At 37.0% G+C, this 71,742-nt stretch overlaps 6 protein-coding genes and 1 long non-coding RNA gene across 8 annotated transcripts; 6 read left to right on the forward strand and 1 right to left on the reverse strand.

The window, feature by feature from the left end:
- The first annotated feature begins 6,820 nt into the window (after positions 1–6,820).
- On the forward strand, positions 6,821–19,169 carry sona (SON DNA and RNA binding protein a). Its single transcript, XM_056271228.1, has 7 exons — positions 6,821–6,971; positions 10,525–10,656; positions 10,942–11,134; positions 11,255–11,313; positions 11,461–13,923; positions 14,045–14,481; positions 18,859–19,169. The coding sequence occupies exons 2-7, from the start codon at positions 10,629–10,631 to the stop codon at positions 18,961–18,963; spliced, it is 3,285 nt and encodes a 1,094-aa protein (XP_056127203.1). The 5' UTR covers positions 6,821–6,971; positions 10,525–10,628; the 3' UTR covers positions 18,964–19,169.
- Positions 19,170–22,321: 3,152 nt separating this feature from the next.
- rcan1a (regulator of calcineurin 1a) lies at positions 22,322–36,387 on the forward strand. Of its 2 annotated transcripts, none has more exons than XM_056271230.1 (4): positions 22,322–22,528; positions 34,825–34,998; positions 35,773–35,932; positions 36,076–36,387. In XM_056271230.1, the coding sequence occupies exons 1-4, from the start codon at positions 22,406–22,408 to the stop codon at positions 36,243–36,245; spliced, it is 627 nt and encodes a 208-aa protein (XP_056127205.1). In that variant the 5' UTR covers positions 22,322–22,405; the 3' UTR covers positions 36,246–36,387. The 2 variants fall into 2 exon arrangements, with proteins under 2 accessions (XP_056127205.1, XP_056127206.1); XM_056271231.1 differs by lacking the exon at positions 22,322–22,528 and adding an exon at positions 33,383–33,876.
- A 7-nt stretch (positions 36,388–36,394) lies between these two features.
- LOC130104603 (uncharacterized) lies at positions 36,395–37,055 on the forward strand. Its single transcript, XR_008809512.1, has 2 exons — positions 36,395–36,798; positions 36,872–37,055. It is a non-coding gene; the product is annotated as an uncharacterized LOC130104603 (long non-coding RNA).
- A 679-nt stretch (positions 37,056–37,734) lies between these two features.
- Positions 37,735–39,252, forward strand: LOC130104604 (uncharacterized). The gene is made up of 2 exons (XM_056271232.1): positions 37,735–38,049; positions 38,844–39,252. The coding sequence occupies exon 2, from the start codon at positions 38,852–38,854 to the stop codon at positions 39,227–39,229; it is 378 nt and encodes a 125-aa protein (XP_056127207.1). The 5' UTR covers positions 37,735–38,049; positions 38,844–38,851; the 3' UTR covers positions 39,230–39,252.
- A 1,260-nt stretch (positions 39,253–40,512) lies between these two features.
- On the reverse strand, positions 40,513–42,535 carry dnajc28 (DnaJ (Hsp40) homolog, subfamily C, member 28). The gene is made up of 2 exons (XM_056271239.1): positions 42,380–42,535; positions 40,513–41,832 (listed from the first exon to the last, which is right to left on the reverse strand). Exon 2 carries the CDS (start codon positions 41,803–41,805, stop codon positions 40,672–40,674), a length of 1,134 nt encoding a protein of 377 aa, XP_056127214.1. The 5' UTR covers positions 41,806–41,832; positions 42,380–42,535; the 3' UTR covers positions 40,513–40,671.
- A 1,081-nt stretch (positions 42,536–43,616) lies between these two features.
- mab21l3 (mab-21-like 3) lies at positions 43,617–48,952 on the forward strand. The gene is made up of 7 exons (XM_056271229.1): positions 43,617–44,017; positions 44,284–44,424; positions 44,520–44,591; positions 44,710–45,001; positions 47,282–47,463; positions 48,129–48,323; positions 48,465–48,952. The coding sequence occupies exons 1-7, from the start codon at positions 43,970–43,972 to the stop codon at positions 48,696–48,698; spliced, it is 1,164 nt and encodes a 387-aa protein (XP_056127204.1). The 5' UTR covers positions 43,617–43,969; the 3' UTR covers positions 48,699–48,952.
- An 8,116-nt stretch (positions 48,953–57,068) lies between these two features.
- On the forward strand, positions 57,069–71,325 carry atp1a1b (ATPase Na+/K+ transporting subunit alpha 1b). Its single transcript, XM_056271227.1, has 22 exons — positions 57,069–57,221; positions 61,541–61,654; positions 61,748–61,807; positions 61,905–62,108; positions 62,616–62,729; positions 62,887–63,021; positions 63,136–63,253; positions 65,086–65,354; positions 65,437–65,745; positions 66,081–66,215; positions 66,553–66,748; positions 66,842–67,017; positions 67,099–67,235; positions 67,320–67,470; positions 68,312–68,480; positions 68,552–68,706; positions 68,807–68,930; positions 69,114–69,259; positions 70,514–70,644; positions 70,752–70,853; positions 70,939–71,030; positions 71,144–71,325. Exons 1-22 carry the CDS (start codon positions 57,210–57,212, stop codon positions 71,170–71,172), a joined length of 3,078 nt encoding a protein of 1,025 aa, XP_056127202.1. The 5' UTR covers positions 57,069–57,209; the 3' UTR covers positions 71,173–71,325.
- The last annotated feature ends 417 nt before the right edge of the window (positions 71,326–71,742 follow it).

Consider the following 71,742-nt stretch of genomic DNA (forward strand, 5'->3'; position numbering starts at 1 on the left):
ATTATGTATTCATGTAGTTAGCTATCAGTGTTTAGAATTCTCATATTCCCAGTCCTGAAACAGATAATAATGTCCCATAAACCCTCGAGGGTCAGGGGTGAGATTGTTGCTATTTTCTTTCAGCATGAATAAATAATTGACCCATTTACATAACATTTAGCTGCACCAGAAACATCACTCGACAAATTGTTCTTAAAAAAAATGTCTGTGAGCATTTTTTTCTCCGTTGTAGTTGAACTAATACATTTGCCTTGAAGGAGAGGAAGAGGGCAGTGCTGGACAGAGCTGACCTGATTCATGTTACTCACATTCATGTTACTCAAATGCCTTCATCTCATTTTCATTCTCTGCTTACTAAACATCAGCAGTATACTATATGAGGGACGTGAGAACATAAGGCACACGCGTCTGTGCTCGAGACGGTTTTTATGAAGCCATAAACATCGGCCCATCTGCAGCTGCCAATGATCTCAGCAGCAGAAAGTGCAGGTTTATGACTTCATACAAAGCCTACAGCACTGAATATAAACGAGTGTGAGAGACACAACCTGCAGGTGATAGGAGAAACTCATTTGGCAGGTGCTCGTCACATAGGCCTCTTTTGAAAACCTGGTTTAACTTTCTGAGTTATAAAACACAGATGATATGCCTCATTTGGCTTTTGTGAGTACAGCTGCGAATTTAAATATGCAACAATCTATGCACAATATACATGTTTGGAAATATAACCATGTCTGTTTGTGATACTAAGTATTAATGAACGCTGGGTTCTTTTTTGTTTTCATCCATTTCATGGCTTTTTGTGCTTTGGGTGATGCAAAATGTGAGAAAAATGCTTTATTGTCACACTACAAAATTATCTGGAAAACTTTAGTGTGATAGAAGAAAATTGTACTTGCACTTGCATTGTACTTCTGTTCCCCACAAAAAGACAAAAAATCATTCTATTTTTGAATAAGATGTACGCCCTGGTATACCCAGAACCTGAGCGAAAACATGAGAGGAACTTTAGCCTTGAAACTTATACGAAACACTAACTGCTCTACTTAAAAAAAACACCGACAGTAATGGCTGATGTTATGATATAATGGTTGATTTGTCAGTTCTAATTGTAGCTACGATTGTCTCAAATGGTGTCACCATTGCAGTGATTAGAAATGATACACCACTCACCCCCTTGACCTTCCTCTACAGACCACACATGCTCTCTCTTTTTACATAGCTTAATTGCATCTTGCCCACTGAGGATGTGGGTAATTCAATATAACGTCATGTTCTCACACTAGACTCGTCTGGATTAAATGTCCATCAAACTGCTGCAGTTTATCATAATATGTTTCGTTTCATGGCCACAGACTACTCTAGTATTACAGAAACAATCTGTTCTATTCCAGCCACAGAGGTTTTAAAGATGAAATGTAAATGTAGAGGTTCAAATAAATTAAATGTGTCACAAAATAATAAAAAGACCCCATATTCAATTTAAAGGTCTGTCCGAACAAACGGGATATGAATTACTGCCTAGTCCTGTGTTAACCGGTTCTCGTATTGCAGTCTGGTCAAATAATGTCATCAATAAAACAAGAATTGCACAGAAAAAATACACATTAAATCAGGTGTCAAAATGATTCAAGTATTGTCATCATTATTTACGTCCATTTGTGGATGCCAATGTCTCATAAAAGGTTATACAAACCACCATAGACCATATTTTACAGTTTGCTTTTTAATCACCACAGCAAAAGCAACTATAACAGTCAACACGTCTTCATCTGATCCTCATAAACATTTAAACACTAACAGTCAAAACTTTGAACACACTTCACTGTTTGATTTACAGGCATGCTTAAATGATTGAGATTATTTTTGTAACCAAATATGAATTGTTCCTATTTTAGTCATAAATAATATTCAAATGTTTAGATAAATCTAATAATATTTTGTATATTTTATATATAGGCCTAATAAGTAAATTTTTTCAAAATAATTGATAAATATTCTAAATAATTTGTCGTTATCACTCTTTCTTTTGGGGTCTGTATATGACAACACATGCAAGAGGATCATGTTTGGTCCTTGGTATTTAAAAATTGGAAAATCCCCTGATCAATTATCTACATGACACTAACCTATCCTGCTATAGTTATCAAAGAACATAAGCCACAGCAACACACATTATTGAATTGAGCTAAGCTCACTGAGTACTTTACTGTATCTTGCACTGGAAAAAGAACTGCAAAAAGATGGCAATTACTTTCATTTAACTTTCCTTGAAACATGAAAAACGTTCCCTTTTCCACAGTCCTGCTGAGAGGCATCTGAAAATAGAGGCAGGATGTTACCATGCAGTGATGACTGATCATGAAAGTGAGTATGACTATTTGAGCGCAGACTCATGAGGAATGATGTGAGCATGTAATTCAAACTTTAATTGCCTACCCAGTGTATCTGTTCCCTCAGGCAACAAGGTGTTGTGTCTTCAGAACAGAGCACCCAGAGCCATTATTTCTCCTCTCTCCTCTCCCACTGTACATTATTAGTGTTGGCATGTTAATATGAGGTCGTTTAATAGCGCCCTTTAACACGCCAATAAGTGGTACTACAAATATGAACGTTCTGCAAATGAATAGTGAAACTGCAGTGTCAGATATCTCTATTTAAAGAGTCTAACTGACATAAATTACTTCTCAGGTATGAAGGGGTTTAGACCAACCATTGAAGTGTTACAGAACATTAAATGAAAGGAGAAGTCAACTAAATTGCCAATCGAAAGCCAAAATTGTCTTTAAATACAACTGCCATTATGATTCTGATGTGTTTTATAGGCTGTACTCAAATGTCTGACAGGTTATTCATTCCAAAAGGTTACAGTTTGAGAATTACTGTCAAACTGGACAGACTGAAGTATACCCCTGCAGTGTACTTGGATTAAACCCCTGTGTGGGGCATGTTTAACAAACAGTGTCTTTCTTTCTTTATGTCTAAATGACTCCATGTTGTGCTGAAGCCCTAAAAGCAAGTCATTAATGTGCTATTGAGCAGAAAAAAACTACAGAAAAGTCTAAATGGAATCTGATTTAGCTCTTGGGAGCTTTTATAATGTGCATGTTGTAAAAGCAACTTAGTGAAATAAGATGGCTTCTCCTGAAATTATATTAGTTAATGCTTCCAGGATATAGTAATTTATTCAAAACTCATTCAGAGGCCTGATTTGTCAAATCTGATTGGTTGATTGGAATGTTGTTCCAGGATCAACAAATATGTTCATCCAATAACATGTTGAAAACACGTTCACCATTTTGAATACATGATGGTATCCATCTTAAAAATGCTGAGTTGATGGATTACAAAGATCAATAGCATACACAAAATCTTAGTGACGTCATGTGACACTAAACATCTGCGATATATTGATCCTCACTGACACCTGAAGTACTGGTCTCTTCTCAGCAAAATCTCTGTGGCATTGGGTATTGAGAAACTTTTAATGTGCAGATATTTTCCCAAAGGTTTCATGGGGGTATTCCAATTTTTCACCTCTGAAACTTCCATAACACTTGCATGGGCTTATCAGAAAAACTCAAACTGTTACCTAGGCAACTGCTGCAATACTTTGAGATAAGTTAACCACCTCATGCAGCGACCTTAGCCATTCAGTGAAACCCAGTTCAACATCACAACCCATCTTGCACTTTAAACAATGTTCCTTGCTTCTCATTGCTAAAATAATTCAAATGAAATGCTTAATGCTATGTTCTAATTAGTTGTGTCAAGTGAGCTCATTATTGTTAGCGGTCTTTCTTGTTTTAATTCAGAGGAAGAACAAATATTGCAGCACGATGCAAGTGCTCCCTCAATTGATTTCAAATGATACTGCATGTCCTTGGGCAACAAATTGGGCTTTGTTTTCTACAGTAGCCTATAATTCATGTACATACATGCACGTACATTACATCAGCAATACCCCAAAAGGTTATTTCAAAGATCTGTGATACACCATTAAAGTATATACATACTTGTTTCCTCCTATACCTGTACAGTATTTCCATTACATTTAATTGGTAGACAAATCATATTATCTATATTTATATTTTAAATTGAGAAAGCCTTTTAAATTTTAATTAAATAAATGAAACAATGCATAGCTTCAGTTTGAATGTAAGAAAATATAATTAGTATGAAACGTCATTTAAATATCAATTTAACTGTTATTTTTACTTGGAAAGCAATTTATTAAGATAAACTTGAAAGTTATAGCTTCACAAAGCCTTATTTAAAAGTTTTGAATAAAGTTTTAAACTTTAGTAGTTAAAGTAGATAGATAGATAGATAGATAGATAGATAGATAGATAGATAGATAGATAGATAGATAGATAGATAGATAGATAGATAGATAGATAGATAGATAGATAGATAGATAGATAGATAGATAGATAGATAGATAGATAGATAGATAGATAGATAGATAGACAGATAGATAGATAGATAGATAGATAGATAGATAGATAGATAGATAGATAGATAGATAGATAGACAGACAGACAGACAGACACAGATAGATAGACAGACAGACAGACAGACAGACAGACAGACACAGATAGATAGATAGATAGATAGATAGATAGATAGATAGATAGATAGATAGATAGATAGATAGATAGACAGACAGACAGACAGACAGACAGACATACAGACACAGATAGATAGACAGACAGACAGACACAGATAGATAGATAGATAGATAGATAGATAGATAGATAGATAGATAGATAGATAGATAGATAGATAGATAGATAGATAGACAGACAGACATACAGACACAGATAGATAGACAGACAGACAGACACAGATAGATAGATAGATAGATAGATAGATAGATAGATAGATAGATAGATAGATAGATAGATAGATAGATAGATAGATAGATAGATAGATAGATAGATAGATAGATAGATAGATAGATAGATAGATAGATAGATAGATAGATAGATAGATAGACAGACACAGATAGATAGACAGACAGACAGACAGACACAGATAGATAGATAGATAGATAGATAGATAGATAGATAGATAGATAGATAGATAGATAGATAGATAGATAGATAGATAGATAGATAGATAGATAGATAGATAGACAGATAGATAGATAGATAGATAGATAGACAGACAGACAGACACAGATAGATAGATAGATAGATAGATAGATAGATAGATAGATAGATAGATAGATAGATAGATAGATAGATAGATAGATAGATAGATAGATAGACAGATAGACAGATAGATAGATAGATAGATACAAAGATAGATAGATAGATAGATAGATAGATAGATAGATAGATAGACAGACAGACAGACACAGATAGATAGACAGACAGACACAGATAGATAGATAGATAGATAGATAGATAGATAGATAGATAGATAGATAGATAGATAGATAGATAGATAGATAGATAGATAGATAGATAGATAGATAGATAGATAGATAGATAGATAGATAGATAGATAGATAGATAGATAGATAGATAGAGCTGTTGTTAAGTAAGGGATCTCAACATGTATGAGAGATGTGCTGAGTTGGCCTGAGCATACCTGGTGAGACCCAAAATGCCTGGCTTCTGACAAGGCAACAATCTTTTGCTAAACAGAAACAGTCTAATTCTATTTAGAATTTGGAGATGAGATGTGCATCAAATGTAATATTATTTCAGTATCCAAGAGAAGAGCTTCCTCCACCATTATGGGGCCCTGGAGTCATGAAGGCGTATCTACACCTGATATAATGAACTATAGTTCTCTCACTGTGGTCTTACACTGCCCTCTGCAGGAAACTGCACTGTACACAACAACCTTTTGCCATTTGAAACATTTTCATGTTCAGACAGAAATGTTATGAATTCCTTTATCAAAGAGCACCTGAGGGCAAAAACATCAAACACCCAGGACATGTTTGATGTTCTTGCCTCTGTTGCTGTTTTCTTATTAAAGTCTCAATATAATTTCATTGACTTTTATAAATCAAATAAATATTTATTGCATTTGTGCATAATGCACAAACTAGATACAATTGCCAACACAAATTATAAATGCATTTCCTGCCTAAATGCAACTACTTTTTGTTTTTTTTAGGGGATACCAGTTCTGACACTTCCTCCTAATACTGTGAGTAGTAGTGTAATTTTATAGCATGTATGGGGGCCAGGTTTAAATACTGATAAATTTCATTAGGCTATATTTTATTTAAATGAATAAATGAACCAAACTATCTATCTATCTATCTTGGTAGATCGCCCTTTTCTCCTTTTTTCACCTTTGTTACCATTGGCTTTTGGCTTGCTTAGTTGGGGACATTTAATATTCAACAATAATATTGGTCTGCCTGCATTGACACCATGAACTGAACTGAGCTGGACGATGATATCACGGTTTTCTCCAGAGCGGTATAAATTAAATGAATAACTTTTTTACAACAAAAATGAAACATCATGAAACTTACTTAAGCTGGAATGTGACGCTATTTTCTTCTGGAAACAAACTTTGTTGCATTATTTTCCTGTTATCTCTGTGTAAAGCTGCTTTGAAACAATCTGTATTGTAAAAAGCGCTATATAAATAAATGTGACTTGTCTGTCTGTCTATCTATCTATCTAGATATCTATCTATCTATCTATCGAAATGTAACAAACTTGTATTCGCATTCTGTATCTTTATATTGCTACGGTAACGAACTGGTCAAAATCTGTAGGAAAGCTAGTGTGAATGTGAATTCAGTTGGATGACACTAGATGCCGCTCTGTGCTTGTAGATTAAGCAACAGACAAGCGAAGAAGTCTTGGGGGTCCCGCTGTTTCAAGCGTTTCTGGGATACTGGCGGACTGACTGTGCTGTAAATGTCATGGCGACCAACAGCGAGCAACTTTCTCGTGGTTTCGTAACTGAAACCTATCAAGAAGTCAACAACACAGGTGAGTATTAGTGGGTGAAATATTTCTCAAAAATATTGTCTGCTTACTTAAAGAATATGACGGAAATCACTGAGCTGTTATACAGACGCGCGTGGTTTGTTTGTTGTAAAGCTTGTTGCGAGTGGGATGCTAAGCTAATACAAGCTAACGAGCCTTTGTCCGCGTGTTCCGCGAAACGCTCAACCAACAGCATTTTTCGACGCGTAACTACTTTCTGCGCACACGTAATGTAATAGTATCCAACCAAACAGATTAATTATAAAGTACCTGTAAATGAGCAGCCTACGCAGTTTGCAGAACACGCATGTTGGGTTAGCCTTTGTAGGATGCGCGTGCCGAGTTAGCCGCGCGGGTGCCGAGTCTCCATTCTCTCTTCTGAATGAAACGACGCGAAAACTATAGGCGTATACATTTAACAGTAAGCATGTTTATCTTGTATCGATATTACAACGTACTTAAAACTCTGTCTTTTAATCATGAGGTGAATAATATCAAAACAACCAAGCGTCATGTCTCGTGCACCGTACTAGTCGCGTGCTTATCTGCATCTAACACTCTTTTAATGTAGTAAAATGTACTATTTGTATAATTACTGAGTAACTGTTTGTAAAAACACCACCGACTGGGTATCTATATTATGGGAATACCAAACTATATTATACTGGGAATTCTCTATTCTAAATTGCTGCTGGTTACTACTGTCTGTTGTATGTTTACATCCCGTTAACAAAAACACACACATATATATATATATATATTTGAATTTCTCATTGTTTCCAAGATTGTTGTCTTAATTGGAATATTTCGCTATTGCAATGTCTTAAGATCCATATATATAACGTTATATACTACCGTACTTAAATACTGTATACCGCTACTAATGCCTTTATTGTCGCTATTCTAGAATAGTAAGAATAGGCTATTGTATGTCCTGCATCGATTCGGTTTTCCACGTATTAGAGCCTATTTATATATATAATATATTTAAACGTTCATAAAACTGCCATCTCTTCATGAGGTGAATAATATCAAAGCAATCTATATAAATATAATCAATCTATATAAATGCCTAATTCAGCACCTCAATCTCTTCACTAAGCTAGTAATTCTCAAACCAAGGGGACCAGATTGTTTATACCCGTTGCATAATAGGCCATTCGAGGATGACACAAGTTTTTAAATGCTAGGAGAAGATCCACCAACATGTTCTTTCTGTCAAAGCTCTTTATTATTGGAGCATGTTTTATTAGATTGTTCTGGTTTTAATCTTGTGAGAAACCTTTTTCCAAGTCTTTTGAAGAAAATTTTAACAAAGTTAAACCAAATATAGTTCCTCCCGGTTACACAGACGAGGCTTAAGTCTGGACCCAAACTAAAATGCATGTTTGAGCTGTTGTAACTGAAAGCAACTTAAAATATGTCAGTGCCATTGTTTTGTCTCAAGATGCGCAGCACACCAGTAATGTTTTTTTTTTCTTCTAAGGCATGATTATAAATGTCCTAAATTGAACTAATGCCTAATCCTGGTTTATCTAAGCCCTGTCTGTGAAACCAGCTGACCTTAAAGTTTTTAGCAAAAATAAATTGTATAAACCTAATAGTTTTACCATAAATGTCTAACCATGAAAATAGCCACAAAACCTAGCATGGCGTTAAAAAACAAACACTAAGCGTAGTCGGCATGCTTAACTCTAGCACTCACTTTAATGTAGTAAAATGCTATATTTGTATTTGCAAATCTAAAATTAAGGATAAGGCACTTTACACATTTACAATAGATCCATTTAATTTATTGTGATTTTTACAGTAGTATATTGGGGCCAAACTATGGTTACGATGGTAAGATTTTGTTATGGGTCATAATAGTCCACTTAAATTTGCCACAGAAGCCATAGTTTGTAATACAATTAAAATTGGATACTTTCATGGGGAATATACTTCTAGCCACAAGTCAAACAGATATATAAAAAACCTTTTATTCCACTTGTGATTTTACAGTAACATAACTATAGTATTTGTTAGTTTGGGTGAAACTGTGATTAAATAAAATGGTGGTACTGTGGTAAATAAATTTGTGTAATGCTTGGAGGTAATTTGTTTGAAAGACAATGCTAGTGATAAGTCGACCTTCAGTTGAGATGCATTTAATTCACTATTATCATAGTTACTATCCTAGTCACATCCATTATGCTGTTTCAGTACCCTCCTGCAACATCATAAATTATATAAAAAATTAGGCCTAATTCACTGCATGGTTCAAAAGCCGTCTTTTTAAAATTGTGATTCAAAAAGTAATTTGCCAGGCTGATGTTATTATGCAACAGCCCTGTTTATTGAGTGCAAAGAAGCTCTATGTAGTCAGCCTAGTGGGTCAGATATTATGTAAGAAGCCCAAAACAACATACTTTCAGTCTTTATATTAGTCACATCTGTTTTTTTTTAAGGTTTTTGGCCCAGCCATTCAAATTTTTACTTGTACTTCCAATATTTTCTCTCGATGCATTAAAAAAAATCAGTATATTTATGACGCTATAACTTTATAAACACTTAAAGGAGAACTCCGGCGCAAAATGAACCTTTGGTCTAATTACACATTGTTACCTAGTCAACCGTTATCTGAGATTTGTTTTCATGATTATCGAATGTAAATAGTTTTATCTCTAAAAACAGTTTAGCCTATAAAGCTAGTATAACGCTAGTATATTGGGCATAGATCAATGACAAATAAAAATCGCTTGTTAATACCACTAACAAGGCTCAAAATAGCCCCACACTAACACGGTAGCATAAAGAGGGTCCCTACCTTCAAACCGAAGCATTGAGAACTTTGTCAGTGTCCAGACAGTTTAATAAGAAGATATTTAATACATACAGTCAACTTCGCGTATACAGGCAGGAGCCATCTTTGAAAAACAGTCTTTACCAGTCGAACCACGAACGCCATTCATACAGTTCAGAAGTTCACTGAACTTCATACAGTTCAGCTCACTTAGCACGTCGTTCGTGGTTTGATTAGTCGAGACTGTTTTCCAAAGATGGCTCCTGTCTGTATACACGAAGTGGACTGTCTTTATCTTTATCTTCTTATTAAACGGTCTGTACACTTACAAAGTTCTCAATGCTTCGTTTTGCATGTAGGGACCCTCATTATGTTACTGTGTTCGTGTGGGGCTATTTTGAGCCTTGTTAGTGGTATAAACTAGCGATTTCTTTTTACTTATTATATGCCCCCATTACTAGCGTTATACGCTAAACAGTTTTTAGAGATAAAACTCTTTACATTCGATTATCATGAAAACAAATCTCAGAGAACGGTTGACTAGGTACCAATGTTTTATTAGACCAAAGGTTCATTTTGCGCCGGAGTTCTCCTTTAATAAAGCAATAGTTAATGACAATGCATGTTTATAGCTTACAGGTAGACTGAACAGTAAGCTAGTAGTAAGGTTAAAGAGACAGTTCACCCAAAAATGAACAATTTTAGAACAATTTGGAACAATTTAAGAATGAACTACCCCTTAAAGTTTGGTTATATATTTGTTTTTCCTTTCAGAGTGAAAACTGAGGGTCAACACGTTTTGTCCTGATTTACGGAGAAAAGACAACAGAAATTGTTACCAAAATTAAGATTGGGAATCAGTTAAACCAGTTTTTGAAATGGAGAGTGCAGTGAACACTGGTCCTGGTAAGTTTCGTTTTAGCCCTTTATAGAGTCACAGTGTTAAACGTGAAAAGTTAATCATGGCGAAATGATTGTTAGTAAAAGATTGTGAGAGCTTTCCATGTCTTCATATATTCAAACATTTTCAGTAGTACCATATGTGATTTATCTGACGAAGAGAGATGGTAAAGTCTGAATTGTCATATACCTTTTTAATATAACTTTCTTAAAACTGTTAGAATAAACTTATTTCATACTGTAGTTATGTTCAAATAAATATGTTTGTAAACATTGTGTCTTACCCCACAGATGATGAGCCATCTGAGACTGCTGTTCCATATGAAGCCATTAATGTTAAGGATGGGAGTGAGACCCCCAAAAAGAAAAACAAGAAACATAAGAAACACAAAAGTAAAAAGAAACGTAAGAAGCGTAAGGGTGAAAAAGACAGTAGCTCTGAATCTGGAGTAGAGTCAGATGGTGATTCCCGAACAAGAACGAGGTGAGATTTTATTTGGTTGCTTGGCAACATTGTGGGTTTTTTTTTCCTTGATACTTTGTTTCTTTTATCATCATCATCATTTTTCTTTTATATTAAATTGAATATTTTCTTTTGTTACAGTGTTAAAAAAGATGGCTTATCTAACCCTGAGACTGATGCTACAAAAAACTGTACAGAAGGTATATGCATATGTTCTCGTCAGTACAATGAGTAACAGACAAGCTGGCAAATTATTACATATGTATGCTCAAATTTAAACCAATTTACTGTGAATTCAATGAGACTTTTAATCTGAAAAGTAAAATTACAATTATATGTCCTTACAGACCTCAGTGATGTGGAAGCTGATGCCAAGGTTAAAAAGCAAAAACATCGTGTTGGGAAAAAGAAGAAAAAAAGAAGACGGAGAGAAGAGGAAAAGCAAGAGAAAAAGTCCTCCTCTCGCTCAAGATCGGGGAGTAGCTCGGCGTCAGGGTCAGAATCGGAATTGGACTCCAAACAATCACAAAAAATGCAGGCGGAGTCTTTAAAATTGGACAAGAAGTCACCTATTACTGCAGCTAAAGTTCCAAGTGACAAATTTAAAGATGGCACACCCCAACTGGAAGATAAAAAGAGAGATATGACTTCTGATCACAGTGAAGAAGAAAGTTTCAAACTAGGAGGGATAAAAAAGATGTCTCCTGAGCCTGCAAATGCACTAATTCCAGAGAGGGACATAACAGTGGAAGCTGTTGGTGAACATGAAAGTTTTGGTAAAGCTCAAGAACTTCCTGATATAATACCTAAGCAAGAGAATGTGCACAAAGAGCAAGCTGTGCAGAAGGACATCTTAAAGGAAGCAAATGTGAATCAGAAAGAAAAGAAAAAAAAGTCTCTCTCCAGGTCAAGGTCACGATCGCTTTCAGACACTAAAGGGAAGAAATCCAAACATAGTCGCTCTAGAACCCCAAAGAAGTCAACTGGTAAATCAGGACGCCATAATGACAGATCATCTTCAAGGGACAGGTCTCTGTCTGCCTCTGGTGGGAAGGATCGAACAAAACGAAGAAGCTCAAGGTCTCCATCAGGACGGTCCCCATCTAAAGTGACAAAGAAAGCTGGACGCAGGTCAAGGTCGCTCTCTGGAAGAAGAGGGTATCGCTCTGACTCAAGGTCTCGCACAAAGACCAGAAGATCTAGGACCAGGTCCCCACGGCGGGGTCATCGCTCAAGATCTAGGTCAATTGGAAGAACAAGACATTCACGCTCAAGATCAAAACAATCTGTTTCTCGGCGGAAGAATCGGCGCTCAAGATCACGGTCCAGATCTCTACGGAGAGGAAGACACTCAAGATCTCGCTCTCGAAAGAGGACACCTGTTTCTCGGAGGCGGTCCAGGTCTAGATCTGTCAGAAAAGCAAGGCGAGCACGCTCAAGATCCCTTGTGATCCTTAAACGATCTAGATCCCAATTGAGAAGAAACAGAAGATCTAGATCAAGATCCATTCGTAAAAGATCAGGTTCAAGAAGTCCAAAACGTCGAACTAAGTCTCGGTCCCCTCAACGCTCCAGGCCCTCTGTGTCACGTTCTCCTGCAGTCCCTCAAAGGAGGTCAAAATCTAGGAGCCCTCATAGCACAAAGTCAGAATCAGTATCTCCTCAGCGACGTAAAAGATCAAAGTCACGGTCATCCTCACATAATTCAAAGTCTGAATCCCCAAAATTAAGAATGGATAAAAAGCAAAAAGGTAAACGGTCAAGGTCAGTTTCACAGCGAAACACATCAAGATCTAGATCCATTTCCAGGGAGCGACAAACATCAGATAGAAGTATGTCCCCTACTAAGAGTGCACACTCTAAATCTCCCACTAAAGAAGATGAGTCCTTAAAGGATCAGAGTTTAAAAGAAGCCTCAGAAACTAGACTGCAAGTTGTGGATGCTGTGGAGGAAAATTTAGAAGTAAAAGGGACAGCAGGTGGATGGAAACCAGTGATAACTGAATGTACATCTGTGCAAAAGCCATCAAATGAAGACGTAACATCATCAGAATGTGACACACAATGTAAAATAATAGAGGAGCCCGAAAATCCCTCTGAATGTGAAGAAAGACCAAACCGATCTAGATCATTGTCCTCAGAGCCGTTTCCTCAACACGGCACTGCAGGATCAGATGAAGATGATCAATCAGAGAGCTCACGATCACCTTCACCAAATACACTGAAAGAATCTAAGTCCTTCAACAGAACGTCACCTGTTCAAAGAAAGCGTTCCAGATCAGCTTCTTCCACCAAGAAGAGGCGGTCCAAGTCCAAATCTGTCAGCAGCAAGAGGAGGTCAAGGTCTCCTGCAAGAAAACACAAGTCCAGGTCTCCCTCACATAGTCGTAAAAAAAGGACAAAGTCTCGGTCACCTGTTCGGAAAAGGAGATCACGATCAAGATCAGCCAATCGAAGGGCAAAATCAAGGTCTAAATCTCACACAAGGACAAAGCGCTCGAAATCAAAATCCCCCAAGCGGAAACGGTCAAAATCTAGATCACCAGCTCGAAAAAGGAGGTCCAAGTCACGTTCCCCTGCTAGAAAGAGAAGATCTCGTTCACGGTCATGGGCCCGTCAGTCACGATCCAGAAGGTCACGATCTATGTCACGCCGGAGGAGACCAGCATTTAGAGGGCGATCTTTTGACAGACGAGATCGATGGAAACGTGAACCAAGCCATTCCCCAATTTTGATTCTCCGTAAGAGGAGGTCCAACTCAAGATCTCGACGCAGTTCTAGCAAGACGCCACCGCGTCTCACTGACCTAGGTAAATATGCTTTTTGCTTGGCTCCCCCTTCTTGTTAGCATGAATAAAATATATTAACTTCAAATTAATAGCAAGAAATGTCTGTCTACATCACAACAATTTTAATTACCTCTCCCTTCAGATAAAGATCAACTGTTGGAGATTGCGAAGGCTAATGCCGCTGCAATGTGTGCTAAAGCTGGAATGCCCATACCTGAAAGTCTCAAGCCGAAAGCAATTCTACAGTTACCCCTGCCAACCCCAGCTCCAACCCCCTTGTCTTTGCCTCTGCCACTGCCCATGCCCAATTTACCTATGAATCTGCCCATGGGTATACCAGGTATGCCTGCAATGCCAAACATGACGATGAACGCTGCCGTGGCAAGTATGACTGCGGCAACCATGACCGCTGCTCTGTCAAACATGGGTGCCCTGACCTCTATGCCCCCGATGCCTCCCCTTCCTACCATTACCAACAAGCCCCCTCCAGCACCCACACCTAATCTGGCAAGTATTGAGGAGGTGAAGAGGAAAGTGGCTCAACAAGCAAACAGCATTAGCATCAAGGAGTTCACAGAGGTGAGATTTGTTTTTGTTGCTCAGTGAATCAGATTATGTATGCATGTATATTGGGGTCAGTAAGATTTTTTTTATTATTTTTTTTATTAAATGAATACTTTTATTCAGCATGAGTCCATTTAATTACTGTGACCGGGGAGGGCATGGAGGAGTTCGGTTCACTTAGTTTTGTTGTGGCCACGACATTAAGAGAAGACTGCCTTTTAAATTCGTTCACTGATCTTTCTTTTTTTATATACATACCGCTATATATTTTTATTATATAGGTCCCTATAGCCTATTAATTACTAGCTGAAATAAAATGAAATATATAGCCTAATATGTTAAATTCCAGTTAAGTGAACTTCCCGTTCCCAGAAGTGCGTCTACAGAAATGTTCATATAGAATCAAATCTTCATTGGCATGATTGACCGCATTTACAATATTTACAAAACATTGGCTATATGGTACTGAAAGTAGGACTATTGGATAACACAGCAAATTAATTGGGTAAAGAGATGAGATCAAGCGTTAAAATTAATAGAAATGAAAATAAAATAAGTCTACATTTTAGTCAATAGATTTAAAAGACTTTTGGATTTGTTTTTTTTTTTTTGTAGCTTAAATATTCTTTTAACATAGCCTATTAATAATAACAAATTATTCGAACTTCATTCGAATGCTGTCACGGGCACAAGGTAGCTTATCTATACATTTGTAAATTAAAATGCTAATTTATCATCACATACTGGTAGATATGGTAGCTTTTTGGCATGATCGGGCATTTACAAACTTAACTTTAAGTAACATACTATACAGAACATTAACTGGGTAAAGAGATGCATGAAATGAAGGGGAAAATAAAGCAAATACATAAGAATTAATAAAATGTATAACCAATAATAAAATAATAATTTACAAATATGAAATAAAAAAGAAACTCAGAAAATCAGTGAATTGATTTAAAAATCTGTGGGGTGGGATAGATAATGTTTTCTTAAAATGTAGGCATTAGGGGTGTAACGGTTCACAAAATTCACGGTTCGATACGATACACTTGTGTCACGGTTCGGTACGTTTTCGATACAGCAAAAAGAAAGAAATGCCAGAGAAATGTCCTTGATTTAATTTTTTTAATTATATTTTTATTAAAACTAACATCATAAAGTATGATTTTTTTTTTTTACTTTGAGCAATGATGGAGCTATACTTGACTTTTCTTAGGAGCATAAAACAAAACAGCTCCTTGGACAAAATGAAATGTAATATTGTAGTAGTTATAAACAAAGGTTTATTTTAGTTCAGATTAACATTTGAGGGCAGCAATTGTATTCATAATGTCAAAATAAAACTGATGTAATGTTACTTGAAAGCATTATAGCCTACTATTCCTGCCAAACTTCCATGGTTACAGTTAGTAGTGTTACTACAGTAAATCCATGGTGAATATTGCTGATATGTGGACACTGGATAGTTCATTCATGGCACAATGTTACTTCTTGGTTTCCACGTCAGCGCTGTTTGATCCGTTAATAACGGAGAAATGTGAATGTTTCTCACTAGATCTCGCAGCGATGTTATTACTTCAGTGGTGAATTCAATTTTTTTCTTTACTGGATTTCGGTGTGTAGTAACAGTGCTGATGATTAAGATTGGCTCGCGCTGCATTGGTCCAAACTGATAAACGGTCCTTCAACCACACAATAACGAGTAGCTCAGTTTCGTTCCGATTACATTACATTTGCCATTTGATGTTGGGCAATGTTGTGGTCACGCCAGCGTCTCTTACATTGAGCGCACTTGCCACCCGCCTACATTTGAAATAACAAAATGTTGGTCGGCAGGAAAAATGGTCCAACGAAAAATGGTTCATGTTCGGTTTAAAAATGCGTACCGAAAACCGAACTGAAAGCCTTGTACCGAACGGTTCAATACGTGTATCGTTACACCCCTAGTAGGCATATATATATATATATATATATATATTACTGTGTTCTATGTTATATGTTCTTACATATTCTTTTAACATTTATAACAATCTTCATTCGAATGCTGTCTATAGACAATATAGTGTGCAATATAATAATGTCCACACTTTTGTGTTATTCTTTTTTTTTTTGTATGTATTTATTAATAATATTTATTAATAATATCCATTTCTGATAATCCCAGGTTGCTATGGTCACTCAGGTTTGTTTACACAAACTTGTGGCCATGAGAAATAGATATCATTCGCTCATCATAGGATCTCGAGGCCACGAGATTCAGTTCATGTGGCCATGACATATGTTGTTACCTTAACAAAATTATATTGTGGCCACGACATCACGTTTCCACAAATTAATATCTCATGGCCACAACAAAACTAAGTGAACTGAACATGTCCCCTCCCAGTCAGTGTATTTAATTGTGCAAAACCAGGTGTAAAAGCGTTATTTATTTTTTTTTTTTTGATGCACAGCGTTAAAAACTGGCCGACCAATGAGATTAGCACTTTTATTCACATGACTGGAGCTGCTGAAATTATAGTACTTGGCATAGACATAATAAATATTATAATAAATATATCGCCAGTGAAAATCGCTTGGGTATGAACACAAAGACGCGCCGAAAAACGTCTCTAAAAACGCTGGCGATAAGCGCGCACGAGAATTGTCCCGGTGTGCACGAGCCTTAAGTCTTCTGTTAAAACATTTTTAAAAAATCGTACTGACCCCAGAATTTTGAATGTTATTGTATTATTAGTGCTAACAAATCGATTAATCAACTCATTTGTGTGTATATTAGGGATGGGCATGATTAATCGATAATTGATCATTAAGAATTTCGTCGATCACGTTAATTTGTTATCGATTAAACTAATGCAGGTTGCGTTGCGTAGCTAGTGTGAGTCTTGAAGCAATGAAATGAATTTCACTGTGTGGCAGTAATTAAACATTTTACCACCCGGGGGCAATATTTGACGCCATACTCAGTTACTGTACCTGCGAGTTTCCGTTTTGATTTCAAAACAAGAATCATGAAGAGAGCGGGTGTTTTCGGCGGCTGGACTGACGGTCACCAGGTTGTGGTCGCGTCTGACCCCAGATCATGTCAACATGCTTATCTTTCTCAACAAAATCAGTAGACTGGTGCAGAAGTTGTATGTAAGTTAATAGTTATTTTTTATGAGGCTTTGTTAAGTAGCATAATTTGTTAAGTAGCCTAATTAATTGTCAGTGTGCACACTAAAGTCCCACTCCGATCATATTTTGAGCTATTTTTAAACATTCCCAGTGGTCTTTAAATTATGATTATGCCATTTTTAGCCAAAATCACAAAACCTGTGCCGTTTTCTGGGACTTCGCTTCAGCAGAGCGGCAGTAGCTCATTAGCAATTCGCCTCTGCGTTGTGGGCGGAGCCGTTGGCACGGAGACGACCCTCCCCCTGCCCGTTGCTGAGAGCTCTGTCTCTCCCGCTAGCTTACACCCCCAATACCGGTGGGGCAACAGTATTATATACACGTTAATTATTATTATCCGAAGTTAATCAAAGTTATCACCGATCATTATTTCACTCCAAGACGTCGCGTGTGGAGACGCCCAGTGGAGTTACTACGTCACAACTCCAGTCTATTTTAGCCGGCATTTTAGCGTCTGCTACTGATTCACAGCTATTTGAATGTAGAAATACTCAGAAATACAACTTTGAGCTTATTTTTCTCAAGATATGTCCTCTAACAACAGAAAAATGCCACAAGAACATGTTAACACCTAGAAAAACATTATTTTCATCGGAGTGGGTCTTAAGGAAGGCACGCGCCGAAACGCGTCTGTGCAAATAAAATAAAAGAACATATGCATAGTGCGGCCTCTCTCCTATTTTTCGTATTTTAATCATCCAGATCAGCACTCTTAAAGTTTATAAGTATATGCATTGACTGAAGCCTGCTCCTATTCTCACTCAAGTTATTGTTTAACATGATTCTTTTTTATTATTATTTTGGAACAAACGGGTCTCTGTTTAAGAACGCCGGCTCGCAGCTGCAGGTTCCGCTGCTTTAGAGCACCGCAGCGCATATATCTTCAAGTTTAGCCTAACTGAACGTTCAGTTTAACTGCCACATCTTCTTGTAATAAAGATCTCATCGAGGAAAAACACGCTGTATTTTCATTGCATTTTTAATTTATAAAAAGTTAAATAAATAATGAATTTTAATAAAAAAATCTTAATGATTAATCGATAGTCGATCGTTAATTCTCCCGACGATCGACTAAGAAAATGTAATCGAATGCCCATCCCTAGTGTATGTATATATATATATATATATATATATATATATATATATATACATCAATTTGACAGCACTATATTATATATAACCAAGTACTCATGTTTTGCAATTCATCTTTTTTAGAAATGTAAACAGATTGCAGAGAGCAAGGAGGAGATGCGTATTGCACGACCACATGTTTCAGATGATGAAGATGATGAGACACGGGTAAATGTTCTGTCATTTTGAAGTGATTTAAACATTTTCTATCTTGGTTGCTTGTATTTAATTCTTGTTTGTTTTATTTTAATTATTTTCCAGTAACCCGCTGTCCTTCTACTTCATCTTGTATACAATCCTGATGATAGACACCTGTGGCCCATATTTAGGATGAAGGATGACCTCTGCCATAGGCTTGTTTCTGTCATGTAAATGAAACTTTTGTTTATTCGCAGGAGCATTTGGACACTTGAAGCTACATTCATTTCAGTAGTTTATTTCGACCGTTATCTTTAAAATGTCAGTTGTTAGAACAACTGCAAGCTACAGGAACCTTTTTTTACCATAGACTACCAGATTAGGCCATTCAATGTCTACCTGCCCAGACTGACGGTGAAACATTTCGCTTTCAGACTTTTTACCTTCACTTCATATGGTGCCTCTTGATACCATTAAGAAGGACCTCTGGTAGATTAAACTCAGATGTATAGGTGTACCAGGGAGGCAGGCAGGCAGGGAGGGGGAGGAGAAAAAAAAACCCTGATTTTGGGGTGCAGCTTAGATCACAGGCCAGGTCTGTTCAGGTCTGTTGGTCCACGCTTAACATGTTGAGACGTGATCATTTTATCTGTATTTTTTCCCTGTGTTTTAAAATTCATTGTGTTAATCACTTGTTTAAATACATTAATGGTAAAGATCATTTGTTTTTGTTCCTTAACACTTTTGTGAACTTTTAAAGCAAATTAAATGTTGAGGTTCAGAGTTGTGGCTATACTTGAGTGCTATATTAATGGATGATATTTGCATTGTAAGGGGTTCTGACCACAAACTTACTTAGTTTCATCGGTTAAACCTTGCCGTGCTGATTTTTGGTGACCTGATTGTGGTCTGGCTTTATCTAAAAGAATTATCACAGAGAATGACACTCATTGATGAGATTGAGTTTTTTTTTCTCGTTTTTATTCTATATCACACAGTGCATCCTTGTAAACAACAGTTCATGATGCAGTTGTGTGGTATACAATGCTGTTTTATCTTTGTGATTGAAATATTTGACCCAGCAGAGCTGCAGGGTGGGATGCTGAATTTTCAGTAGTGAGAACGTCACCCATCACCATTCTAGATGGGGGTGACGAAAATGCATATGATTTAAATAAGATTATTGTTTAGACACATGTACTTTAAGATGTACTGTATACTGTGTAGGTGTGTTTTGTCAGGGTTTTTTTTTTTTTTTTTTTAGCTATAGTGGAGATCACTTTCCCAATTTATCTAAGAAGAAATGTGATAATGGCACTGCTCCTACTAATACACACAGGAAATGTTTAACTCTTAAGGTAGACGCATAAAGGTTAACATTGTTCAACATAAAGGGATGAGCCACACTATGTTAGCTTTAGATTTGGCACTGTATTGTTGTCCACAGAAACACAAACTTCTGTCCAGAGCTTCTTCCACCTTGGATGGATGATATAGTGATTATGAATTAAGTTTAAAATTAATTAATATTAGCTAACAGATTTCAAACTGGAAATATGGAAAAATTGTTTCATTTTGCCATTATTGTTTACTCAAAGGGATTATTAACCCCCAAAAAATTTGATCTGTCATTCACTCACCCTCATGTCTTTAAAAACATGACTTCTGCAAAATATTTTGAAGATTTGGAATGACGTGAGGGTGAGTAAATGAGGACAGAATTTTTGAACTATCCCATTTTTGAACTATTAAATTTGAAAACTCTTATGAAATGAGTATGGCCATGTTGAAAGCTCCTTGAGGTTGGTCTGGAAAAGTTCTGCATCTAAGGTACAAGCCCACATTCCTTGCAACATCCTCAGTTTTGACAACTTTTTTTTATATATATATGTTTTTCATCACATTGTGAAACATATTGGCACACTTTGTATATAATGCAACATCAAATATTAAAGGAAACAATCTAATTGACTTTGAAAATGTGTTAATTTTATTCTCATTTCATATGTGACCCTTTGTAATAATAATAAAGTAAGAATTGTCTTTATGGCAGAAATCGTAAGAATAGTGTTCAGTTTTATCTAGAATTTTTTTCAGTGACTTGGTGCATGATATACTTTTTTACAATGTAAAAATATCATTACTAAACTAATCAGTATTAAAGTAATCATTTAGATTAGTAATGTCGAAGGCAAGTTGAGGCCTTTAACCCCTCATTTTGGGAAAATAGTCACTTGTTAAATCTTTGGGAAAATAATTTGCATGGCTATATATATATATCTTGGCATTTGGTTTAATCTGGGTTTGTTTTGACATCTGCAGTGTCAAAAAAAAGGCCTGGTTTAGATTAAGCCAGGATTAGTTCAATTAGGGCATTTAAGTAGCTTTTATAAATGTGCCTTAGAAAAAAACATTGGTGTGTATTGTGACAAAACAATGGCACTGACATTTTAAAATATGTCTGCAAGTTGCTTTCAGTTAAAACGGCTCAAACATACATTTTAGGGACTTGGCTTAAGCCTTGTCTGTGAAACCATAGAGTATAATTTAAATGCACATGTGTAAAGTTTACAAACCTGTTAGTTAGAACATTTTGTGTCATTTTGTGTAAAAACAAAAAGAATTTGCCACATGGTACATACAAAATGTGAATGAAGTAGAAAATGTAAAACGTCCATGTGGCATATTGCATCAACAGAACTCTTTATATATAAAACAAGGCATTACAAATTTATTTATAGAGCCAATGCTTTCATATATTGTGTATTTTGGCCAGAAAATGTAATTTGGATTTAATTAAATACTATCAGATAATGATATCAACATGACACGTCATTTAACAGTTTGTTCTCTTTATGATGTCAAAGAGTAGCAGTGATATACGGCTCTGCCAGAGATGAACAAATTCGAGGACAGCATATATTCGGCTACTTCTATATGACTGATAATCTCTTTTTGTGCACATTAAATGTAGAGTCTGACTTTAATGGCAAATGTTTGCAAGTCGTTTATTTTGATATTTTGCAATCTGCAGAAATACATTAATGGGCAAACAATAAGTAAATGTACCGCTCAGTGCGTAAACCAAATGCAACATATTTCTTAACATTTTCAGGGATGTCTTATACCGCCCCCTGCTGGAATTATTAAATATGAAAAAGGAAACGGGAAGTTGTCGAGTAGGTATGTCGACGAAGCTGACTGTTTAACGCAAATTATGGTTAAATCAAGGTTGCTTATAACTTCCAGCTCAAAAGACAAACACATAGTTTATAGTTTAAAAAAAAGATCAACTGAACACGTCAATGCCGATTAAAAAATCGGTTCCCAAAGCATGCGTGAGTCGTTTAGGGGGGATGACATTGTCATACAGTAGACAGATAAGTTAGCTTAGCTTGCCTCGCAAGCCATACGGTTTACACAAAAGTTCAGTAGGAATTAAAACTATTTAAGGACCTAGACAGTAGTTTCCTATCCGTTTCATATTTACATTATGCAGCAGTCAAATAATGAGGACAGTGAGGCCACCGTGGACGTGCATTTTACCAACCTGACTGATTCACTGGTGGCCTGGAAAGTTCCTGTGGATGTTTTTGCCATTGAAAGCCCTTTAAGAGTGAGTAATATTGAATTCATACTCCTGTATCCCTCTCATGTAGACCTGGCATGCATATATAACCGAAATAAATAGACCAAAGATGCATTTATGGACTGAGTATGTCATATCGAAATATCAGTGGCATTTTCAAGAAGAAAGATAGCACCAGCAAAATTTTCAAACAAAACATTTTACACAAAAGATTTGAGATTACAAAGCAATAGATAAACTATATTTGGACACCTTGTCAAACATAGCAGACATGTCCATTTTTATTGTGACAAAAAAAACGAATTTTCTGTAGTTCAAGGCATCAGATGTTTTCTTGATTTGACATTTGTATTATCAAATGCAAAAGTTAATGGTCCATATTGACATGATAGCATCATGCAGTTGTAGAGTTGTTGGCTGCACATGTATGCTGTGAATGTGTCATGCTCTGGTGAGCGGTGATTGTGAACTAATCTTCACCGTGAGCTTATTTAATGAGCCATAAGCAGATATAATCTTTCGCCTAATGATATGATGCAAGCATAATTTGATTAAGCAGTCGAGATATGGTTGTATAAGTTGTTGTGAGTGTAACTGGTAAGATTTTAATTTTCTGTTCAATGCCTGTAACTTGGAAAAGACTGGCTTTTGTGCTGGTATAAAGTGTTACAACGGCTAGTTAACCTTTTGACTAATGGAGTTTTTGGAATATTTATGGAGATTTGGACATCAGTGGTGTGACTTTAATTTCCTTGACAGCTGCTTTTTTCCTCATTGTAAAAAGGAAAATAGGAACTTGGGGAAATAACATTCTCATTGTAAAAGTTTTTGAGTCAATCCAGAATTTGTGTGTGGTTTGGTTCCATATGATTTATCAAAATGAAACATTTCAACCATTTATCTTCGTGCACTCTGTGTTCTAAAGGTGTCTTATAAACTTCCAACCCAATTTGTTTAATGGCAGCTTATGATGTTTTGAAGTAGTAGCCAGTGCTTTCAAGAAATAGAGATTTATTATATTCCTCTGCGTCCCTTGAGTTTAGGTCTGAAATATTGGAGTAATTTACAAGTCAAGTAGCTGAGTGAATAAACAAAAACAATAAATAACAACCCATAATGGACTCATTTGTTTGCTTTTTTCCCCTACAAGATTATTATGACATTGGAGTGGTGAATAGGTGTGTTTGTTATGGCTGAAGAAATTTTCCACTTGACGTCACTTTTGTTGAGCTGTTACACAAATCCTAGTCATCAGACAGCCTTAAGTCAAGTTGTAGACATTGTTATTATAATGTACTAGAGAAATGACCTGTTTCAACTACCCTTTTTTATACAGTCCAGCTTAGAGATTGATTTACCAGTGACGCACTACACAGGTTTTGTCAGTTTGTCATGCCTGTTGATAAATGAGCATTTGTTAATTAGACTTCGGGGCGTAATACACAATAATGCAAGCATTGATATTCAAAGACTAGAAGTTGTCTATAGCACAAGTAGGTTATATTTGAGTCCAGGCAACAGGTTTCTGGTGTGTGCAATTTTCCAAATAGGGTGGAAACCTTGAGTTGAATGGAAATGGGATGAGAGCATAATAGAGATAGAAAATAGTCTGCTGTTGTGAATGGATAAAATGGAAAATCTGTTCCATTGTGTTTTCCAATGCGGAAACAGGAAGCAACATGTATTACAATGCTGATGGTTCCGGTTCTAAAATATGATTGAAGGAGCAGGTCATGTAACCACCATGGACATTAGCTGACCTACATGGACACCTTTTGTTTCTTTCAGTCATAATGAAATCATTCTGATTGATGAATCTGAACAAAGTGTTTACATGAACACTAAATAAAGTGATCGGGTTGATGTGCACGTCTATGTCTGTCACAAGTTTCAAATCGAATTTGATCTTTTGACACACTGCAGGAATATACAGAGTTTTCCCGCTGTTGGCGCATACTAGCCATCCTCCTTTTCTTTGTTTTAAAAAGCAGTCCTAATATTATCTATTTCAGGTCCTAATTAGGAGACAACGAGCACATGAAGTGTTGCGCCATGCTGCTTATATATATATCAAGCAGTAAAAACACCCCTTCCCACGCCCAAAACAAGGCGTCTGCAGATGAGTGTCTGAAGGAAGGACTCCTGCCCCCCAGAACGCGATCGTGAACAGACCGACGGGGGGCCCCGCTTCCGCTACCTTCTGCTGGTCCCTGCCCCATGCTTGGGACGGCCCTGCTGATAAGACAATGTTGTCCTGCACCTCCTCACAGACGATGAGTGGAGGGAGAATTTTAGAATGACACGACGTTTATAAAACTTTATACCATAGTCTGTCTGAATACTCGATTCTGATTGGCTGGAAGGAATTAAACTTGTTAATGCACAGATCATTCCACACCGTTTAATTCCTAGTCAGTTTAATCACCGTTCTATATTAATGTGTTGTTTTCATTGAAGTGCACACACACATACGTCACTCGCACACACAGAGAGCGGAGATCGCAGTCCGCACGTACAGAAACATTTAGGAGCACAGAAACTTATCAACGCTGCCCGCGACTTCTAGTAATGAAATCGCTTCGCTGCTGAATTGCTACATTATAGGCCTATTCCTCAGCAAAGAGGGGGTTACATCGCTATTTTTAAGTAATTAAACTCACAGCTTCGTTGTTAATAGATGCTGAAGGTATGCATCTTTCTCTCTCTCTCGATCGATCGAACGATAATTAATTCAAATAAATGCTATAATTTATTTATTTTTTAACAAATGTAATCTTACTCACTACTTTATTTCTGTGTCTTATTAAAAGCGGGCAGAGTGCTAGATCTGACAAGCCGTAACTGACAAGAATAACTGTCAATTTTACTCTTCTGTCAAATAATGCGAAATGCGCTGCAAACATCAATAATAGCTTTGTTGTCAATGCTGGCTAATGACCATGGTATAAGCAGGATTATCCACTGCTAGTGGAGGCAACCACACTCGGCTTCGTACCACGTTCTGCATTAAAATGGTTTAATACACAGCTAGCCGAGGATTATCCCTTATATTCAACAACAACAGCTTGTTCAGTCCATCATACGTCATTACCCTATAGTTCTACGTCATTGCACATGCGCAGAACTCTCCAGTTTCGGTTTTCAATCCGATCAAGTCTTTACATGGCCTATCGAACAAATTAGAAAAGGTGTTAAACCACCCCTTACAATCCGAATGAAATTTAAATTGAATTTGGGCAATTAATTCCGATTGATGTGGTTACATCATGTGACTTTCTTATTTTGACTGTAGCTACTAGTCCGATTACAGATGGATTTTTAGGGTCCATGTAAACGCAGATACTGAGAGGGACACAGCCTCCCAAAAATTCAGTTGGTGTTCAATCAGTATGAGTTTTTCGATGGCAGAAACATTTTGGTCATCTTCAGGTTTTTTTTACATTTGTTTACATTCTTGCGGAGGAGCCTTGTATGAAACTGTTGTAAAATAGCTGATATAAGCCTATACACTTGTTATTGGATAATACATTGAATTCTGCTTTAATGGGTAAAGTTACTACTGCAGTTTGTCTAACATCATCCTTTAGGTCGGAAACTTCTATACAATTATGCTGCCAGTGTGGTCCTATTGTAGCCTACACACTTAACGGGAGTGATGCACCACAATTTTGGCAAACAAAAATGTTCTGCTGAAACAGAAAATTCTGTTTTGGCTGAAATAGTTTTGGAGGGCTGAAATCATTGAACTGACATTTTCCAATGACATGTTTTGTCTGTTTAAGCACAATGTGAATAAGGTATAACAGGTAAACATGATGTCAGCAGCAGTGTGGATGCACTTTCCCATGACTGAAAATGATGCATGAGCAGCAAATAGCAATATGTAAAATGTGTTAGGCAGTTCATTGCCAAATAACTTAACTATGATGACTAGTTTAATTTAGAACACGGCACCCTGTATACTGAGTTCAGTTACCCGATTACCTCAGAAAAAAAATTAAAAAAAAATTGATACATCACCTAACTAAAATAACTAAATTGAACTAAAATACATCACTAAATAGAAATTTTTTGTTCAACAAAAAATTTAACAAAAGTTCACCCAAAAAGAAAGTGTTGTAGTCATTTACTCACCCTCATATCATTCAAAAACGGCATGACTTTGTTCCTTCTGTGGAACATAAAAGATATTTTGAGAAATGTCTAGGGTTTTTGTCCATACAGTGGAAGTTAAGGGTCACTAAAACTGTTTGGTTATGAAGAATCTTCAAAATATCTGCTTTTGTGTTCAGCAGAAAAAGTCATACAGATTGGAACGGCATTAAAGATCCAATGAAGTTCATTGAAATGCGCAGCATTATTCAATGTGTTGACGTAATTTCCACTGAAACAGAAAGACAAGGCGGGACATATTGAACAGCTCCTCCCCCTTTTTTAAATAGTCTCGGACAGAACCGTTGAGCTCAGTAAAGCTGCAGTTTAATCCTATTCTCTAACTGTTTCTCCTCCTAGTCTCTTTCATATCGCTTTAAAATATAGCATTCTGTGTAGAATTCAAATGGGTCCGATACGTTTTCTGTATGCGGCAACTCGCGCATATGATCCACTCATGATTGTGTCTCTGGACCGGAGCAGACTGTGCGTGCTGCGGCGGTTCGCATGACACTAGACTTCAATCGCCCCAAAGCATATTTACACTGTCTGAATCGTTCCCTATGCCCTTTATAGTGCACTATGTGCCATTCACCATGTAGAAAATACTAAATGTGTGAACAAGTGACTGATTTTAGACGCAGCTTAAGCGTCTGTGTCTATGCATCTAAAATCTATTTAATGTAGGGGGCTGGACGCTTTAGATTCTAGAGAGCATTTGATTGGACAGAAAATCTGATGAGAAGCTGAAGTGCAGAGTGATGTCATCAAAATCGTTGATCCATATTGGCTGAAGTGAGAGATGCTTATATTTTCTAAATGCGAATTGTGTCATTGTTTTGGAGCAATGTTTTATAAATAACCTTAAGGCTAATATATTCATACTAAAAGCCAAAAAAAATTCAATTTTGATTTCATGGGGAATTTAAGAGAAGTAAATAATGACAGAATTGTAATTTTTTGTAGAACGGTCAATTTAAATGTGGTAAGCCTAAAGCCACTTGGCTGCATATTTTTTTGCACAAGTTTCACTGGAATACAGTTTCTTTTAGCATTTTCAGCAGTTCTTAGCTCGTATTTTGACTTGGCTTCTTTCTTTCTTTTACCTCCATAATGCAGATGATCATCATCTCCGCCCCAGCAAACAAACCTAATTTCAGAACCTATCATTGTAGTATCATCTTCCACCCTCAGTTCTTTGAACTTGCCTGTTTACAGTGGAACAGTTGTAAACAAACTAGTGCAATACATGCAGTTTTGTGATCCACCTGTAGCATGCTGTTTTCCATCTGCTTTCAACTCAAGCTAATGACCATTTAACAGCGTGGGAGGTCTAAAGTCTTAAAGGGATAGTTCATCCTAAAATGAAAAATAAGTCATAAATTACTCACCCTTGTGTTGGTCTAATGCTGTATGCCCTTTGTAACGGGGTTCAGTTGTTATGCAACATGGCATCATGACTTTGCGTAAACATACACGCCACTTTCAAGTCAAGTGGCGTGTTATCTATACGCATTTTGAGCTATCCGCATGTATGTCCACGCCGAAACGAACCGTCATCTTTTGCGTGTATGTCTACGCCGTTAAATGTCCGAGTGATTCCGCGTGTATGTACACGCCGTTAAATGTCCGAGCGAAACGAAGCAAAATGTAGATCTACATCTGGGGAGCGATATTTTTTTTCCTAGGATGGTAGGGGAAGACTCATAAATGGTATTAACCCCAGTGACGGGTAGGTTTAGGGACGGGGTTGGGGTAGGTCATATATTAATACAGTAATGTAAGTCAACGGCGTTGATAAACACGCTGAAAAGCGATTATGCGTGTTGATAGCACGCCAAAAATGGAAATACGAATTGGCGTGTCATACAAACGCCATTTCATGAGATCAGTCTGTGTTATGGGAAGAAGGAGGCGGGAACCGGCGAACGTTCAACAAGTTTAATAATAAATAAACAAATACAAAATGACAGTATAAGCCAGCAGCCCGTCACGGACGACTGCTGGCACACAAAACAGAACATAAAAACACAACATAACTTCAGGCCTGTTCCTCTCTCGATCTTCACTGTCGTCGCTCCTCCTTTATGCTTCCGCTCCTCCGTGAGAGATGCAAGACCGGTGCGTCTCACAGGTGTCGTTCATTATCACTCACGCCACTGGCCTCGCGCCGCTCTCTCACGTCCCTCGGCCTCGTCCTGCTCGCCACATACCCCCATCGCCCCTCGCAGGCCGGGGGGTACACACGAGACTGCGCTCTACTCTATTTACGCGTTTTTGTTCATCTTAAAGGGTTAGTTCACCCAAAAATGAAAATTCTGTCAGTAATTACTCACCCTCATGTTGTTCCAACCCTGTAAGACCTTCGTTCATCTTCGGAACACGAATTAAGATATTTTTGATGAAATCTGAGAGCTGGATCACTCCTCCATACTAGTCCATTGGCTTCTTCAGGGATTGAACTTGCCGGCCTCGAAAAGTTATTAAAGACATCGTTAAAATAGTCCAAGTGACTACAGTGGCTCAATCTTAAGTTTATCAAGCGACGAGAATACTTTTTGTGCGCAAAAAAAACAAAAATAACGACTTTATTTCAACTATTCATTTCCTTCTCTGTGGGCCTGGAGTCAGTTCACTAGTGTAATAGCGTAAGCTTCTGTTGTTGTACGTCACACGCATCACGCACATGACCAGCGTCGGGCAATAGTGAGCCTACGTGTGACGTAGCTCTACGGAATCACACTACATTAACTGACTAGAGGCCCAAAGAGAAGGAAATGAATAGTTGAAATAAAGTCGTTATTTTTGTTTGTTTTTGCGCACAAAAAGTATTCTTGTCGCTTGATAAACTTAAGATTGAGCCACTGTAGTCACTTGGACTATTTTAACGATGTCTTTAATAACTTTTCGAGGCCGGCAAGTTCAATCCCTGAAGAAGCCTATGGACTAGTATGGAGGAGTGATCCAGCTCTCAGATTTCATCAAAAATATCTTAATTCGTGTTCCGAAGATGAACGAAGGTCTTACGGGGTTGGAACAACATGTAAATGTTGGTGAGTAAATACTGACAGAATTTTCATTTTTGGGTGAACTAACCCTTTAATTGCTCTCAACAGCCAAAAATCTTTCTCCTGCCACATTCACCATTCGCTTATAATAAAAATTTTGTTCAAGTTTCCACATGTACAAACCTGGTATATTCACAATATACATGAGGATCTAGGACATTATGTGTCCTCATCTTCTGTTTTTATGAAGATGAGGACACATAATGCCTCATAAAACACATTTTATGACTATGTGTTGCAAACAAAAGAAATTCTTGTCTATTGTTAACATGAGAAAGTGTTGTAGTTTAGGCCATTGTAAATTGAAACAAATCAAAAGCCTAATTTCCAAGGCTTTATTGGTCTTTGCTGCTTTATAGTTTAACTAGTTAAGAAACACTTTTCTGGGATATGTTACACTGTCTAGTTTCACTGTATATTTTCTCTCCAGGCAATACATGTGTCAAAATATGTGGCTTTTTTTTTTTGTGTGGTTATTCACAGTCAGCTGAGTTTCTCATGATGAAAAATCCACTTTGGTTGCTGCTTTCTGTGGAAAGTCTGGAAGGAGTTTTGACACTTGCTCTGTGCGACATGGGTCCTCGAGCTGTCATAAACTCAGCTGTGTCTCAGTGGAAAATATAAGCTGTTCTTTTTAAATGTGTCAGATGAATTCACATTCCCTGAGCAAACCTATTCTGATATCAAAACCACAGCTAGGGTCTTATAAACAAAACACTGACTCATTTAGAAACTTTCTTGGAAGTTGGAACCCACTTCCTGAATTGGTGCTTCTAAACATGAAATGTGCCGTTTAAGTGGACAAATGAGTGACATCAGCCTGTAAGTCATGCTCATAGTTTCTGAAAGCTTGAAATGGAGCCAAGTCCTGAACTTACCCTCAGGTCAGTTTCGACTATTATTATTAGGTAGGCTAATAATATGTGCTCTCCACACCTTGTGCCATGGCCCACTTTCCACCTTTACACACATTTCTAGATGATGAGTTCATTTGCCAAGAAATAGATAGCAGATCATTTTATTTTCCATTACATTGATTGCAGATGATAAATTCATTACAACGACAGAAAATAATACTGAATTTGCTTTGGGGGTAGATACAAATTTAATTTGCCATTTGACTAAATATTAATAATGACCTGTTACTTACGTAATACGTAATCATTTTATCCACATAAAGTTATTTTTAAGTTCTTAATTTACCAATACATAAATGGTAAATATAAGAATTGAATTTCCTAACATTGACAGTAGATAATGTAATTCGCTTTTACATTGATGATGATTATTATTATTATTAATAATAAAGTAACATCAAATTAAGGCAAATTCAGTTGAAAAATAATCATTATTATTATTACTATAAAAACTTTATTTGAAGTAGATGATATTTTTCTTGCTGTAACTTTTACCTTTGATTATTTGCTGTAACTTAAACAGTAAATAAGAACCTAAATTTGTCATTACAGTAACGGTAGATAATATGATTTGTCATAACTTTGATGGACTTAGCTAATATTTTGGATATTTAGCCATTTGAAAATGAGGAATTCAACTTGTTTTACGCTTCTGACTGGAAAGAAATGTTTTTAATGTATAATGTTTATTATAATAACACCTGTCAGATGCTTTCCACCCATATAAAAGCATATACACAAAATACAGCAACACAATGCTGCTCTGTTCATCATTTTCCATTTACCATGTTTCTTCCTCTTTGTTATTTGGTTTCATGTTTTTTTTTTTTTCCATTCTCTAATAAGAGGCTTTGTTCCACTGGAATCCCAGCTTTTGACTAAAACATCTGCACACATGACTGACAGATGCCTATGGCTAGTGTCTCTCTTATCTCTTTACCAGATTGAGAGGTGGAAAGTCTGTGTGGAAAGTATGGGAAGAATGTTCACTTCAAGGTTGTATATAATTTGTCAGTTAATAGAGATAAAAGAAATGTGCTTGTGATTATGTGCATGGACTGAAGAATAGTCAGAGTTAGTTCTGTTCTGTCCAGTTTTGGATGTTAAAATCCATTCGAAATCCGTCTCCAGCATCCCACAACTTTTTCCATTGCAGTTTTTCCCTCTTCTGTAGGCTACTCTCTTCTCTCCTCTGTACTAAAATGGCAATAATGATAAATATAAAAAATATTTTCAACAATGTTTTAGAAAGAAGTCTCATACTCTTATAGAAGGCTGTGTTTATTTGATTAAAAAAAAAAAGTAAAATGGCAATATTGTGAAATATTGTTACAATTTAAAATAACTGTTTTCTGTTTAATGTATTTTAAAATGTAATTTATTCCTGTAACGGCAAAGCTGAATTTTCAGCATTGTTACTCCAGTCCTCAGTCACGTGATATTACAGAAATCATTCTAATATGCTGATTTGGTGTGCAAGAAGCATTTTTAATGATATACTATCATATAAAAATGGTAGTGCTTAATAGTTTTGCGGAAACCTTGACCACTTTTTTTCAGTATTCTTTGATTAATTGAAAGTTCAAAAGGACAACATTTATTTGAACATTTATTTGGACAAAAAATGATGAGAAATGTTTGATCTCTGACTTTTAGTATGTGTTTGAGATCTTTTCTGATACTCTTTCTGCAGAAACAAACACTGAGAAGCAAAAGACGTAAGGAAAAGTTGCCATTCTCTCTGCATTTAATTACATTGCCGTCTAGGAGAAACAACTGAGATATTATACAAATCTCATCTGAGGTTTCTCTTTCCCGCGGGAACGATCTAAAAGTAGAGTTAAGGGAGTTTAGGAAGGAGTGCACTAGCTAAATCTTCATCAAGCATCATATCATCTTTTTTGTTGTCCTTTACATTTATTTGAAATAGAAATCGTTTTGTAAGATTACATTGTGTCATTTTTATTTGCATTTAGCATTCTTTTTTCTCAATGCTGTCCACAGACCAGCCAGGTTTTTTTTTTTTTGGTTTTTTTTTTTGAGAACTGCATTTTAAGTGTTATCATATTCCCAATTTTAATTAAAAGGCTAAATGTGCCTTCATAGCAGATTACAGTTAATCTCTGTGCATCAGCTTCACCGTCGTCAGTTTCAGTATTTAGTAATAGTCTCGATGTTTAAACAATCGAGAGGGAGAATATGGATAGTGTTTATAATACTTGCAAGACTCGGAGAGAATAACGTCATGCAGATCAGTGTTAAAAATAAGCCTGACAATGTGACAGCTGAATGCCACTTAAAAAGCTGCTCTTCACTAATAACGGGACAAATCCACTGCCCCTGGAGTCAGACAGGAGAACACGAGAGGAATTAACACCCATGGAAAATATGCTGCGGGCAGCGCTGGATAACACACAGCTGCCCTTCTGCCCAGCTCAGCTGATTTAGATTTTCCATCAAGATGGGAGGGGAAGCGTAAAAGAGATATAGGCTGTGAGATGAGCGATACAGATCATTGTTTTACCACACCGTGTGTCCTGAAATAGTGTGACAGAATTGAGCAGAGATTGGCCGAACTGAATCTGAGCTGCATGGAAAGCAGTGTCACATAGTTTCCAGGACTTGCACTCTCAGGGTGTGTGTCTGTGATTAGTCAGCAGAGCCATTCGTTTCGGTACAGAATGGAAAAGTGAGGCGGAGTCAGTGGGCGGAGCCTGTTGTTTTGCGGTTGTGAGGGACCTTTATATAAAACGAGACGGATGAGTGAGCTGCAGTCTTACCAAGCATTCCAGACGTTTGATCGGTGGTGCAGGAGCACAGACGATTCCAGAAGATTCTCTCTCAACAAAGCAGCGTCACGTGACCACAGTAGCCTACAAAGACGCTGGGCTTATATTTGTGTATACATTACTCGGTTTGACCCATTTCCTTTCTGCAAATGCTCAAGGCTCTCTGCGGGACTGAGACGGCCAGAGAAGGACAGGGAAAGCAGGAGCGAAGAGGGTGATATCGAAAGCATTTGTTTCCTGAAGCAGGCGTCATTCGTGTCCTCACGCTGGGGAAGTCAAAACGGACACGTCTCAACCCCTCCTGCCCTTTACGTTCTCTAACCTCTCAAGTCCTCCGGAGGATCCGTCAACGGGCTTCAGTCATGCACCTGAAAACCATGAAGTGCAACCCTTTCTGCCTTATCGCTTCCTTAGAGGATCTGGATATGTTTAACAGACCCGAAGAGAGGGTAAGGCTTCATTGACATGGTGCCTTACAATATTGAAATAGCTTAAGTAAATACTAGAAAAATTGCATTAAACTGCTGGAATAGGCTAGTTGTTTCAGCCATTAACTAGAATGAATGACAATCATAGAAAGAGATCCGAAAGCTGTTTGAAACCCTTATATAACAGTTTGTCTTTATTGATGATGACTAACTTATTTGATTTGTGCTTTATGTGTGGTTTGGGGTTGACCAAATGACCTACTTGTGTATCATTTATGTATTTAGCTAATGATCCAGTTGGTTTGTGGTAGGGGTGGTTAGATCATGGAATAAGATGCTGTTGGAACATTTAATGAGCATTTGTATGGACAGTTTGGGGTTTTTGAATCTGACGTAAGCTCTTACGCACACATGCATACACTACACCTATACCCAATAGGAATAACCCAGGATTTGTGGATCATACTCTACTAAATCTCTGCATAGCTTGAAATGGTCCATCAGGATAGTCCGTCTGCATGTTCACACTGTGCAGTAAGTCTCTGTTACCTTGGAAACCAATATCTAGTCGAGCACCACTGACAGACGTGGTCATTTTTAGGATGTGTATTAGATTAGTACTATGTGCGTCAGTAAGGTTTAATATAGAAGCGTTAACTGAATAACAATCTGGCAGTATCCCCAAAAACAAGATAAATGGATTCAGAACCATAAAGTCTTATACGAGCGCAGTCTCGCCACAGGGTGGTTGGTAATCTAGTGGTATAGGATTAAGGTTTTTTTTATAAAGGTTGCCAGTCTGAGCCTAAATGGAGGTACACTTTCAAACACTTGACATCAGATTGCTCAACAGGGAATGTTTATTTATGTACTCTTCTTGCTTCAACAGCAAAATGTTCATTTCTTACTGCTGTTTCCATGAAGATGCATCAACTGTATTAATTTGAGATGTTTTCCTCTCATCCACAGGCTAGTTTTGAGGATCTATTCCGTGCCTTTGACCGAAATGTCACCTTCCAGTTCTTCAAGAGTTTCCGTCGGGTGAGGATAAACTTTACCAATGCTCTGGCCGCTGCGGAGGCAAGAGCAAAACTCCACAAAAGTGACTTCAACGGCAGGGAGGTGCGACTCTATTTTGCCCAGGTATGTCACCTAAAAGTAGCCTATAAAAATATCTGTGTGTGAAATATTTTTATTATTATTTGTATATATTAATATAATAAAATTATTATATAATTGTATCATTTAATAACAATACATAGCTTTATTATCTTTATTTTTTTTATTTTAAAAAAACTTGATTCTGATTGGTCAGTTGTGGCATTCTGCAGTCAGATGTTTGTATAAATGACTTTTCACTTTGCGTCAGGGTTTATTTGACAATTTACAACTGACTGTATAAACAAAACAACTAAATAATAATGTTGTTATTATATAGTATATTATTGAATACATATTTGTATTATTTGGTTTTATTTTTCTATTTTATATAGTGTATATATATATATTTTTTTTTTTATATATATATTATTTTTTTTCACTGATGACTGCTAAACTTTAATGCAGTGGTTCTCAACTCCAGTCCTCGGGACCCACTGCTCTGCATATTGTGTATGTCTCCCTTATTTAACACACCTGATTCAGATCCTCAGCTCGTTAGGATAGTCTCTATGAACTGAACTGAGTGTGTCAGATAAGAGAGACATACAAAATGTGCAGAGCAGCAGGTCCCGAGGACTGGAGTTGAGAACCACTGCTTTAATGCCTTTCCACTTTGTGTCAGGATTTATTTTGCAATAAAGACCAACTGACTGTACATTATTCCATAATTATTACTGTTTATTGCATGACACCTGGTTATTTGCCTGCTTTTTGTGTACTTATCATCACAAAAAAAATTATCTTTCTTTTTCCTAGTCTGTGCACATTGGCAGTCCACACCTGGAGCCTCCTAAACCAGATAAGCAGTTCCTCCTGTCCCCTCCTCCGTCACCTCCTGTGGGTTGGGAGCAGGCAAAGGACGCCACACCTGTCATTAACTATGACCTTCTGTGTGCCATCTCCAGACTAGGGCCAGGTACAACACATGTAACGTCTCACATTCTCAATGAATCTTTTTTTTCTGAATGGTCCATACTTCTGAAATAGGTCAGCGATTAAATTATTAATTTCATTTGGCATGCTTTGAACTTTTAAGAATAAATTCTCTCTGTACGGCAGGTGAAAAGTATGAGCTCCAGCCAGGAACTCCCACCACTCCCAGCGTGGTTGTTCATGTTTGCGAGAACGATCAAGAAAGCTCAGGAAATGAGGAGGATATGGATGGTTGCAGACGTCCACGTCCAAAAATCATCCAGACCCGTCGTCCAGAATATACAGTCACGCAGTGATCCTAGGCAACCTCTCATTGTGCCATAATCTTTGCTTTACTATCACAAGACCCTCTGGGGGATCTGCAGAGGCACGCAGTTGGTTCTCCAGACCACTAGAGGACGCCTTAAGACAGAACCTCATCCCTGTGGAGAGAGACATAATGTCATAGGACAATGGGGTTCACTGCATGCGTTCGTTCGATGGTAGAGTGACTCATTTTTCTGCAGGCTAGGGGTTTTCAAGAGTGCTTTCATTGGTAACTGTGGCCATGGAGAACATCGGTCTCATATTGTGTAGTGTTTTTTGTATCTTGGGAAGCATGTTGAATCCCAGTCATTGGGTGTGTTGATATGATTACTTTGTATTTCCTTTTAGTTTAGCTTGATATTTTCAAGGTCTTATTTAATTAGCACTCAAGTGCAAGATTATTGGAACTAGAGTAAATGCTGACTATGAAGTAAATATTTTGTCATAAAATGTGGGGGGGTATTTTTCCCAGTCATATGGCAATTGTAAGTCTCATTCCACCTTGTGCCTCAGCATGTTCCTAAATTACAGAATCACAATTTAGTGCTCTCGTATGACTAACATTTTTATTTGTCTAGAAGTACACAGCTTTTTTTTCTGGGGGAAGGTGAGTTAGGGTATATGAGAGTCCATTGTTTTAACGTATTTAACAAAACTGACTTTTTTAAAAATTCCCAAAGTAGTCTTTAAGATGCGTTTTTAGGATGTACTGAAAGGAATGGTCCTCAATTTCATGCACTTGAGTCATTTGTAGGACCATAACACTGTAAACAGTTTTGATTGAGGACTGTTACACTCTTTGCCAGAATGAACATCAATTGATTTTATTACATGGAGCTTAATAATATATTTCTGATGCCTTTTACTGTTTGTAATGTCTGTATATAATGGTATATGTTGTTTTGTTTTTTGTATTTTACTTGGTTTTGAAAATGTCACTGACTTGGAAATGGCTTGGGTGTTTGTCCTGTCATAAATAACAGCCATAACATGTCATTAAAATAAGTTGTTTTTCTTCACAAAGTTGTTCTGCCCTTTTCCCTTTTTTTTTTAAGCAAAACTGTATTTTAGTCTGCAATATTGTGAGTGTTCTGTCTTTCAGCCCACATGCCTCTTGAGTTTTATGCATTTAGTCATTTTCAAAAGATGACTCAGCGTACATCCAGTATGCTGGTATCGCAATCATGACGCAAGTCGAGGACTTTTCAAGGATATGTCTCTCTTTCTTTTTTTTGCCTTGAAATAGAATCTGTAAAAGTCTCGAAATGCCTTCCTGCCTGCCTCAATGTACGCCATTGTTCAACTTGCGTGTGGAGTTATTTAGCATCAAGGTCAAGCTGGCAGAGGTGATAGAAATATCTACAGTCTCCATGTGACTAATGCCCATCTTCACCAACATATGTTTTAACTAGCTTGTTAAAGTCAAAAAGATACATTGAAAAACATCACTCTGTCCTACATAACTATTAGTTAGGGATGGGGCTGATCTGTGCAGAATTTCATTGGTCAGCTATAGTCTTTTCTCAGACTCAGACTTTTCTTCCTGAAGAAGCTGATGACCTTGGCTTGTTAGATTCATTAAAGCTGTTGACATCTTAAGAGGGTTGGATATCATTGAGTAAGTCTCTCCATGTTCACAATGGGGTGGAACCATGATCTCAGATACTATCCTGTCTCCCTTAGTCTATTTTTTTAAAGTACGACACAAGAGGACTAGCAGGAAAGATTCACAACACAATTTTTGGCTTCTCTTCCAGTAAACCAAAAGTTCATATTTCCACCAAAGACTATAAGGTATGTTTGTTATAATCATTTTATATTATATTATTTTCTTACTGGAGAAAAATATATGTATATATATTTGATTATCTATACCGAGCACCTGTTGGCTGCAGTGCCTGCACAAGGTTTAATTTTCCAATAAAAAAGAAAAGTGTATATATATATGTACTTTTTATGTATCAATTGTGCATACTGTTCACCAATGCTTGCGTATTATTTTTATGTTAATTATATTTTAATATATAGCTAAATGTAATTTATTCAGCAGGCTGTACTCTTCAGGCAGTCTCCGGTGCACATAATCCTGCAGAAAGCGTTCAATGCTGATTTGGTGCTCAAGAACTTATTATTATCAATATTTAACCATTATGCTGCTTAACATTATTGTGGAAACGGTAATATCTTTTTCCCACAATTCTTTGAGCACAAGAAAGTTCAAAGGAGCAGCATTTATTTGAAATATACATCTTTTGTCACATTATAAATGTATTTAATGTCACTTTTGGTCACTTTAATGCATCATTGCTGAATAAAAGTTTTTTTTTTTTTTTTTTTCTTACTCTTACAGATCTCAAACTAGTCTGTATACATAAGTAAAATTATTTTTAAACATTTAGGCTTTAGCATTTAGATCAAATTAGTAAGATGATGAAAAACAAATTCAGTCAAGTGTGTTCAAACATTTGACTGCTTTAATATATTTGGCTAAAAGTATTCCATCAGATAAATTAAATAAGTTGTGAAAAATACTAATGATGGATCCTACCTGTGTTTATATTTATTGAGTTTGCTGTCTGTATCAACAGTGGGAAGAATGCTAGAGCAGAACTACACAGTTGTGCATTCTCTGCTGGTATCCTGGTTGCAGCACTACTTTAATGAGACATGGGCAATGGGAGCAGCTCCATACGTGCCTCCACATCATCCACCTTTGCATCTGAGTGGAACTCCGGTAAATGATCAAGGTCACGGCATGATCTACATCTGTCTGATGGTGGGACTCTTCAGTTTCTTTACCTTTGGCATCATGTTCAGCTATATCCGCTCAAAGAAGGTGGAGAACTCACAGGATCCGTATCATCAGTATATAGCTAAAGACTGGGATAGTATAGCATCTCCTGTGGTCATCAGCAACCCGTCTGCTCTGGGACACCTTCCAGGGTACAGTGGAAGACACCAGGAGTGGGCCTAGATTACTGTTGTTGACTTCTTTAATCTCTATACGGAGTATAAATTAGATTTTCTGTTTCATTCAATTAAAAAATATATATATTTATATCCTCCTGAGACCCAGAAAAAAAAAGTTTTTTGAATTTAGTTTTTTTCCATGTCATCACACTGTTTAGAGCACAATAAACAAATGGTAAAAAAACATATATATAAAATAATATTTTATTCATACGTTATGCTATGTCCTCTGTAGTGGACGCCAGGACTAAGTTGTTTAAAAAATAAAATGACATGAAATTATATGTATAGGCAAAAACAATGGGATTTTTTTTTCAATCACCAATACATTTTGGGGTTTCAGGATTTTTTCAACCAAAATTTGTATAAAGATTATTCTCAACTATGTTATGAAAGAAATAATGGAATGAATTGATACACCATTTTACTTTTTGCAATATGTGGGTAAAATGGCCATAAGTTAATATTCCCATTCAATGCAATGTATCTATACACTGTATCTAATTTGCACATTAATGTGTTCTGGGAGCAACATTTAATGAAAGAATAAAGGGTAATAATTGGAGTAATAATTGGCAACATTTTAATAATAATATCTAACATTTCATAGGAATATTGATGTATAATTTATTTCCATATTCACTTGTTGTGTCTCCCAGAATGCCTGATAAACATGATTTTAGTCCTGATGTCCTCTACAGTGGACACGTTTGAAATCAATGCCCTGTTCTGTAACAGAAAGTTTTTTTTTTTTTTTAAACCCCTTAACATTTTCCTGAGATGTTGTTTTATGAAATACAATTTGAAAAGTAGTCCAATTTATATTATAATTACACTATATTATCATATTTCCATAAGAATGCTACATTTGATCACTAAATTAATGTCAGACATTTTTAAAGACCAAGGAGAAGTTGTTTTCATGGTGAAACCTCCAAACATTTGGTATCTCTGAAAAGTCCTGAATGTGCTCTTTACAGGACACCCAGGTTGTGTCATGTGACATGTATGATGTCAGAGAAATTCACTAAAATATAATGTCCACTACAGTGGACAAAAGTCTATTCTTGGGTCCCAGGAGGATATGTCTCTGTTGTTCATTTAATTGAATGCCACATTTTTTTTTTTTTTTTATAAATGGTAAAGGTTCATCTCACCTGCAGTCTTAAGGCTAGTGCACAATATCCCAACAAACACCAGCCTCCAACAGTTGAGGGATTTTGTTGGATCAGTGTGTTATTCCTGTAGGCATTTGTTAATATAAAAAGTATTTATACATCAACAAGGTATTGTTTATTGCCTTTAATCTTCTGATAGTTTTTAATAAGCAAGACAATAATTGTTTCATTACAGTTATAATAAGAACAAGGAAGGGGCAAATAAATTTGAATCACACTAATAATAGGCCAATAGGTGAATTACAACTCTGCATTTTTTAATGCAGCCTCATTTAAGTAGATTCTGCATCCAGGTGATGAGTCCTTGTCTGGTGTGCTGAGATGTTCTTGCTGTCTCCATCTGCTCATCTTGCTTCATTTCTTTTTCTCTTTCCTTCTCTTGCCTGAGCAGCTGATCAGTCTTCAGTATTTTCTCCAGCTCTCTCTTTAGGCTGTAATGCACCATCTGCCTGCTCATGAGAGGGACAATCAGGTTGAAATTGTCCACTTTCTTGTTGAGTTTCCCCAGTTCATCCTCAAACACAGCGCAGTGCTCCTTCCACTGGAGGGTTTCAGAGTGTCTCATGGGTTCCCCCAGCCTGGCCCTGACCTTCTGCAACTTTTCCCTAATTTTAGCGATGGTTTCCCTGATCTCCTTCTGTACCACAATCCATTCAGGCTGGTAACCGTTGTCGATGAGGATTCTGTTGAGGTTGTGCGTCATGGGGTCCATATACGGGTTATGATCAAACTTGTTGAGCGGTTTGCCGGTGCCACTGAGGTTCTGGAAGTCTCCACGGGCCATAGACTCCTGGATGAGGTCCTCAACCAGCCTCTCTACCGCCTGAGTGATTTTGATCTTCTTGCTGCGCAAGCGTGCATCCCGGGTCACCATGGCTCCTTCTTCCGCTGCCGCCTTCTCCATCTCCTTGCGTCTGTACTCCAGAACCTGGTCGGTGGCACGGTCAACGCGAATCTGCCGGTACTGTCGTTCTCTTTGACTGGGAGTGCCAGAACCAACTCCTTCAAAACTGAGGTAACGTCTGTGTTGAGGGGCATTACCTTTAACTTTATCTTCCTCTTCTTCCTCCAGCGATTGGTCGTACTGTGAGACAGACTTCTGCCGGCCGAGGTGAGTAAGCACAGCCCGATAGGCCTCCTCTATCTGGGAAAAAAGAGCTGCATCTGCCGTGGGAGCACCGGAATCTGGATGGTAGAGTTTGGCCATGCGTAGGTAAGCCTCCTTGACCTCTGCAGGGCCGCTGGCTCCATCGTCAGGCAGCTGCAGCAGTCGGTAGCTCTCTCTCAAGCTGTGGATGATAGCTCTAGAGCTGAGGGCTCGCAGGCTGAGGGAACAGTACAGAGGCAGGAGAGAAATGCGAAGGTCCCCGCTGTGTAACCGTAACAAAACCCAGCAGTTCATTGTGCCTGTGCAAACAGCACCGGAATACTGAAATGACAAGATAAAGCTAAAAATAATTAACATTTGAGTTAAATTTATGTCTTCGCACATTGCTTTAGATAGAAACTATCAAACTAAACACTAAGTTATGCAAAGTTATACAAAATAAATATTAATATTGTAATATTTCACTGGAAAAATCAAAAGATTTAAGACAAATATAATAATATTAGTGTAAAAAAAAAAAAAAAAAAAATGACAGCACTAATATTTATGATATTCAAAAGTTAAACCATCGAGCTTTTATTTTGGCGGAAAACCGTCAATGAAATCAGGGCCCATTATTTACATTTCATATAGTGTACTTGTTAGCATAATAGCTTATTGCTACGTCAGATTTTACAGAGTGTTGTCAATAACTCGTGCGCTAGTGTTTCTAAATGATTACGATAAACATATTTGATTATTTGTCCACAAAATACTCCAGTGTGATTGGACAGGTTTGTTGTAGCATGAGAGCTAATGCTCAAAACTACATATTAAACATGAACACATTGGATCATTCAGCCTAAAAACAGTATAACAAAGTACATACCTAGCTCGAATTTTTCCACTGCAGCGTGAGTTAGGTCACATGTATTTAGGTTATATGAATGACACCGTTTTGAGAGAAAAAATGCACTGGAGTTTGTTGTTATATATTAATGTCGAACACCTTGCTGGGAAATGTAGTCACTGTTTTCAGGGTAAAGCGCGTTATCTAATTTTTCCTTTAGATGGCGACAAAAATCAACAGCCGAATTTTAGAGACATTCATAACAGGCTTAATTCTTTCTCTTTTAAAAAACATATTTATAAAAAATATATATAGCCTACTCTGTCCTCTTTGCATAGTGATTTAGTCTGGAGAAAATGTGACCATTCTGGAAACAATCCAGGGCCAGGGGTGTGTTTCCCAAAAGGATTGTGAGCTAAGTTGATCATATAGAGACCACTGGTGCCAATAGTTCTGTGATCTAGGCTTATGCTTTTGAGAGATGCTGCCCAGGCTGGTTTGATGTGGGGTTTTTTCCAGCAGGGTTCATCATTTGCTCCATCTAATTGCATAAATAAGTGTTAAGCCTATTTATGATGTTAATGAATTGTTATTACACAGCCTTAATAATTGGCCAGACCCAGATGACATTAGTTGACTTTCTCTCCACCACTGACAGCGGAAGGTTAATGTGTGTTAATGGGTGGAGGAGTACAAGTGATTGGAACAATGTTTTTTTCTATATTGTGATCACATGACCTCTACTAAATTGGACTGTGTAAGAAGCCAGCCAATTCGTAGTGCATTATGGTGAATGAGCTAATGACATACTGAGGGGTCCAGAAGTCCATTTCATTAAAAATGATCATCATTTTATCATTATATTGTCTCTCTTTTACTGTAATGGCAGTGCTCAAGCTGCATGAACTCATTAATTTTTCTTATTCATTTTATGCCAGAGCCCCTGTTTGTTTTTACATTTTTCAAAGTCCTAAACTTTGTTTATTTCCAGGCTATATATATATATATATATATATATATATATCCTAGGTTTAAAAGTGGCCTCAGATTTTTGGACCCCGATGTGGATTGGTTTTATTTTTTTCAAAATCCTACAATTAATTTGCAGGCTTAATAAAAACAACAAAAACAAATAAAGGATTCAAGTGGTCTAAGATTTTTCATTTTTAAAATTATATTTATATAACATCTATTTGATGATATTGCTGAAATTAGCTTATATTTGATATATTCAGACTGACATAAAAGCACAATTTTTAGAAATCGTTGTCTAGTTGCATGTTTGTTTATACCACCTACATCTAATGCAGGCTAGATTAAAACGAAACACATGTTTACATTCAAATTTCTCTCTATGTGTGTGATCTGCCATGTGAGTAAGCAATTGGTGAACTCATTTGCCCAGAGGAACATGGGAGCTTTTTAGCATCTCAGAAATCAATATTGTGAGATCAATGGGTCTCTGCTGAAGTGCTTTTCCCTCGTGAAATCTGTGTCACACATACACTGGGACACAAAAGAACTGCAAAAAAAGGACCACAAAGACCTTATATGTCAAGCTCTGCTGCTGGAAAGAAGACTTAAAAATAGCATTCGAAGAGAACACAGATTCTAAGGATAGACTGCAAAATGACCAACTTCACAGATGAAGATCTAGACAACTATTTGCAAAATCAGGTGACCTATTTATGCTGTCATGGGTTTTATTAAGCACTGAGATCTAAAACGGAATACTTAACTTTTGTTGATTGATGATTTGTATCTTATTTTAATATTTTATTTTATTTTCAGTTAGATAGCTTAAAAAAGAGCTTTGGGTAGCTTAAAGAATTTTACATTTTATTTTAATTAGTCAGATAGCTTTAAGGACACTGTTTTGGCTTGTTTACAAGATACTAATTTTGTTCTTCTTTATTAATGGTGGTCGAATGTGTTATATTCAGGTGGATCTCAGACATCGGCAGGTTTCAAAGTCTGTAGAAACTGTGCAGAAAATCATCAAAGATCTTACGGCTGCGGTCAGCTCAAAGGATGCTCGTTTCCAGTCCATTGCAAACTCTGGAGTTCATAATGCCAGCCTCAAAGTAATACTTCATGTAGGCCTATTGTCTATTATGCAAATAGTAACATTTAATTTTTGTAACAGCGTTATTCCTCTGGTGTCCACAACCCGATTTAGGACCAGACAGCTTTAGTTTCAAAATGGTCTGCATTACTCCGGGGAAGATGTGCATACAACCCCGCCATCCAAGTAAGCGACAACACTATCCGCTGTATAACTTTAACATGAATGTACAAGTAAAACATTGTGCATCTACTTTTTCATTGCTTTGTGGATATACTGATAGATTTTTGGCTCATTTTGGCAGGTGCTCACTCCAACTCTGTACCTGATCTCAGTGCCTCTACAGGGCCTGATGGGTTATAAGGTGAGGCGAACACGTCAGTGGCGTTACTACTCGCTGAGCGGGTCTCGTCTCCTCTCACCGGTCCGTGAGCCAGAGAAGCTCTACCAGTGGCTGGAGCTGGAGAGTTTCGTCAACCCGAGTCAGGAGTGGCAGGATGCTTGCATGACCATTGAGGGTGATATTGTGCCAGCCAAGGTGGTGAACATCTTCAAAGAGCATCTAGAGACATCCATAAAGACCTGTGGACTAACAAGTTAGTGTTTTTATAGTGTCCCCTTGTTTACTCGCACAGCACGAGAGAGAAGAGATTTCTAAATTAGATTTCTATCCGTTTTTCGAGGCTAGTTTTAATGTTTCACACATTGTCTAGTGAATGATGAAAAATCTCAACTAATAATATTGATATGCAACTGTTTTGGGATTATACATCCAGCCAAAACAACCACCCACCCATACATCCATCCATTCATCCATCCATCCACCCATCCATCCATCCATCCATCCACCCATCAATCCGCCCATCAATCCATCCACCCATCAATCCACCCATCCATCCATCCAGCTGCCCATCCACCCGCCCATCCATCCATCATCCACCCATCCATACCCCACATCAATCCACCCATCCAGCTGCCCATCCATCCATCATCCACCCCGCATCAATCCACCCATCCATCCATTCACCCATCCATCCATCCACCCACTCACCCATCCATCCACCCACTCACCCATCCACCCACTCACCCATCCATCCACCCATCCATCCACCCATCCACCCACCCATCCATCCATCCACCCACCCACCCACCCATCCATCCATCCATCCACCCGCCCATCCATCCACCCACTCACCCATCCATCCACCCATCCATCATCCATCCATCCACCTACTCACCCATCCATCCATCCATCCATCCACCCACTCACCCATCCATCCATCCATCCACCCACTCACCCATCCACCCATCCACCCATCCACCCACTCACCCATCCATCCATCCATCCATCCATCCATCCACCCACTCACCCATCCATCCATCCACCCACTAACCCATCCATCCATCCATCCACCCATCCATCCATTCATCCATCCACCCGCCCATCCATCCACTCACCCATCCATCCATCCACCCACTCACCCATCCATCCACCCACCCACTCACCCATCCATCCATCCATCCACCCATCCATCCATCCATCCACCCACTCACCCATCCACCCACCCATCCACCCATCCATCCATCCACCCACTCACCCATCCACCCATCCACCCATCCATCCATCCATCCATCCATCCATCCATCCATCCACCCACTCACCCATCCACCCACCCATCCATCCATCCATCCATCCATCCACCCGCCCATCCATCCACCCACTCACCCATCCATCCATCCACCCACTCACCCATCCATCCACCCATCCATCCATCCACCCACTCACCCATCCATCCACCCACCCATCCATCCATCCATCCATCCACCCACTCACCCATCCATCCAGCTATCCATCCATCCATCCACCCACTCACCCATCCATCCACCTATCCATCCATCCACCCACTCACCCACCCATCCATCCACCCATCCATCCACCCACTCACCCATCCATCCATTGTTTCATTGTTTTGATTGTTTGTTACACTAAATCTTGGTACGTGGTACAATACTTGCTAGTGACTTTCTAATTTATAATGTTTTATATACAGTACTGTAGGGTTTAAAAGCCACATTGAAAATCAGAGATCCAAAATATAATTTAAACCTGGAAATATACTAAATGTTTTTGGAAGAATCATGCTAAATGAATATTTATTATATATATATATATATATATATATATATATATATATATATATATATATATATATATATATATATATATTCATAATTATATATTAATCATATTAAGTTCATTTCTGACATTAGCCACATTACCTGCATTGTTCAATTGAACTTTTTTCTTTACAATTTTTAGAATATAATTTGTAATGAAAACCATTGTATTACCTTAGAAAAATGTAAGTGTTTTATTTTGGATCCCACTGTAAGTATTTTGATTGCAATCAATAAAAGCTTGTATGCAGCTATGATAACAAATCAGTTGTAGCAAAGGAAATCTTTAGAATGAAACAGTGTGAAGTTTAAAAAGCTCCTGATTTGACAGGCAGGGCTTTTAAAGTCACTGTTTTCTCATTTGACTCACAGGTTCAATGGGTTGATGGTAATCACATTTCTGCAAACACATGGACACCATATAGCACAAAGTCAATATTCCTATTAAAAAAAAAACAAGATCAGAGAGAATTGATAGGTTGATAAGATTGTTGTTCAAGCCCTTAACCCAAGTTCTGTCTTTAAAATGAATCCTAAAATGGTCGATAAGTATGTGGATCCAGGAATAAATCCCACTTGAGAAAATCATTTTTAAGCTTAATGGACAAGCATGAATGTGCACTAAAGTGTAACAGCATAGACTAGTTCATGCTATGTTTCTTTTGTGTTTTAACTTTCTTTTTGCCTTTCTTTCACAGGTAAGGTGAGTATGCTGGAATCAGTTGGATCAGTGGTACGTGTTGCTGTGGAAACGTCAGAGGCTCAAATTGAGGTGGAACTGGTTCCTACAGTGGAGCTGATGAACTACTGGCCAAAGAGGGCTCGGTGGCCCCGGTTCTTTCAGAGATGGCCCTCCACGGAGCGTGCGCGATGTATTAAGGTCAGTGGATGTATATATGAATTCAATTTACATAAATAATTTATATATAATATGTTTTTAGGTTACACTTTATTTTACGTCTTTGTTACATGTTACATGTACTTTCTACAGTAATAACAGTAAATTATACATATTTACAAGCAACTAACCCTAAACCAATCCCTACTCATAACCTAAACCCTATAACATTACTCTGTACTTAATTGCATAATTACACCTTAAAATAAAGTTTAACCTGTTTTTATTATTAATATTTAATATGAATACCTGTTAATATTTTTACATTAAAATGTATTTTATAAAGCTATTTTGTGTTATATTTGTGTGTGTGTATCTATCTATCTATCTATTGATCTATCTATCTGTGTCTGTCGGTCGGTCTGTCTACACACACACACACACACACACACACACACACACACACACACACACACATATATATATATATATATATACACACACACACATATAATTATATAAAATAAAACATAAAATGAAAATATATAAACGATATATAAATTATATATTATATACTGGGTATATTGTATATACTAATATTATTTTATTATTAACTATCAGTTATTAACTGACTAGTAAGCAGAAAATTGCCAGGGTACTGTTTACATATAATACAATGTTGATTAATCTTTATAAAATCCCTGCAGTCGTTTGGATTCAATCTAATGGCCACATCAAACTACCACTGGCTGCTGTCATTCTCACGGGCAGAGCAGGTGCTGTTGAGTAATATAGATGAGGACGGCGGTTGCCGCAGGAAGTGTTATCGGGTGGTCAGACAGCTCAAGGAGGACGTCTGGTGCCCTGGAAGCAAACCCGTCATCACTGCCTACCATCTACAGGTACCAGCCCGACCAAAACAGCCTCTTTACATTCTCCTATCATCTTTCCTGTGATTTAAGTTAATATGGCTGTTGAAATACCACACTGCTTGTATACAAAAGCAAGTTTACACACTTTTCCAATGTCCTTACATCATCTAGACACTGCTTTTCTGGACATGTGAGAAGTACCCCTGCACCAGGGACTGGAGAGACTTCATGGGATGTGTATTACGGCTGGTGCAAAAGCTACACAAGTGTGTAAGCCAGCATTATCTCCGGCATTACTTTGTACGATCCCACAACCTTCTGAAATATAGCAATACTAATGAGCTTGATGAGGTGGCAAAGAAGATCAATAATTTCCTGGACAGCCCAGGAACATACGTTCATTAGAACTTCCTCTGTGGGTTAGATGGCATAGATCTATGTTAGCTGTGCTCTGGTTTGACTGCATCATATTGATGAGATGATCATGGTAATAGGCTGTGATTATTGTAAGTATGTATGTATTTCCTCCTTTTGTCTGTCTTATCCTGAAATTTTCACCAGAATTATGATGTCAGCTTTTTTACAGTAGGCCAACATTGTGAATGAACGAGAGACACTGAATTAAATAATTGAATTAAATATTTTTCTCATCAGCAATTCACACTTTGTTTTACTATTATTTTTTTTTAATTATTTTATTGTTAACACATTACAGTCTCATTTGTTAACATTTATTCATTAACTAACTTGTACTAACAGTGAGCAATACATTTGTTACAATATTTGTTAATCTCGTTAATGTTAGTTAATAAAAATCCAGCTGTTCATTGTTAGTTCATGTTAGTTCACAGTGCATTAATTAATGTTAAAAATACAACTTTTATTATTAAATGTTGCAATTAGCATTAACTAAGATTAATAAATGCTGTAAAAGTTTGGTTCATTATTAGTTCATGTTAACTAATGTTGTTAACTAATGTTAACAAATGAGACCTTATTGTAAAGTGTTGCCTGTATTTCTTACAACATTCATTAATCTTTGTTAATGTTTGTTAATGTTCTAATGTTAATGTAAAATCTTCTCATGTGGCCCATTGAAGAAGATCTGTTCAAATAAGATATTTGATTCTTTGACATGCTGGTCTCTCATAACATCCGACCTTAGTTCTGCTCTCCAGCAGAGGGCACTGTGATTACAGCAACATTTGTTAGATTGTAAACATGGTGAGCCAGGTTATTGCAAAAGTCAGTAATAAACAACTATTACTTTAATTTTCAGGACATATGTTTTGATACAAAAATGTAACAAACCAGATTAACTGAGACACAGTGATCTGACATGCAAGGATTAGTTCACTCAAAGAAGATTTCAATTTCTGTCATTATTTACTGACCCCTATGCCATTTCAAACCCATTTGACTTTCTTTCTTCCATTTACCATAACAAGCGTTATGTTCACTCTATACTAAAAATAGCATTTAGTCACCAGACAAGCTCCAAAACTGACACAAAACACCATCAAAGCAAATGTAACTTCCAAATCTCAATCACCAAATCTAGTGATTGACTGGTGTGCTTCATAACCTATCGTGACACTGCAAATTTGAATATGCAGAGGTGCGAACAAGACAAAATTTAGAGGTGCTAGTGAGGCCAGAAGGGGTGCTCAACTTGTGGTCTGTGTGTCCTAGTGCCACAGTATAGTGATGGGGAGTGGACACTCACTACTGTCAAAAACCGCACCTTCCTTCGGATGAGACTTTAAAGCGAGGTCCTGACTATATGTGATAATAAATAAAAAATCCCAGGATGTCCTTTGAAAAGAGTAGGGGTGTATAACCCCGGTATTTAAAATAAAGTGTAAACTAAAAAAATGTTGTCTTCTTCTTGGTAGGACAAAAGTGGTCATATCTTAAAAGCATTTAGTCCTGTTACAAATCAGTTAACTGAAGGTCTAATGTGTAATGGGTGTTTTATGAACATTATATTATTTCTCAGTTTACATTGCCTTAATCTTATTCAGTATTATAGCAGAGACAACAGGTGTTTGCTTCTGTATTTGATATTGTTCATTTATAAGCAAACAGTCTCTTGTTCAGCGGATATTAAAAAGTCATATTACAAAGCTGCATGAATTCTGCTAAAAGTATTGCAAAATCTTGATTGTCAAAGATTTTCTTAAATACTGATATGAATTGATGTAAATAAGGTTAGTGGACAATGCACAGTCTACTGTAGACTCTATATTATAATGAACTTCATTTGTTGGGCTTTCATTAAGATTCCAATAAACGGGTTTTCACAGCTATTCCATAAAAGAAGCATTGTTGGTTCCCCAAAGAAACTTTCTACTGAAAGTTAGTAGAGTTCTTAAAATAACCATTTTTTTTTTCTTAGTGTAAAGAACATTTTAAAAATCTAAAGAAACTTTTTCTACAATAAATAACTTTTTGTACAATATGGAGGTTCTTAATGGGGTTGTGGATGTTAACGGTTCTTCATGGAACCATTGATGCCAATAAAGAAACCTGTCACAAGGGGTCTGAAGAAGATGAAGACAGATGACAGGATTATAAAATATTTATTAAACTAGAAGGCAGCAGGCATAACAGCGTGCACCAACAAAAATAATAACTGACAACTGAAGAGTGAACAAGGAAGAACTTAAATACACAGTGATGACGAAATGATGCTGAGAGGAATGGTTTGTGTCCATGGAAGCAGAAGAGTGGCGGGAAACAAAGACAAAGAACACACGTGACTGATGAATACAAACAAAGTCCATGAAAAAAACGAAACTAAGAGCTAACACAACTGAATAAGTGTGACAAAACCTGTTTTAGGAATGTATAATTAATCAACAAAAATAGTCAGGGAAGACTATTGGTTTTTAATCAATCATAAATGTGTCAGTATACCAGACATGCTGCATGTTCATGACACAGGCCTTCTTGAGTTTGTTTATGTCATTGTCTATATGAGTGTATATTTTTGAGAAGCTAACCTTCATTTAGGAGCTACTGTAACCTGACAATGACAGTCCAAAATATTTGTCAATATATATCCAACAGCCACATTTTATGAAGTGTTGAGTAATATCCACTCTGCTTTCTCTATAGCTCTTCAGTGCAGAAGTTGATATGCAGGATAAGTATGCGGGAAACTGAGGCCGGGAGCCATAAACTTTCTTACATTGAAAAACTGTCTGTAATCTAGCTTTTCTCAGCATAAATTGAATGTTTTCTCTCCCTGAGGTGACAGGATTGTATGGTGCCAGAATTGTGAGTTTGTGAAAAAACATCAGACAAGTTTTCCTTCTATATTCCTTCATCAAACAGCTCCATCATCTGTCTGTTACATCCTATTTGTCATATATCTCTTTCATCTTTAGCTTCGCTGTAATCTTTCATTCATAAGGACATTTCTGGGATAGAGATGTTTAAACTGAGAGAGACTGAGTAGCAAATTGAAGCCATCTTGACTAAAAACAAAATAGCTAGCAGCACTTCGCATGCTAACCAGCTAAACTAAAATAATCAGACAAGATTTCCTTCTATATTCCTTCATCATACAGCTCCATCATGTCTGTAACATCATATTTTTCATATTTCTCTTTCATATTTAGTTTTGCTGTAATCTTTCATTCAGAAGGACATTTCTGTGATTAAGATGTTTAAACTGAGAGAGACTGAGTAGCAAATTGATGCCATCTTGACTAAAAACAAAATAGCTAGCAGCAGGGGCTTACTTCTCATGCTAACCAGCTAAACTAAAATAATACAACGACAAAAAAACAAATACATGATAAAATACGTGATATTACTGTGTGTTTTACTCAGGTAGTCAGTTTTTTAGCTTGTTAGCTTCCATAGTTAGCTCCTGCTGCTAGATGCTATAACTACACAATTCTGCCAGCTAAAAGCGTGTCTCTCTCTTCTTCATTAGTCTTCATCAGCAGAACTGAGCACCAATAAACAAGATGGCAGATTACAAATTATCCGCAGAGTCCCTCAACGTACTAAGCAACAACTACTGAAATTAATGTTTACAATAGATGGCTCTTTCCAGAGTCATTTGTTAACATTATTTAATGCATTAACTAACATGAACATTAACCTTTGTTAATTATAGTTTTAACATTCGTCTTCAGTTCTGGAAGTGCTGAACTTCCCCACTCTTCTCTTTCAATCACATTGGAAAGTTCTGCCCTTTGGGCCTGTTTTGTGCTTTTAGCTCCTCTGGTTGTGTTTATATGTTGTGCCATGTGTTTTAATGCAGTTTTTTTTCCACTCTCAGTGAATTTCAAGAAACAAGCGGCTCTTTGTTTAGGGTGCCAGGCGCATGCTCATGCATCGCAATTGACTGGGAGACCCTCATCCTCCCGCTATCTCTCTATCGCCCTTTCTTTTTCTCTCTATCATTCTATCTCTTTCAATATCTCTGTTCTACTAGATTGGTTACGAGTACGACTACTATCCAATAAAAATCGTGCACGACTCATGTTTTGCATCATGCAAGTATGAGTCCAGAGATGAATTACCCTTGGCCTTGAGGAATATTGAGTTCAGTGAGTGCACACAAAAAGAGGAGAACCCTGCAACTGCCTCAGTGAATGGTTGAGGGAACATTCCCTTGGATGGTGGTAAACATAGTGACCCTCTCTTTCACTCTCTGTTACACGCTTTCTTTCACGCTGGGAAAAGGGACAAGTTGTGCGTAACATCCTGCTGGTACGATGGCATAATGGTTTCAGTGTGAGCTTTCCCTGGACATTATGTCATCTGGGTGGCATGAGCTATTATGTAGAGCTTTGAGGAATAGACCCGTTTCCCATAAACATGTCAAATGCAAACATACTCTCTGCTGCTACTATCAACCAGATGTTGTATAAATATTACCATTGAGTGCAAGATGTAGCTATCAAACTAAGGAATAGATTGCCCAGAAATGATAATTTTGTCATTATTTAATCACCCTCATGTCATTTTAAACCTTTATGCTGTAATTTCTTCATATATCTGTTCCATAAAATGACCTTTTCTAATGACTGCTGGCTGCCAAGCTCCAAAAAGTACAAACAAGGACCACAGAAATATCATAAAATTAGTCTTGTAAAACTTGTGTGCTGTATTCCATAGCTTTTGAACCCATACAGAATGATGTATTTGTGGTATGAAAAGATCAAAATTTAAGTCATTATTCACTGACATAAATAAATATATTTAAAAGGCCTATGCTGTAAACAGCATGGCTTAAGGAATATGTAGACAATTTAAAATGCCAAAATATTACCAAATGTACAACATGTTTACTGTATTGAAAATATATAAAATGTATCCAAAATATGTGGAGTGGAAATTATTTATTATTTTATTGGCTTAAATATAAGTACAGCTTACAACTACAACTAAGTCAATTAAATAAAAAATATTTATGTAAATATAGGCTAATTATTTTCCTAATGTATTGAAATTGATAAATTAGAAATATTTAAAATATATTTATGTATTTTTTAATTTATTGTCCCTTTTTTGTATATTTTGTATATATTGAAATATATTTATATATATTAAAATACATCTGACTATATTTTGCCATGGTTAGGACTTGGAATGTATAGCATTATTAGCCGCTTTTAATAAAACGGAAAATAATAAGCTAAAAGCACCATAAAAGAGATGACAATTGATACTTCCTACAACTGGAACTTGATAGGTTGTAGTTGCTATAAACTGTATGACAAAGTTTCTATGTGAATATTATGTTTGTGGGGAAAAAACAGAATAGGGGTTTAGAAAAATGTGAGGCTGAGTAAAGCATGAATTTTCAGTTTTGGGGACCTATTCCTTTCATGTGACAAATTTGGATCATCTATTACATTCAGTGTTGAGATATACTTTCACATCTGCTGCATCTTTTTAGAGCTGGAGACAGAGCCAACATCAAAGGGCATCGATCGAAGATGTTCAGCATCAAGACAAGATGGAGTGGCATAGTCTGAGAGAGAGACAGACAGTGGTGACAGGTGCACTGATAAACGAGAAACGCATGGGGTGCAGAGGAAAGAAGCTAGAAAGGCTGGTGTGACAACGGGACTGACATGAAGATGAACCATCTGTCTTTGACACAGATATAGACTGACAGTTACAAATATGCAAAGAGAGATAGAAACCCAGAGTATGTGAGGAGTAAGATAACTGGAGTATGACAGCAAAGTTGGTGCTTTTGGAAACCCAGCCCATGTTGAAAGAGATACATATGGAAAGCCAAAGATGTTTTTTTGTTTGTTTAAATGCTTGGATTGTGAGCAGAAGATCCTTTTTCATGAATTTTAGATGCCAAGATGTCTGCAATAAAAAGTCTGAAATTTGAATATGAACTCAAACATTCTCATTAGAATTTTACAAGCTTTTTTATAGCTCGACACTCTTAATGTGTCAACAACTCATTTGTGCCTTTTTCCTAAGGATTTTTAGCCAGAACATCTAATCCAAAGTCAACACTTAAAGGGTAGTTTACCTAAAAACGAATATTCTGTCATCTACTCGCCTTCATTTCTGTTTGCTGTCATGCCTAAGGTCACATCCCCAATCATTCATTTTCTCACTGTCTAACAGGTTTTGACACGTCATTATAAACAGGCAAAGTAAAGTGAGCCACAGACAGAATGCCCACCAGCACTAATGCTCTTCTAGGAAAGAAGTAATGGCTTTTCCATCAACCGACAGGACCGTTACAGGGGCCATTGTATCTCAGTCCAGGGTATGGATGGTGTTATCTGAAACCTTGTCTGTCGTGACACGTTTGTGTTTGTTTATAATAGGATCCATGAAAAGACATTGTATCTGACCTGTTTAAAAAGATGCGTGTGGTCTATATTTGGACTTCTATGGACATCTGAAATGGGGAGATGGTGAATGCGAGCTGGACAGAGATCAAGAGAAAACAGAGCTGGTCTTTGATATGTCCCAATGAGAGAAATGCCTTTAATGGATTTGTGATCAGATCAAAGGGATTGAAAGGGGAGAATTACAATACATTTGTTGTAAGGTAGCATCTGTGTCCCTTTGGTATAAACAGATAACACACCAAGCGGAGACTTGAGTGATATAACCGTTTGTAATGACAGGCTTACACATAAAATAAAAGCAATGCATCAAATGAAATTGGAAAAACCCATTGAAGTGGCCTTGCTTCACACCATTCGTAGCTCTTTCTTTTGCGTGTGACGGATATTTCTCAGGCATTTAAGAATGTTTGGTGTCAGAAAAGCGTGGCTTAGCCATATACACAGATTACTGCCAAATCTCTTGCATAATAGGTCCTAAGACCTCATTTTAAGCGTTCAGATTTACAGAGCAACAGCTTCAAAATGCAATATTTAGGCATAAGCTAACAATTATAATGTTGCATAATACCAATAATGTTATAGGACAACTCCAAAACTACATGGTAACCCTTCTTTGCACTCACTGGCTCCAGCTCAACACCAGCATTGTATTTATCTTTTAGCCACTTGTAGGTTTCCTGGCGTTCTTGGTTTCCCACATTGTCATGGTTTCCCTTACAAGCAGAGTAAAACATGCAAGGGAGGCAAAAGCAACCAATGATGAAAAGTATATTTTATTTTTTCCCTTCGATTTTTTTAGCTTTGCTTTTAACAAACAACTGATTCGTTTAATAGAACAAAGACTTATGGTTAAACAATACATTATATTTTACTCTAAAATCTATGCCGTTGTTGTACACCAATGTATCCTACACATACATTATTCCATGTGTTAATGATTCAGGAACATCTTTGCATTAAAGGGTTGCTTCACCCCAAAATGAAAAATGTCTCATTACTTATTCTCTTATTCCAAACCTGTATGAGATTCTTTCTTCTGTTGAACACAAAATAAGATATTTTGAAGAATGTCCATAATTAAACGGTAGATGGCACCCATTGACTTCCATAGTAGGAAAAAAATAGGCTTATTATGGAAGTCAATGGCTATCGTCAACTGTCGAGTTACCAACATTCTTTACAAAAAAAATTGTGGTGTTCAACTCATACAGCTTTGGAACATCTTGAGAGTGAGTAAGTAATGACACAATTTTCATTTTTGGGGGAACTAACCCTTTAAGTTGTCTGACATCATATTTTTGCTGTATTTCTAATGTTAATACTCTTAAGTTGTGTACATTTCCTTATACCCCTGTTATTTAGATTTATTTTTGTGGATTATAAGATTACGACACCGTACTGTGTCATTGTTATGTTTCAATATCATTGCTTTGTTTGACTTACAGATAAAAAAAAATAAAAAAAAAATAATAATTATATATATATATATATATATATATATATATATATATATATATATATATATATATTATCTGTAAGTCAAACAAAGCAATGATATTGAAACATAACAATGACACAGTACTGTGTCATAATCTTATAATGCACAAAAATAAATCTAAATATAGCCAAGGCCCTATAGCTATATAGGCTATATATCAATTTGGTAAAATGTTTGGTTTAACATTCAAGTGAAAGTTTATTTTATTCTGTTCTGATTTATTATATCTCTGACAAGCTATTGAAGTGACAAGCTTTGTCATAATAATTATTAAAGTAATATAAAAAGTAGTAAAACATAATATAAAAGGTTCTCAGTGGATTCAAAGTCAAACCTTAGATATTTCACTTCTCTCCACTTGTGCACACACACAAACAGACACACGGGGTACACACAGAGTTTGCTCTCTTCCTATTGGTCGTTCAGTTTTTACACAGACGTGTTATCGAGACTCGCATGAGTTGAGCTGCAGCAGAGGCGCTGCTGATCTGATGCTCTGCTCCAGACATTCGAAAAGGACTTTGAAAAGTGAACAGAAAGTAGCACAGTCTCCGTTCACAAGCGAAAATGGGAGTTGGTGTAAGTAAAATATGTTTTAATAATACGCGTTTTATTTTAAGCATATTTGATATTTAGGTCAAGATGCTTTTATGACAGTTATTTTCAGAAAAAAAGTATTATATTAAATATATTAAGTTTGCTGGTGAATATAGGCTACTAGATAATGAAAACTGAATGGAAAAAAAATGTCAGATTCTGTGTAGTCATTATGTTGTTGGGTTGTGGAGTGGTTTATTGTTTCTTTTTCTATGACTGCGTTGTATATTTCAGTTTGAAGTGGGAGTGTAGTAGGCTGCGGTATGACCTGTGGAGTGCATGCAGTATTACTATTCATCGCTTTTTCCGGCCCTATTAGCATACTCAGTGTGGAATCATGATTTAAAACTGTGCTTCCACTGTTTTTGCTAATGTATTGTTCTTGCGCAATGTAATAGTTGCACATGTTCTTACGCACTTCCTAAAACTAGTTCCACAGTCACAGGCTGTTGTTTCGTGGAGTTTTCTCTCCTCCCCTTAAGAACATGGTGTGCCTTATCTAGGTCAGCACACCAGAATTACCACAAAACATTCTAATCCTTTTTAATAAGAATAGAAAAAAGATGTCAACATGTAGCTGCTTGCCTCATGATGTGCTGCACCTATTTTCATAGTGTAGACTCATAGGTTCTTTCACTGTAGGCTACAACCAAACAAATGTGTTTGATTGGGTGTTAAGTGGGATTGTTTGCAACTGATGAAACATGTTTTATTCTCACAAACAGTTGCTCCCGTCACACTCCTGTGTGTCACCTTGAAGGTGGCATTACATGCCTGAAGCAACAATTGCAGTGACCTTTGGTTGACTGGACACAGCTAAATAAAACATGAGTACAAGTCTAGTGTTTATCTGTGAATGTGTGACCCTCACACATATTCTGAGATTAACTAATGATACTCCCACCGTTGCATACTCATGTTCTCTTTTGGAGCGGAAATGTACTGAGGGAAAAGGCTTTGTTGCTTCTGCTAATTTCTTTTCATTGGATAGAGGCCAAGGTGACATAGTTGCTTCAATGTCCCCAGTTGAGACTGGCTCTGTGCCACAGAACATTTTTAGACTTGTTTGTTCCATGCATCAGATCATGTCCTGAGAAAGCTGATCTCTTCGATATACATCAAAGACCCTTGAGAAATCGGGAGGTTGGCAGTAAGTTGAATGTGTTTTAGTAATCAGATAGTTGGGTTTGCCCTCATCTTCACCATATGAGATATGATATAATAAGTAATAGCCTAATGGAAAAACATGCATTTAATATATCGTTTGCATTATATACTGCTTCGTTTTCTTTTTAATAAAGGTATAGTTGACCAAAAAAAAAAAAAAAATCTGTTGTTATTTACATCAACCTTCATGTTGTTCTAAACTTCTGTGACTTCTCCAAAACTCAAGAGGAGAAAATTTGAAGACTGTTTTTTATTCTCTTTTTGACACAGTTACAATGAACGAGACCCTAAATCGCCCAAGCTTCAAAAAGGATGTTAAAGCACTAAAGTGTCTCAAAAGTAGTCCATCCAACCACTTTCTAAGTTTTCTGAAGCCATACAAATTCTTTTGAGCCAGATCTTTCCAGTGAATCGGTTGGTCCAATTACAAGAATCAGTCTAAATGATTCATCCACGAATCAAACTGATTTGGTTCTCAGTTGCTATTAACTGATGCAATGATCTGGTCGCAGGAGTTATATGGAGTGAATTATGTGCCAAAATTAAACGAACAAATCCAGCATTTTGCAAACAAACTCGATCTGCTTTGCAAAGAAAAAATCGGCTCGCAAACAAACTCGATCTGCTTTGCAAAGGAAAACTCGACTCGCAAACAAACAGAAAGCAATTAGCAAAAACAAAGGTCAATTTGAGCGAAAATGTGGAGTAACCAATATTGTGTTCTACAAATATAAATAAATGATCCTTGATAATATTTCACAAATAAATACAAACCATCCTACAAATTGCATGTAACCTTTGAACAAATACCAAATCTAGTGCATACAAATGCATATCTGTCTGTTATGATTGTGAGATCTCTCGGCTCGATTTTCTCACAAATGCGTCCAGGCAGATTTTCTCGACAAATGCAGATGAGCAACTTCCTCTTCTAAAACAGTAGATGGCGCTAAAATAGGGGATTAATTTAGCGCTAGTCTCCCGGGAGAAGCACTGATTTGAAACGCGCTTGCCTTTGCCTACAGCTGAGGAAAAAGTTTCTGTCTTACTTTATCTATAATAAACATCTTGAGGTTTTCCTTTGCTAAATGTTTATTACATATCTAGACAGAAATCCACATTAGCACTTAGTAACACTTGGGTCGGCGCCAAGGGCATTCACAAGTTACTGTGCCCACCCCCACCCCCCCACCCCCTCCAAACCTCCCTTCCTTCCCTCCCCGCTGAACGCGAACGATTTCAAATGCGTGAAAGGCACGTACGGTGGTTGAGCGCGGTAAAGTTAGGTTCGGTATTCACAATCAGCAGACATTTGTTTTCCCATTACACTGTTCTATGATCGGCAGTCTTACAAAGATAGCAGAATTAGTTTTAACAGTATGTAACCATTGTATATCGACATGAATATTAATTCAAAATCACCTACGTGCGCTAGCTGCATATTTATACCTGAGAATCCTTTGACGCGCTTCCACAGCGCATGGCAACGTCTGGCAATTCCACCAACTGCGGTAAACGTAGCCTATAATTTATTATTTAAAAGTACTTTACATTTAAAAAAAGACATTTTCAAATTCCAAAGCTTGTAGAAGGTTACTATTGGCAAGACTGACTTACTATGTGAAATTGTGCCAATACCTCCCTTCATGTATTTACAGTACACAATTATTTTAATATTTTTATTTTTATAAAGGGTTTTTGGTGACTTAGCCTACAGGTGAGATGATGCATTATTCATCAGTGTGTATAATAAAGGTTGTGAAATGATTGCCTAATATAGTATTAACTCGACTTTAGTGCTGCAAGGATATTCCACAGCATCAAGATAATTTGTTAATGGTCATAAAGTGTGAGATAAGATGCAAGTACCATAGCTAAATTATAATTGACAGCTGTTTTAAGACAGAAATGGTAAATGCCCAACAAAAATAATCAGGCAAACTAATAAAATGTTGACTAATTTCACAATTCTTAATTGAAAATAGGCCAATACAATTTATGTAACATTCATGTGTGAAGTTCACTCTATCTGGGAATCTAAGCTGAAAGCTCTGCCATCATACCGTATGTTGCTTTTTACATTTTTTCTTCATTGGATGCATGCGAAATGACTAAATTAGTGATTATGTCTACACTGAACGAGTCTGTCGTTCTCATATCTTGTCTCATATCTGTGTAAAATCACAGATCTAATTACCTTGTGGCATTTTGTCCTCCACAATGTTAAAGGCCCAGTGGCCTTATAAACATTTTGCAAAAGAAAACCTCAAGGTGTTTATTACAAATAAAGTAAGTTAGACAGTAACTTTTTCCTCAGCTGTAGGCAAAGGCAATCGCGTTTAAATCAGTGCTTCTCCCGGGAGACTAGCGCTAAATTAATCCCCTATTTTAGCGCCATCTACTGTTTTAGAAGAGGAAGTTACTCATCTGCATTTGTGAGAAAATCGAGCCGAGAGATCTCACAATCATAACAGACAGATATGCATTTGTATGCACTAGATTTGGTATTTGTTCAAAGGTTACATGCAATTTGTAGGATGGTTTGTATTTATTTGTGAAATATTATCAAGGATCGTTTATTTATATTTGTAAAACACAATATTGGTTACTCCACTGCATTTTTGCTCAAATTGACCTTTGTTTTTGCAAATTGCTTTCTGTTTGTTTGCGAGTCGATTTTTCCTTTACAAAGCAGATCGAGTTTGTTTGCAAAATGCTGGATTTGTTTGTTTAATTTTGGCACATATTCACTCCATAGAGTTAACAGCCTACTGGAGGAGAATATTATCCGTGAAAAACTGTAAATGTCAGTCTGTTTTTGGAACTTGGAATATAGAACACAAGCGTACAAACCACTTTTATGTTGTTTTTGAATCCTTTTTAGAAGCTTCAGAAAGCTTTGTAATTGCATTAAAAAGAGCAACCAGCACAGTCTTCACAATATCTCCTTTTGTGCTCCACTGAAGAAAGATAGTCATACGGGTCTGAAACAATGTAAGAGTATAAATAATGACAGAATTTTCGTTTCATTTCATTTATTCCATGGGTGAATTATAACCTAACTCGGTAAACAATTGTCACAGCCAAGAACTCCTAAAGTTATTATTATTTAATGTTTCAAACATCTATTTCAGGATGGACGGGACCAATATGAACTGGCGGCAACGTCAGAGAAAGGAGGGAAGAAAAAGAACAAAATCAAGAAGAAGGAGAGTGATATGGATGAGCTGAAAAAGGAAGTGAATTTGGTAAGTCTTTACTTACAGTTTTGTTTCAGTATAATACACTCTGATAATTTTTCTGAAAAAGACTGAAAAATCTTGGAATTATATTTATTTCAGGATGATCACAAACTGACTTTGGAAGAGCTCCACCGTAAATATGGTACAGACTTGAGCAGAGTAAGTCCTCCAAGTTTTATTCTCTCTTTTACAAAATCACTTTTAATAAATCACTAGTGAACAATAACTAACATTGTCTTCTCTGTGACTTCATCAGGGTCTTACAACCGCCCGTGCGGCAGAGATTCTGATCCGTGATGGACCTAATGCCCTCACTCCACCTCCAACTACCCCAGAATGGGTGAAGTTCTGTAAGCAGATGTTTGGCGGTTTCTCCATGCTATTGTGGACCGGTGCCGTTCTCTGCTTTCTTGCATATGGCATTCAGGCAGCAATGGAGGATGAGCCTGCCAATGACAATGTGAGAGGCAATGCTGAAAAATATGTGTGTTCCTTTATAGGGATGCACGATATATCGGCCAACATATCGGTATCGGCCAATATATGTTCATTTTTAATGTTATTGTTATTGGCCCGATAAGAAAATGTTGCCTATATATTAAAGCCGATAAATAGATTTATTTCCTACTGCTGAGACACTTCAGATGAGTTCTGTTCGCCATGATGCTTTTAAATTGCTTGAAATATGATTGGAATCACTTCAAAAAAGGAAAATACTGTCAAGTGCAACATGTGCAGCTCAAGTCTGTCATATAAGCTACATAAAATCTTTTAATGGTGAGACTTTTGTTTTTGTAATCAGGCACTCAAAAACTATATAAAAATTTGGATTTATATTTATCGGCCAATATATCAGTTTTCAAATATAAAGAGTTATCGGTATCAGACAAATGTTCATATTGGTGCAACCCTATTCCTTTCTTGGATGTATTATATCTAATCGTGTCTATCTCTTTGTGCAATGCAGCTTTATTTGGGAGTTGTGTTATCAGCTGTGGTGATCATCACTGGATGTTTCTCGTACTATCAAGATGCTAAGAGCTCAAAAATTATGGACTCTTTCAAGAATTTGGTTCCCCAGGTACATATTTCTTCCTAATTTTAGTCCTAATTTTTTGCCATTCAATTGACCATTTTTGTCTTCAAACCTAATAAACTAATCTACAAGCCTAAATGCATTGTAGTTTTGTCGTCTTATGTGTTTTTTGTTCAGATTATAAACTTTTTTTCGTTTCTAGCAAGCGTTGGTTGTCCGTGATGGTGAGAAGAAGCAAATTAACGCTGAAGAAGTGGTGGTTGGTGATCTGGTGGAAGTAAAAGGTGGTGACAGGATCCCTGCTGACCTGAGAATCGTGGGCTCACATGGCTGCAAGGTTATTATGAGCCTGTATTTCTTACTTTACCTGATCAGTGTAGTGTGAACTTCATATTTCCTTTCTGTGGCAGTGGCTTTATGTAAGCATATCTTTTAAATTGGATGTTTTAAGGTGGATAACTCCTCTCTGACTGGAGAATCAGAGCCTCAGACACGGTCCCCGGATTTCTCAAATGATAATCCTCTAGAGACCAGGAATATTGCTTTCTTTTCCACCAATTGTGTAGAAGGTATTTTATATTCTCATTCACTACAGATGTTCAGTAAATTGTTTCACTTCTATTCTCATAATTGTTAAGATTTCATTGTAAATAAATTCATACACTTTTTTTATTTTTATATTGACACTTTTACTTTTATTATTACTCATTATATCATTAGGTGGCGAAAAAGTGACTGTCTTTATGATGAGTCATTGAAACATTTTCTTTCCTGATTCGATTAAAGGTGCTCTATGTAACTTTTCTACTAAAATGAATCCTTTTTTTATTGCCTGTGTGTGAAGGGGTTGTAATCACACATTAAAATGATCCACTTGTCGAGTTTTGCTATTACCTCTGAAGGCCAGTATTCCTATTTCTATGTGAAGTCTACGGGTCGGATTTACCGCGAAATCCAACGGATGTGACGTGCATGCGCGCTCCCGAGCCTCTCTCCTTATATACAGTCTATTGTAGACGGTCAGGGAGTTACGTCCGGTTAAAGGCGCACGTTTTTCGGCTTATATCTCAGTCAATCTTTGATCAATATTCCCAAGACTCTAATTGTTCGTAGTGCTGGACGGGGCCTTTCGAACGAGCCCACCCCCGAGGTCCAACTCGCCCGGCTCCCCGAGTTATAGCCGTTCGAAATCGGGGGTCCCAGCGAACGGCGATCCGGTAGGGGGCATCCCCGAGGCCCGCCACTCTAGCGTTCGGGCAAGGGTTCCCCTGGGACCTCCTCCCCCGAATTTGAGCTCTCTGGGTCTTTGCGTTCCAGAGATACGAGCGATTTTCTTCTGAGATCGTGACGTCACCGGCGTACGCAATTTTGCAGCGCGCCCGATGGTTTTCTGCTAATATCTCCGTGAAAACACCACCAAAAACTATGGAACTTATATGGTTCTTTTCAGCTCGACTAGATGGTCCCAACGAGCTCGGTGCTCGCCGAATCCGTCAAGTATTCGCCGAGATTTTTGCGTAATAGACGGTATTGTCTATGAGTTCGAGCGCTCTTGTAAAATTTGGTTGCAATCTGAAACATCACCACTAGAGGCCGCTAAAAGTTACGTAGAGCACCTTTAACTGAACAACTGTGATTCAGGAACACCAGTGGTTAATTCTCCTGTGGTTTTATTTGGAACTACTTTTTTTGTCAAAGCAAAAATAGACAAAGTAGCTGGCGATATTGTGTCTAAAATGTAATTCACATGATATTAACTTCTTGTTTATTGAACTGTTGTATAATAGCAGTATCACATATTTAAATTGTATCATATGAGAATATGATTTATTTTACATAGACTACTGTTAAAAAGTTTGGGGTTGTAAGATTTTTTGAAAAAGAAGCCTTATGCTCACCAAGGCTGCATTTATTTGATCAAATATACAGTAAAAACAGAAATATTGTGAAATATTATTACAGTTATATATCATTTATATATACAGTTATATATAATACATTATTATAGTTTAAAAAAATTGTTTTCTATTTGAATATATTTTAAAATGTAACTTTCAGCAGCCATTACTCCAGTCTTCAGTGTCATATGATCCTTCAGAAAACATTCTAATATGCTGATTTGGCACTCAATATAATTTTTTTTTCATTATCATAAATGTTTAAAATAGTTGTGCTGCTTAATATTTTTGAAACTTTTTTTCAGGATCCTTTGATGAATGGAAAGCTCAAAAGAACAGCATTTATTTGAAATAAACATTTTTGTAACATTGTAAATGTCTTTACTGTCACTTTCGAACAATTTACTGTAATGTGTTTTTGCTTAATAGAGTTTTAATTTATTCATTATTTTTTAAAACACAAGCCTGATACTTTGGTGTCCTCTGCTTCTCATTTGTTTTAGGTACTGCACGTGGCGTCGTCATCAGCACCGGAGACCGTACTGTAATGGGTCGAATTGCAACGCTTGCGTCTGGCCTAGAGGTTGGGCGCACCCCCATCTCCATTGAGATCGAACACTTCATCCACATCATCACAGGCGTGGCTGTCTTCCTGGGTGTCTCTTTCTTTGTTCTGTCTCTTGTTCTTGGCTACTCCTGGTTGGAGGCTGTTATCTTTCTTATTGGCATCATTGTGGCCAATGTGCCTGAAGGTCTTCTTGCTACAGTCACGGTAAGTTAATTCAAACTTACTTTGTTTGAAGGTTAGGCCCTTATATTTGCATGACACGTACTCTCTGTTTCTCGTTCTTTAGGTTTGTCTCACCCTCACAGCTAAACGTATGGCTAAGAAAAACTGTTTGGTTAAGAACCTTGAGGCCGTTGAAACCCTGGGCTCAACCTCAACCATCTGTTCCGATAAAACTGGCACATTAACGCAGAATCGCATGACTGTAGCTCACATGTGGTTTGATAACCAGATCCATGAGGCTGACACCACAGAGAATCAGAGCGGGACCTCTTTTGACCGCAGCTCGGCCACCTGGGCCTCATTGGCACGTGTTGCTGGGCTCTGCAACAGGGCTGTGTTCCTGGCCGAACAGACCAATGTGCCAATTCTGAAGGTTTGTTTTTGATGTGATGCACAGCAGTTATACTATACATTATATATATATATATATATATACTGTATATTGCTTCAAAGAATTATAAAAGAAATTTACCAGAGTTTCCACAAAGATAGATAGATAGATAGATAGATAGATAGATAGATAGATAGATAGATAGATAGATAGATAGATAGATAGATAGATAGATAGATAGATAGATAGATAATTTTTCAGTGTACCATCCAATAATGATGATCCTAATGAAAATTTAAAACATGTATGTTACCTCTTCATTGTGTAAACTGTAAGATTTTAAATGAAATATCTCACTTGTGTGTTTAAATGTTTAGAGAGATGTTGCTGGGGATGCGTCTGAATCTGCTCTGCTGAAATGCATTGAGCTTTGCTGTGGATCAGTGAAAGAAATGAGAGAAAAGTACAACAAAGCGGCGGAAATCCCTTTCAACTCTACAAACAAATATCAGGTACTGGATTTAGGATCTTACATCTTTCTACATATTGTACAAACAATACGGATTCTTATTTGGAATGCAAATAAATAAAGAATTTACATTAAAAAAAAATTATAAATAAAATAAGCCATTTAATTAGTCAAATTAATTGGGTCTGTGTTGAATTGTGAATTTACTAAAACATGAAGCTGTTACTTCAAGCTTGGTAGGAACATTCTTTTGTGTGTTTTTTCTTCTTCTAAGTAATCACACTAAATAAAAATGTTCAAATGACAGCCCAAATTTTCACATACTATTAATAAAATACATCTAACCATTATTTGAAATGATCTGATGCTTGCTTTGGTAGCTGTCGGTGCACAAGAACCCAACTGGTGGCGCAGAGTCTAAACACTTGCTGGTCATGAAAGGAGCCCCGGAGAGAATCCTGGAACGCTGTGCTACTATATTGATCCAAGGGAAGGAACAGCTTTTGGATGATGAAATGAAAGAATCCTTTCAGAATGCTTATCTGGAGCTTGGGGGCCTTGGAGAAAGAGTTTTGGGTAAAAGAGAAGAAAAAAACTGCTTCTTCAAATTTAGGTTGAGAGTTCGCCTGAGCAAATTGTGGACTGATCATTCACGTTCTTCTCCAACAGGCTTCTGTCATTTCTTCCTCCCTGATGATCAGTTTCCAGAAGGTTTCAAGTTTGATGCTGAGGATGTGAATTTCCCTACTGATAATCTGTGCTTTGTGGGTCTTATGTCAATGATCGACCCTCCACGTGCTGCTGTACCTGATGCTGTAGGCAAATGCAGAAGTGCAGGAATCAAGGTAAAGCAGAGATGCGAGTCCAGCATATGTGCTGAATTTATTACATAATTATAGTTTACACATATATTTCTGAATTTTTAGGTTATCATGGTAACCGGTGACCATCCAATCACTGCAAAAGCCATAGCAAAGGGTGTTGGGATTATTTCTGAGGGAAATGAGACTGTGGAAGACATTGCAGCTCGCTTGAATATACCTGTCAATGAGGTCAACCCCAGGTATCACCGTGTGTTAGTTTTACTAAAAATGTTGCTGTAACTTGCCTTGACATAAATCATAACTCAGTGAATGTCTTTTTTCAGAGATGCAAAGGCCTGTGTGGTTCATGGCGGAGACCTGAAGGACCTCACGGCTGAACAGCTAGATGATATTCTGAAGTACCACACAGAAATTGTGTTTGCCAGAACGTCACCACAGCAGAAACTGATTATTGTTGAGGGGTGTCAGCGACAGGTAATGACTGAACTTCTGAATATACTTAAACAATGGGTTTTGGACCGTTATACTTCAATTAGACAGATTGTTTAGAACAGTTGATTCCAAGGACCCCAAAATTTGATTCGCCAGTTTTATGTGCATTAAAAAAACCTTTTTTTAAAGAAATTAATATTTTTATTTAATCCTGAAAAAAAAGTTTCCACAAAAATATTAGGCATCACTCAATATTTCAACATTGCTAATAGTAATAAATGTTTCTTGTACACCAAATCAGCATATTAATTAGTTGCATTATTTAGTAATGAAAATAAATAATGCAAATACATAAGTTGTTTGCAAAATTAAATGGTTGGGTTTTATATTGTTACTTTAATAATGCCAAAGCATTTTTTTTAATTAAAATGTACTTTGGCAAATAATTATAATTTAATTGTTTTATTTGAATACTAATATTAATATTTGATATACAAATCTGAAGATAATTCAACAATTTATTTGTAAAATCTTTTTTTTATACATAAAGATTAAAAGCTAAACATTGTTAAGCATCTTTACAAAGAATATTGCCTAAAAAGATAAAAGTTGTTGGAAGGATCGAGGAGAAACTTTGTAAATCACAATTAATCACAATTCATTTTAATATTTCTGACCAGTCTTTAGAAGCAGAATTAAAAATAAATAAAACAGTATTAATATCAACTTTGGGGTTAAGCATACCTGATATCTTAACTGATATCTTAATATTTTTCTAATTTATCCTAATATACAAATACAAGTTTTCCATTTACCCCTTAGAAAATAGTAAGCAAATTGCAACTTTGAGTTAATGTTAAAAAATATCATTTCTGTTCCAAAGGGAGCCATTGTGGCTGTAACAGGGGATGGTGTGAATGATTCTCCTGCACTGAAGAAGGCTGATATTGGTGTTGCTATGGGCATTGCTGGCTCAGATGTGTCCAAACAGGCTGCTGATATGATCCTGCTAGATGACAACTTTGCCTCAATTGTCACAGGCGTAGAAGAAGGTACGGGAAACCTTTATTCATATCTTGTCAATGTTGTGGGCTCTTTTGTTAATGTTTTCTCTCCACACTAGGGCGTCTGATCTTTGACAACTTGAAGAAGTCCATTGCTTACACCCTGACCAGTAACATCCCTGAGATCACACCCTTCCTGTTCTTCATTATCGCAAACATTCCATTACCTCTAGGAACTGTTACCATTCTGTGTATTGACCTGGGAACAGACATGGTCAGTGCAGAACACACTGGATTATTTTCTTTTTCACACTTGCATTTGGTCTTTCTACCAAAAGATGACAGTTAATTATTTTTTTGTTTTTGTTTTCAAGGTCCCTGCTATTTCTCTGGCATATGAGGCTGCCGAGAGTGATATCATGAAGAGACAACCCAGAAACCCTAAAACAGACAAGTTGGTGAATGAAAGACTTATTAGCATTGCATATGGACAGATAGGTAGGTGGCCATGTTGTGGCTTTGTTCTAGTCGCCCAAATGGTTAGCATGTTGAGATTCCCATTCCAAGTTTTTGCTGACTAACATGTTACCATATAAAAGGTTCTCACAGTCCTTAGAACATGTCATTATTGCTTCACAATTAAAATAAGATTTTAATGCAAGATCTTGTCTGGTTCTGCAGGTATGATTCAGGCTCTGGCTGGATTTTTTGCATACTTTGTCATTCTTGCCGAAAATGGCTTTCTACCATCAAGACTATTAGGAATTCGTGTAGGATGGGATGACAAATATCTTAATGACCTGGAGGACAGCTACGGGCAACAGTGGGTAGGTATTATGAATTATGTTAAAGTTGTGAACCATGATTTGCTACATGCTAGTAAGGGGGAGGAGCATTCTCATTCTAGAGAGCATTTGATTGGATACATTTTTGTGTATTGTGTGAACAGTATTGCTCTATTTTCCCATAAGAGAAAGACATTTTTAAAATGTAAATACTACTGTTCAAAATTTGGGATTTTTAAAAATGTTTTTGAAAGAAAGTCTTTTCTGCTTACCAAGACTGCATTTATTTAATCAAAAATACAGTAAAAGGAGTCAAAAGTTCAGCAGCTATTAGTCCAGTCTTTTTTAGCTGAAGTGTACATAAAATGAATGTAGTCAACATTTAGGAGTACAGTAGGATATTACTTAAAGGAACACTCCGACTTTTTGGGACTTTAGCCTATTCACCTTATCCCCCAGAGTTAGATAAGTTCATACATACCTTTTTCATCTCCGTGCGTGCTATAAGTCTGTTTGACGCACCCACCGCTAGCCTAGCTTAGCACAAAGACTGGATGTAAATGGTTGCAGCTAGCATACTAATCCAAATAAGTGACAAAATAACGCAAACATTTTCCTATTTACATGTTGTGATTTGTATAGTCACAGAGTGTACAAAAAACTACGTCACATGAGACACAGACATATTTTAACAGTATAAATACGGGGAACTATATTCTCTGAAGGCGAAGCACTGCTACTTGGGCGGAGTGATAACCGCAGCACCTGAGACGTACCGTACCCAAACTCTGAACGAACTCTCTGCTCCTCACCACGGCGCGTCTCAGGTGCTGCGGTTATTACTCCGCCCAAGTAGCAGTGCTTCGCCATCAGAGAATAAAGTTCCCAGTATTTATACTGTTAAAATATGTCTGTGTCTCATGTGACGTAGTTTTTTGTACACTCTGTGACTATACAAATCCCAACATGTAAATAGGAAAATGTTTGCGCTATTTTGTCACTTATTTGGATTAGTATGCTAGCTGCAACCATTTACATCCAGTCTTTGTGCTAAGCTAGGCTAGCGGTGGGTGCGTCAAACAGACTTATAGCACGCACGGAGATGAAAAAGGTATGTATGGACTTATCTAACTCTGGGGGATAAGGTGAATAGGCTAAAGTCCCAAAAAGTCGGAGTGTTCCTTTAAGTTCTACTTTGGGGCTATACTCCCAAAACCCAAATTTTAATTTCATGAAGTCTTCTTAAGCAATACTTTTAGATTAGTATTTTACCGACACAATGTTATGTTTTCTCAGACATATGAACAGAGAAAGATTGTGGAGTTCACTTGCCACACAGCATTCTTCGCCAGTATTGTGATTGTGCAGTGGGCCGATCTGATTATCTGCAAGACCAGGCGTAATTCTGTCTTCCAGCAGGGAATGAAGTGAGTCTGGGTGAACAAATGAGCTCTGAATGAGCATAAGCCACGTTCTTGAGGAGATTTTCATTCATTTATTGTCTATTTACCACATTTTTGGCCTACTACTACAGGAACAAAATCCTGATCTTTGGATTGTTTGAGGAAACAGCACTAGCGGCTTTCTTGTCTTACTGCCCTGGCATGGATGTGGCTCTCAGGATGTACCCACTCAAGTAGGCTAAAATGTATTTGTTTAAAACAAATATACAGTTATTTCTTGCCTGCTTCTTTGGTTTATGTTTTGCGCTCTATATACAGGCTCAGTTGGTGGTTCTGTGCCTTCCCGTACTCTCTTCTCATCTTTATTTATGATGAAATCAGAAAGCTTGTCCTTAGAAGGAACCCTGGAGGTAATCTGCACCCTTGTTCTAACCAATTGTTCTAACCACAATGTATTGTAGATTGTCAATTGTATCATTTTCTATTTTCCAACTGTAAAAATATAAACTTTCTTTCTTTGCAGGTTGGATGGAAAGAGAGACATACTACTAGACCATCATGTTAGCACAACTTTAGTGAGTTATCTTTGTGGCGTAAGAGTAGTTTTTCTGCTCTGAAAATAACCTGTACATTTTAAAATATTTTTATATAGAACAACTGTAGTACTGAGATTATGCTGACACTACATGCCCTGCTTAAGATAGACTTGAAAAAGTTTTTAATTGTGTAATTTGAATAAACTGTGTCGACTTCACTAAAGATGTGGTCTCGTTCAATAACTTCCTGTCTTGTATAGGTGACAGTAAGATTTTTGTATTTAATTTTGTAATTATCTTGTTGGCATAGAAGGACTTATGGTCAATATAGATTTATGAGCCGTGTTCGAAGTCGTTTTAAAATTCCCGAAAACATACAGTATCGCTGCGCCACTGAGTGTGTATGTTGCTGCGTCTGTGTTGCTTGGCAACCATTCCGCTTGCGAAGCACGACTGTTTCTGAGGAACTACATTGTTTTGTGGAAGAATACCGTAATATTTTTATTAATATAATTAAATATTACCGTATTTGCTTTGTTTTGTTTTATGAAACCTTGCTACAAATATGGAATAACCATTTTATAAA

This window comes from Rhinichthys klamathensis, unplaced genomic scaffold (genome assembly GCF_029890125.1).
Source record: "Rhinichthys klamathensis goyatoka isolate OS25496 unplaced genomic scaffold, OSU_Roscu_1.1 h1tg000312l_1, whole genome shotgun sequence".
Taxonomy (NCBI): domain Eukaryota; kingdom Metazoa; phylum Chordata; class Actinopteri; order Cypriniformes; family Leuciscidae; genus Rhinichthys; species Rhinichthys klamathensis.

Bases quoted from the DNA above. Each gene is read 5' to 3' on its own strand.
- mab21l3 (XM_056271229.1), top strand. From the start codon at position 43,970: ATGACCAACTTCACAGATGAAGATCTAGACAACTATTTGCAAAATCAG. The intron at 44,425-44,519 runs GTAATACTTCAT...AACCCGATTTAG, and splicing joins TTCATAATGCCAGCCTCAAA to GACCAGACAGCTTTAGTTTC. The intron at 45,002-47,281 runs GTTAGTGTTTTT...TTTCTTTCACAG, and splicing joins AAAGACCTGTGGACTAACAA to GTAAGGTGAGTATGCTGGAA.
- LOC130104604 (XM_056271232.1), top strand. From the start codon at position 38,852: ATGCTAGAGCAGAACTACACAGTTGTGCATTCTCTGCTGGTATCCTGG.
- sona (XM_056271228.1), top strand. From the start codon at position 10,629: ATGGAGAGTGCAGTGAACACTGGTCCTG. The intron at 10,657-10,941 runs GTAAGTTTCGTT...CTTACCCCACAG, and splicing joins TGCAGTGAACACTGGTCCTG to ATGATGAGCCATCTGAGACT. The intron at 11,135-11,254 runs GTGAGATTTTAT...CTTTTGTTACAG, and splicing joins GATTCCCGAACAAGAACGAG to TGTTAAAAAAGATGGCTTAT.
- rcan1a (XM_056271230.1), top strand. From the start codon at position 22,406: ATGCAGCAGTCAAATAATGAGGACAGTGAGGCCACCGTGGACGTGCAT. The intron at 22,529-34,824 runs GTGAGTAATATT...TCTCATCCACAG, and splicing joins CCATTGAAAGCCCTTTAAGA to GCTAGTTTTGAGGATCTATT. The intron at 34,999-35,772 runs GTATGTCACCTA...TCTTTTTCCTAG, and splicing joins TGCGACTCTATTTTGCCCAG to TCTGTGCACATTGGCAGTCC.
- dnajc28 (XM_056271239.1), bottom strand. From the start codon at position 41,805: ATGAACTGCTGGGTTTTGTTACGGTTACACAGCGGGGACCTTCGCATT.
- atp1a1b (XM_056271227.1), top strand. The intron at 63,022-63,135 runs GTTATTATGAGC...GGATGTTTTAAG, and splicing joins TGGGCTCACATGGCTGCAAG to GTGGATAACTCCTCTCTGAC. The intron at 67,018-67,098 runs GTAAAGCAGAGA...CTGAATTTTTAG, and splicing joins GCAGAAGTGCAGGAATCAAG to GTTATCATGGTAACCGGTGA.